This window comes from Photinus pyralis, unplaced genomic scaffold (assembly GCF_008802855.1).
Source record: "Photinus pyralis isolate 1611_PpyrPB1 unplaced genomic scaffold, Ppyr1.3 Ppyr1.4_LG7, whole genome shotgun sequence".
NCBI lineage: Eukaryota > Metazoa > Arthropoda > Insecta > Coleoptera > Lampyridae > Photinus > Photinus pyralis.
The window spans coordinates 20,773,404-20,845,492 of NW_022170738.1; the positions used below are offsets into that span (position 1 = coordinate 20,773,404).

The 72,089-nt window shown below is 35.9% G+C and overlaps 5 protein-coding genes and 2 long non-coding RNA genes across 8 annotated transcripts; 2 read left to right on the plus strand and 5 right to left on the minus strand.

The window, feature by feature from the left end:
• Nucleotides 1-2,880: 2,880 nt before the first annotated feature.
• LOC116176468 lies at nt 2,881-3,473 on the plus strand. The gene is made up of 2 exons (XR_004146445.1): nt 2,881-3,167; nt 3,354-3,473. It is a non-coding gene; the product is annotated as an uncharacterized LOC116176468 (long non-coding RNA).
• Nucleotides 3,474-3,844: 371 nt separating this feature from the next.
• On the minus strand, nt 3,845-7,493 carry LOC116176109 (serine/threonine-protein kinase GL21140-like; the record flags this gene model as incomplete). Its single annotated transcript, XM_031494583.1, has 7 exons — nt 3,845-5,142; nt 6,302-6,448; nt 6,497-6,642; nt 6,687-6,807; nt 6,857-6,948; nt 7,002-7,150; nt 7,201-7,493. Coding segments are annotated over 7 exons (1,206 nt in total), but the record flags the coding sequence as incomplete, so codon positions are not given.
• A 3,141-nt stretch (nt 7,494-10,634) lies between these two features.
• LOC116176466 (vacuolar protein sorting-associated protein 51 homolog) lies at nt 10,635-11,343 on the minus strand. The gene is made up of 3 exons (XM_031495055.1): nt 11,148-11,343; nt 10,958-11,092; nt 10,635-10,907 (listed from the first exon to the last, which is right to left on the minus strand). Exons 1-3 carry the CDS (start codon nt 11,226-11,228, stop codon nt 10,650-10,652), a joined length of 474 nt encoding a protein of 157 aa, XP_031350915.1. The 5' UTR covers nt 11,229-11,343; the 3' UTR covers nt 10,635-10,649.
• Nucleotides 11,344-32,261: 20,918 nt separating this feature from the next.
• Nucleotides 32,262-49,089, minus strand: LOC116176461. Of its 2 annotated transcripts, none has more exons than XM_031495046.1 (6): nt 48,779-49,089; nt 46,191-48,672; nt 35,476-36,803; nt 35,260-35,428; nt 32,972-33,117; nt 32,262-32,606 (listed from the first exon to the last, which is right to left on the minus strand). In XM_031495046.1, exons 2-6 carry the CDS (start codon nt 48,655-48,657, stop codon nt 32,556-32,558), a joined length of 4,161 nt encoding a protein of 1,386 aa, XP_031350906.1. In that variant the 5' UTR covers nt 48,658-48,672; nt 48,779-49,089; the 3' UTR covers nt 32,262-32,555. The 2 variants fall into 2 exon arrangements, with proteins under 2 accessions (XP_031350906.1, XP_031350905.1); XM_031495045.1 differs by lacking the exon at nt 32,262-32,606 and adding an exon at nt 32,720-32,897.
• LOC116176465 lies at nt 38,721-39,974 on the plus strand. Its single transcript, XM_031495054.1, has 3 exons — nt 38,721-39,410; nt 39,465-39,745; nt 39,824-39,974. Exons 1-3 carry the CDS (start codon nt 39,024-39,026, stop codon nt 39,921-39,923), a joined length of 768 nt encoding a protein of 255 aa, XP_031350914.1. The 5' UTR covers nt 38,721-39,023; the 3' UTR covers nt 39,924-39,974.
• LOC116176467 lies at nt 39,910-40,351 on the minus strand. Its single transcript, XR_004146444.1, has 2 exons — nt 40,198-40,351; nt 39,910-40,139 (listed from the first exon to the last, which is right to left on the minus strand). It is a non-coding gene; the product is annotated as an uncharacterized LOC116176467 (long non-coding RNA).
• A 4,830-nt stretch (nt 49,090-53,919) lies between the features above and the next one.
• On the minus strand, nt 53,920-54,675 carry LOC116177455. Its single transcript, XM_031496441.1, has 3 exons — nt 54,336-54,675; nt 54,222-54,286; nt 53,920-54,168 (listed from the first exon to the last, which is right to left on the minus strand). The coding sequence occupies exons 1-3, from the start codon at nt 54,648-54,650 to the stop codon at nt 53,997-53,999; spliced, it is 552 nt and encodes a 183-aa protein (XP_031352301.1). The 5' UTR covers nt 54,651-54,675; the 3' UTR covers nt 53,920-53,996.
• Between the last annotated feature and the right edge of the window lie 17,414 nt (nt 54,676-72,089).

Sequence of the window (72,089 nt, forward strand, 5' to 3'; positions counted from 1 at the left end):
CTCAAGTCTTTAAAATGATGGCCGATTTAAAATTCTTATTTATTGCGGCGTACTCTTATGCCGATTTAATTCGTGTATTGCGAACAGATACTTTATTAAAATCGTCAAAAATCTAGGTATAGGTATACCAAAGGGGTATACGGACGGCCGTCCGTCTATCCGCCCTGTCCTTTGGCATTCCAAAAACGCTATGACACTAGGAATAGGCTAATAATACAGGAGCGAAATGTTTAATTTTCGAGTTTCGTGGTTTACTCCTTTGACAGCGAAAGGCACAAATCCCAAAATGTTTATAGCCTTGCCTGAGTTTTTGGTTAATATTAAAATAATCAAAGCAGAATACATTGTGCTGACATCTGTCTTTATTACTGGGAACTAAAATTTTATCGCTAAATGCAGGATACTTTATTACCATCATTATTTTAGTTGGAACTTACACCTCAAAGATGTCGCCACACTAATTTTGTAATGTACTTTATGAAACTAACGTTAGATGTCAGAGCGTAGTTTTTAAAAACCATAGATATATGAAGTTTTAACCTCAAGTGCATAATGAATGTTTGTTTATTTTATAGTCAAAAATTAAACTTTGTTATCATTCCTTTCTCGCTTACAGGTTTAAATTAGGGAACTGGGTAATGGGAGTGACAGGAAAGCGGCAGACTCAACCTTAGCGGAATATGTTACTGTTCGCTCTGGGTCGTGCAATCGAAGACATGTAGAGTTCTGGATGGATGAGAAATGTTAGCATTGAATTCAGACAACACAAATTGAAAAGGGAAATGCTTTGTAACCAAAACAGGAGGACACCGTGGAGAACCCGCAGAAAACCCATTCTAATGCAACTCAAATTTCTCAAGGTTAAAATCGGAACGATTACATGATTGCAGCAGCTGGCGATGGTGCGAAGCTATTCTTTAAAGAATTGAGCCTAGAGTTTATTTGATAGAACTACAGTTATAGAAACGGTAGTGAAATTGGCAGCGAAATAAGGCAAAAGTGTTACGCAGTTTGCAATCACGAAAAAATGTGTTGTTTGTGCGATCTTCGTGTGAAAGTTGTTGTAAAACGGTTCAGTTTAATGTACCTGTTATTGAAATTGTTCTTCCAAGAACTTTAAATAAACTCCTATGCATAAGAAGTTACGAATTGCAAAAATAAATGTTTTCTGTTCATTGAGCATGATGTGTTGCCTACAAACCAGGCTACACAAATATCGAGTGCCCATATTCAAATTAGGGATTTGCTTGAATCTCCCCAATCTGCCGTTTTTATTGAGGGTAAGGAGGGCCTCCACGAACGAATGGCCCAGGGCCCCGAAAGACTTAAAAACGGCACTGCAATTAAGGAATAATAAGTGCAACGTTGCTATTAATAGCATAAATCAAATAAAATATTAAAACAAGGTGCATACGTGGCGACATCTCAACTAGACTTCTTAAACTATAATTGATAGAAAGTGTATCGAGTGCCATGGAGATGGCGCACTAGTACTTGATGTATAAATTATCTATTCATAAACCGGACGTTTAAACTACAATTGCTCTACAGATCTTGCAAGACTCCGTACATTTTGAACTGCCATTTATTCAGACTTCTCAATCAAAAGTTATAGCCTAGAAACCAATTTCGAAAGAAAATTCAAAGGGCTGTAACTTTTGAACTAGTAGCCCAATCTTGGAACTGTTTGAAATTATGGATTCTATGGGCCAAATTCTATAAGAAAATGTTTTTTTTGCCAACTTAAGACATATTGATTCTAAAGTTTCCTGTAGTTTTTCATAATTACTTTTTAATTAAATTAAAGTCCCGAAATAGAAAAAATAGTATGAAAAACACGTGTTACAATGCTTTATTGTAATACTCCTATCTTGTGGACACTCGTGGCTCCGCTTCGCTACGCCACTCGTGCCATTAAATAGTCGTATTACAATAGGTCGCATTGTAACACTTGTCTTTCAATATACTATTCCCGGTCGATCTCAGACAATTTTTTTTCCGGCCTCAAAAAAAGGCAGTACTTTTAAGTTATTCAAATATTTGAGAACAATTTAGAAAAGTTTAGGGAAAGTTTCCATTGTCACAAAATCAAATATAAAAATCCGATACAACTGAATACCGAACGATCCTGGAGTGAAACTTTTTGACTCGATAGTCTACGTAACTTAAAAACATAGGGACCTTTCTTATATCCTTAAGACCATGTATACCAATTTTCAAAGCCATGGCACGTTTCTAAACAAACTATCATGCACACGGACAAACGGATGGTCAAAAATGGATCTGTTTCAAAATCGCTAGGATTAATTTCAGAAAGGCGTACGTATATCAGTGCACGACGTACGATCGCTTTGAAAACTGGTACACGTATTCTTAAGGATATAACTGGTATAAGAAAGGTCCTGGTAGGTACCTCCTATATAATAATATAATAATAATATACGCTTTTACTCCCCTTAAATTTGTATATAACAATAGAAATATAAAAAAAGCTAACCCCATACAAAGTATAACTTAATTTTTTAAGTAGTATTAAGACTTTTATCTAGTAAGTATACTATTTTAAATTTTTAATGTATTTGAGTGACAAGTATTCGAATACTTTTTATAGTATTCGAATGCATTTTAAAGTATTTGAATACTTATTTTTTAAAGTATGTATTTGAATACTTTCAATGTATCTGTATCTAGTATTCGCTTGTGCTGGACGTAAAAGTATTTAGTATTCAAATACCTTTGATTTGTGTAAAGTATTTACTATTTAGTATTCAAATACTTTTTGAAAGTATTCTGCCCAGCTCTGAGTATAAATGAGTTACTATGGTGATACTTAATGCCCTAGGGCATAAAGTGGTACTTTATGCCCGCGTATCACAGTTATAAAATGTGCTATGATAGGTTAGTAAGACATAAAAGATATTTCGGAAAAAAATATTTAAATGAAGTTTAAAACAGAAGAGTTTTTTACGCGAAACTTAGTGCTCTACAATTTATTTTAGCGTCGAGTTTTAAGCGAGAATCTTATGCTTTCTCCCAATCGTCCGATCGCTCGCTCTATGGCTTCATGTCCATCGATTTAAGAGTAGGAATGGACCGCCTACGATGAAATGTTGCAAGTGGACGTTGGACGTAGCTGCCGACAAGATCTTACTGATGGTGGATCAAAAGTAAGTTTTGAAAAATAAATTGACAATTCAAATTTCTACTTTATCGGCATATACTTGATTTTTTCAAAAGAATTATGTCGCAAAAAGGATTTGAATTTATATAAATTCCGTTTAATAAATTCAATGGTAATATAATCAAAACAAGCGCTGGCACGTTAAAGCAAATTCAAATTCTTACGCTTGCAGTTGCAACACATCTGCAAAGTTGTTCAACTCCAATACCCGCAGGGGGGAAGCAGTGGATAGGGCGGCGGATTTTGAATATCAATTGGAAAGACAGAAAAACAGTAGGTACTAGTAAGAGTTGAAGAAAAGAGATCAATCATCGACATCGTTAACAAAAGAAAGAGAAATTGGTTGGAACAGTGATGCAGAGAACCGAGTGATGATGTACTGTCTGTATATCAACACAAATCTCTGCTTATACACTCTGTAATTCCAATAAGCTCATACACATTTAGCCGGTATTATAAAGTTATACTTAACTATGTTGACAGCTAACACTTGTTAAGAGCATGTGAAAGGTGTTGATGTTTTTGCACATAGTAATATAAACAATCACATGCTTAACAACACTGTTAATGCAACAACATAGTCAAGTTTGGCTTTATAATACCGCCTTAAGCATCTTCACATGTTGGAATTGATAATGGGAGTCTTAGGTGGAATATAATAAATTCAGAATTCATAATCTTATATTCTCTCTCTAATACAGATGAATTAAGTGATGGTACATAATAAATAATACTTCTCATTACAATATTAAAAAAAAATTAGAAAATAGCAAAATCTGATACCAGGCACTGGAATGAATTATGTACAATACTAAGTAAGCTTTGTTCAACAATTACGTGCATAACATTGCAAAGGCCAGCAATTTCCAATTAGAGGAAACTATTGATTACTAAAATCATTACTTAATATGTATTGTCTGTGTACTAAGGGCATGGATTTTAATTTCTTGTTTCTTTGGTTGCATTGTTGCAGCATGCAGTTTCCCAGACAGAATTTTGTAAAAATAGTGTAGCACAAATAAAAAAACGAGAAATCAGACTTGACTCAGTCTTTACAATTTGGATATTTAGCAAACACAAATGAAACAAAAAGCAGATTTTGCTATTTTGTTGAACAGTCGTAATATAAATAAATAAAATTGCACTGGATAGAAGGAATTACGACCAATGTGTTCTCCCCCAATAGTTTTGGGGAAGATCACCTTCTTTCGCATTACCCTGTTACCTTAACAATGCACATCACAAATCGATTCAAGTTTACAAAGCTATCGGTCGATGCAGTGGAAAATAATATCGATTGATAATTTAGACCCGTTTCCATTCTATATTAGTCATCCATGTCTATCTATATAGACACAAAAATCTATCTACAATTATTGAATGTTGCTTGTTCATAATGCGAGAAGAAAAATCAAATTACCTGAAACAAGTGACAAAAAAAAATACTACTCACTTGCTCACCTACTTGATGGAAACTTAAAAAACGAATTTAGGCCTCCGATTTACACTGACGGCCATTTCATTGAAAATTAATCTCTTGCATAAAAATCACAATAATACAAAACAAATGACAACTTTGGCATTCCACAAAACGGAAGAAATGAAGGCAAAATATGGTTTTGATTTCTTTAGTCTTAAAACTAAATAAATTAAAAAATTCGAGTATCACCGAAGGATAATAAGCATCTATTTGTACATGAGAATTAACAATTGGCTACGTGTAACCATGGATGGTCCAGGACGTCTTCCGCCGAAAATCTCAATTCGGGTGCTAGCTGCAGCATATTCTGTATCAATTCCTTTGCGTACATCGACACGTCCTGCCAATATTCGTCTGGGAAATCGTATTGTCCTGATAAAATGCAGTCAAAAAGCTTCTCCTGATCATTGTCTTGACTGGCAAATGGCGGGTAACCGCATAATAAAATATATAAAATAACTCCCGCTGCCCAAACATCAATCTGAAACAAAAATTCACTTCGTAACATACAAACAGTGGCAGTGGAATCCACTCATAAAGAAATGTTCCTGTTGGCTATAGTGGGGTCAAGCAAATGTGCCACTTTCTTGCATTATAGAACAGGGTTGCCGCTATTATTATAGTGTTCAATTAAGGATGTCCAATAATAGAAGGCTTAAGTCTAAAGCTCCAAGCTCTTTTGAGTGTAATTGAAATCCTTAGAGGAATTGAAATTCTTTAGACAAACTGTGGGCTAGTCGCATGATCACTTTTTTCAATTTTTTTTTGTCGAGTACAGGGTGGTCCAAACATTCTTATGGAAACGCCCTTTATTCTGAGATATAAAAAAAATGGACCTAGGTATCTGGAGCTCAATTTTGAACAGAAAATCAATGGCGCAAACAGAATTCAGACCATTTTTTTCTATCTCTTAAAATAAAGGTTGTTTCCATAAGAAATTGTCCAATTTGGACCACCCTGTACAAGACATGTACAACTAAAAAGGGTCGTCATGAAATAGTTAATCATGCATTCCAGAAATTCAGAGGTTTTTGAAAGGGATAAATAAATGTTTGGAAGTTGAGTAAACCAATTCGAAAATTTATTCCAGCCCTATCTTGTGTTCTGTTTTTTGTGTTTTTTTTAATTTGAAATTAGGGTAGATTGATAATGAAAAATGATATACAGTCAGTTTCAAATTAAGTCGACAGGCACTATTGCTAACTTTTTTAGTTGTAGAGTTAGAATGACGATTAAATTACCAAAATTGTGTATTTTTTTGTACTGAATCCAAATCTGCAGACGTATAGTTGCGTTAGACAATTTAAACGGGTCAAAAATGTTCTTAATATTCCAATTAGTAATTGCGTAATCTTTGACAAAGGGTTTACTGCAACACAAAAAGGAAAATTACCTTTCCTACAGATGTTCTACTTTACTCTAGGAACAATTACTAGGTAATATTACGCTGTTTCTCACATACAAAGATAAGCCCGTAAAATTAGACATAAATTGTGTACATTTTCCGTAGGAGGCTTGGTATCTAGTCATATTTCTAGAAGTGCAATACTGAAATATTTATAATGAAGCATTTACTATGGACTTTGTTTTCTACACTCTAGTCAAGGTAAGCTCCTCGTCAGTTCTAAAATCCAACTTACTTTTAAACCGTATCCTGACTCCGCAAGTATCTCCGGGGCAACATATGTGGGTGTTCCACACACTGTATACAAAGGACCTGTAACCTCACAAGCTAGCCCAAAATCGCCCAATTTTAAAGCCTTAATTTTGGACCCTTTCATATCCACCTGCAAAAGACAAACTAGTTTTACACTTTACTTTCATTACACTTTTACCAGCAAGTTTTCAGGTTTAACATCTCGATGTACAATATTAAGGTTGTGCAGATACGCTAACGCCGAAGTTAAATGGGTGATCATTAGAGCTGCTTGTTCTTCGGAGAATTTCTGGGCAACAGTTATTGCGTCGAATAAATCGCCACCTAAACAACGAACGTATGAAATGCACGATTCAGTTGCAAGATACCTTTAACTAATTCGCAAACTAAATACAACATCGGCTTAGTATCCTGCTCGTCTACAAGTCTCATGACATTCGGATGATTCAATCTCCTAAGTATCCGTACCTCATTCTCGACCATATCTTCCTACAGTTCCAGATTTAAAAAGTTGAACGGATAAAATTTATTTACAAACCTTCCCTTTGCACTTGGACTTGTCTATGATCTTCAATGCGTGCCCTACATTTGTGGTTTTATCTACACATAATCTCACTACTGCAAAATTTCCTACAACCAACAATAAATCGGTGCTCTTTCCCAACCACTATCAACAGACATACCGTCCCCGATCATTCTTCCGACACTGTATTTTTGGAGTAACGATGGCGGTAACGTTATATTGACATCTTTACTTAATTTTGTTAACAAATTTTCATCAGAAATGTACGTTTTCAATTCTTTTTTAGGCATCTTTGGTTTCGGGCCAAAACTACAACATTTTATGATACACTCTGCAAAATTATTACAGTCGTTTATTACCCATTTCTCAGTCCCGGTGTTTTTTTATACGACTGTATCGCCTTGCTCTCCTCGAATTCGAGCTCAAAATCATCGAGAGAAAATCTTTCGTTGCCGTACACGAAAAATACGTCCTCGCCTGAGAAAAACTGCTGTAAAACGGTAACGGGTTGGCCGGATAAGGTGAATACTTTTCTTACTGCTCCGGAATCTAACTGGGCGGTATCCGTTAGGGAGCTAAATACCTGTTCTAGGTTGGATGCGTTTCGTTTGTTCAATAACAATCGCAAAACCTGCAACAACACAAATGTCAAAAAGTATCAACATTTTTGAATCTGAAATCTGCCTTTTTTCTGTGCTACAGTTAACTTTAAGAACTTCTTAAAAAGAAAAATGCCACAACTCAACTCGAAACTCAACGCTAAGTTTGTTTCTGAGATACAGGATGAAAATGAAAAGTTTGACTTATTAGGATGTTATCGTATCTTCCTACCGATGTAAGATAGAAAAAAAGTAAAACGGGCCTATTTTAGAAATTTTTAAACAGAATCCAGTGCCGTAGTAAAAAAACTCTCGAAAAAACTTTTCTGGACTATCATCTGAAATTTGACCCAAAGTTATATTTTTTAAATGCAACACTCTGTATATCTTAACGTCAATTCCTTGCATTACTTTTCCTGATTACGTTGATGTATGACGACCGGCTTAGTGACATTTGGGATGTGAGTATTTATGCATTGAACTTAACTTTCGGTCTAATTTTGGGGTTTGTACTATTCTAGGTATCAGAAAAAACCATTGAAAGAATTATCCAGCTGGATACTTTTGAATTGAAACCTTTTGGCCCACGACCTAAAACTTATATATAAAAATTTTTCATTTCGGGAAGATTTGCAACGACTGATTTGGAATTATCACTCGAAAAATGAACACTTTACTTTGGCTGACTTACTAAGGGACGCGCGGGAAAATTTTGATTTTGATAAGGGGAAAACTACCTTATACAACATTCTAAAATCAATGGGTTATAAATACAAACACGTAAATGGACGTAAAATTCTCTGTGAACAAAAATATGTTGTTGCATCCAAAATTACATTTTTGAGGAAATTCTTGCAATACCAAAATTCAAGTGAAAATATAACATTCGTGTAGGTATCTGGACGAAACTTGGATTTTTCAAAATGGATTCAGCGTTCGAAAATGGGTACACGATTCTGAAATTAAAAGTAATCCGTCTAAAATTAAATCAAAAGGGAGCGTTTTACTGTTTTGCATGCGGGGTCTCGTTTTGGATTTTTGGAAGGGTGTAATCTATTACAAACTTCAAATAGTAACGAGGTAGAATCCATAATTTCAAACAGTTCCAAGATTGGGCTACTAGTTCAAAAGTTACAGCCCTTTGAATTTTCTTTCGAAATTGGTTTCTAGTCTATAACTTTTGATTGAGAAGTCTGATCGAAAAAGTACGAATTGTTTTGGATTCTACGCACCAAAATTAATAAGAAAAAGTGTTTTCCCGAGAAATTTTGGTGCAGTCGATTTTTGGTAAAAAAGGAAGGTTATACACTGCCTTTTTTTGAGCCCGAAAAGAAATTGTCTCAGATCGACCCGGAAAAAAAATTTTCTTATAGAATGTGGCCTGTAGAATCCATAATTTCAAACAGTTCCAAGATTGGGCTACTAGTTCAAAAATTACAGCCCTTTGAATTTTCTTTCGAAATTGGTTTCTAGTCTATAACTTTTGATTGAGAAGTCTGATCGAAAAAGTACGAATTGTTTGGATTCTACGCACCAAAATTAATAAGAAAAAGTGTTTTCCCGAGAAATTTTGGTGTAGTCGATTTTTGGTAAAAAAGGAAGGTTATACACTGCCTTTTTTTGAGCCCCGAAAAAAATTGTCTCAGATCGACCCGGAAAAAAAATTTTCTTATAGAATGTGGCCTGTAAAATCCATAATTTCAAACAGTTCCAAGATTGGGCTACTAGTTCAAAAGTTACAGCCCTTTGGGTGGTTAATCAATTATTTCCATCAGGCAGCTGCTCTAAGACTAAAAGGTTCCCCAAAGAATAGGAAGCTACCCGCCGTAAATATTAACAAAATGTACTAATCATCAAACAGCACAGATGGAAAACAAAAGACCCAAAGAAGAACATTCCAATGGCACCGTAGAAGCAAGAACTACACTCAAGCGCAGTTAGGTATCTAGCTATGACTAAGCATATAATTGTAAATATATAACAGCCTTTTGAAATTAATAATGTTCATTAGAGCCATTTGCCTACTCAATAAAGTATGAAACGTATTGAGCAAGTTGTTTCTCATGAAATTGATACGTACTAACCTATAACAAAATTACCACAAAATCCAAAACTAAATCTGGCAACTAGGTTTTGCACATTGACAGGAAATTATCATTTTGTATAAAATGGACATAACCTAATGAGTGACAGCACATATACACAGTGAATTTCATCACCCTAACATGACCTACTACTGGGACAATAACTATTGAACGGAGTATAGCAATAAACAATTTTTCAATTGACCTATTGAAACATTATTATTTTTTTTAATTATCTTACCCTCCAACCATCACCCCTCCAGTTAATTTACAAGATAAAGTACTTACATAGAAAAAGGTGGCCAGATTTTTCACATTTTTCGCTCGCTCAACAGGAACAAAAGTTATAGGACTTCGAGTGGATCGGGAACAGAAAAAACGCTGGGCCCAATATAATAGAAATCAACGTATTTCATTCCCTAAGTCATGTATCGAGTTAGGACTTTTGATAGATTATTCCCTATGCCTCTTATACTTAATAATAATAATAATGGTTTTTTGCCATTCAACCAATTCAATATAACTCTTCTCTGTGGTCTAGGTCAAAAGTTTTAGGGCAAAATGGACCCAAAATTATTCTTTACACATGAATTTAGAGTAGTAAAAGATTTCAAACGCACCAAGATCGTTGGGAAAAAGACTAAGAGCATTATATCAATGACCAAGACATGAATTTGATGCATTTTTGGCGACCACATGTATTTTTCTCAAAGTCAAAATAGAAAATTGTATGCATGACAACCTAAATGTTAGAGTACATACATGATATAAGTGCAATCAAGTATCGTATCGGTAGTAGAAAGCTCCTGCTATTATGAAATTTACCGCATCATACTGCCATAGTACTTTTGCTTCAAAATAAAAACTAACACGAGTTTTAACCAAAGCAAAATCTCCCAAAGCAGTTAATCTGGCTTAGTTATCATAAAATGGTACACAAACATATAATATTAGGCGGCCCTACTTTATAGTCACTATATTGTTATGGATTTCCAAGATAATAATTTCCCAGCTTCTTCAGTACAATTTTTAAATACCTAATTCATTTCTGTATAATCATCTTTTCACATGTCTTAAAATAAAACTGATCGCTACTGATAATCCAATAAATAATCAGTTCATACATCAAGGTAGGCGCCTTAAAACAATTACAATACTTGCCTGATTATAATTTTTCTCTTCCATTCTCAACTTCAAAGTGGAAGGCAATTTAAAGAGGAACTGCAACCTTTTCAGCAAACTATGTATACCCGAAAGCTTACTGATCTGCTCGCGAGTATCCTGCAAAGTGGAGGAGATTTGTTGAGAGAAGGAAGTTATCGATTCCATGTTTTGCGCCAATAAGTCCATTTCCGTTTCCATTTTCTTGAAGTCGGTCTTCATCTAACCGCATAACATTAATTCAAAATTGTATATACTTAAACCGTACAAACCTTGCGAACTGTATCCGTGGCTGTAATGAATTTGTTGTAATTTTCGTATACTAATGTTTGCATATCTGAATGTAACGTTTGCGTATCTTTTATTATTTCGTTTTCTTGGTCCATTACTTGCTTTAATGTGCTTTCCTAACACAGAAGTATTCGAGTAGTTTTTGCGTTTTAGGTGAAACAACAGACTTACCTTGAAAAGCTTTTCGAGATACAAGTTCGGTTCAAAATGTTGACCATTTATATCCAAAGGGTTTATATTTTTTTCGGACATTTTTGGTATGTTTATTAAGTTTATTTCTGTGAACAACTATCGAAAAACACAATAATAAAGCGGGATTAGCTGTTTACATTTGAAAATTTTCTGTACATTTATACATTAACCTAAAAAATATTCACAGCGGCGGAGGCACGAAATTATTCCCACGCAGTGGCGGATTGTATATAGGGGACTTGTTAATGTTAGACCATTGATTATATTGTACACACAACTTGTGTGTATAATCAATGGTTAGACATTCGATCGAGGCCTACGATTAAGATAAGCGCTCGAAAAAGTAATGTGACCTTAGGAGGCAGTTTGGAACACATTAAATACATTACAGATTAGGAGAAAGTCAATCAACGTTTTATCTAAGTGAAGCCCATTTTTCGAGATAATTTAGCCCAAAAACGCGTCTGCAGTCGTTCCATTATGCTTTTATTAAAACATACAAAGTTCTGTTATAGTCACCTCCCACACTGATTCCCCAAACTGTTTGAGTGAAACACACTTCAAAACTACGTAACTAGGGTACGTTCTCAGGTGCATCACTATGTGTAAATTTAGTTTTAATGGAACAGAGCGCTAGACTCGGTATAGCGGGAACCTTTTTTATTTATTTATTATCCCTCTTTTGTTCTGGGCCTTCAGGTTTGCGCTCAATTACAGAGTGAACCGCATAATGCTTTTTAGAGGTGCCTCTGCAGAAGGTTTTAAGTTGTTCTATGCTACTCCGGTGCATTTTGGTAACGACAAAAGTTATAACAACAAAAAACCCAGATTTAGTATGACTTAGTCCCCGGCGGTCCATGAACTAAATCCGGTGCTGGCCAAGGACGTCAAGATGTGCAGAGGTATTGCCGTAGAATTCAAGTTCCGGTTTGGGCGGTTAAGAGAAATCTACCTGCATACGTCCCGAGGTGGGTAAAGCGTGTTACCTACAGGTAGCAGAGACGGTTGCTTTATTACCTCGTGATAAAAGACCGGTCTTGTGATAAGCCCAGTTACGAAGATTTTTGGAATACGTTACGGCACTTGAAACGATAACTACAGATTCATGGAGTTACAAAAATTCTGAATATCGGATGTAGTCTTGATAGGCTGGAAGTGGTAGGAACCGGAGTGGAAATATTGCTATCATGCTATTATTGCTATCACCCCAGAGGAACTCCGCAACCGATTCGTAAGAAGACCACAGATTGTTTTAATGTTGAAAACACTTATAGGATGCTAGTTTTGAAGTTTATATGATACAAAATACCTATATGAAAAGCTTGAATGCTAAAAGGCACGATATCTCAAAAACGAGTGAACCGATTGCCATGAAATTTTTCAGGTGGATTCTTTATCAAATTTGGTAGGCCAAAAAATAAGGAAGGCCCATTTTGACATCTCATATATTACGGTGACGTAAAAATGACGCATCATTTACTGCCATTACGCTATTGCCTAAAATATGCAAAACATTTTTTCCTACAACATGGACCCAAATTTTGGAAAATATAAATGCTCCATACACATTTGATTATTGAAAAAAATATAATACTGATTTCCCACTTCGTTCAAGTCAATTTTAAAGGCCGTGATGTGTATCAAAGTGTCTGTCGTTTTTGAGGTTGCATTGTGTTGCGATGTAACCTGGCAAATTCACATTATTGTATGCATATTGTCGGTAGCCTCGTTATACAATATTGCAGATTGAAGAGTTGAGCACTATTTATGAGAACATGGTTTATTTCGTTCGTCCAACTACAAAACCTCAAAGTACCGTAACGGCGTAACGTGTGATGTGTCAAAACCAAGAAAATGTTTCAAAAGTTGATAGCTTCGATATTTTTAAAAAATACAAAAATGGTACAAAACAGAATTTTGTTCCATTTTTACGTAGAAATCAGTAGCGTGGAATTAATTATCATATCTACTATACAATTCTTAAGAAATAACCCAAAGGTTGAAACACTATGTTTTTCATGTTCACTTGTTTTCATAGCATACCTACCTAATTTGTAATAATTAAAAATCGTTTTGCTCAAATTTTTCCACAATTTTATAAATAAGAATATCAACCCCTCTGTCGTTTAGAAGAGTGAAAAAAAACCTGATATGAAATATTGTTGCGTCATTGATTTGTGAATCAATTTTAGACAAGTTTTTTTTATCGATTTTGCACACTTTATATAGATGTTACAGTGTTTTAGCGTATGTCTGCGTATGTCTGGAATTGATTCACAAATCAATGACGCAGGGCCCCAGACTCCTGATTTCAAGTGTAGGTAACCACATCGATTATTGTTGACCATTTAAAATTTGTTTAGTGCTTACTATTTATTTTAGTTAGATCAAAGTGCCCCATTTCGCAGATAATGACGTGTATTACATCCCTGTAATTAAGCAAAAGACCAACCTTGATTTTAAAGACCTAACAATAACAATCCGAGCTTGATGGATATCTACACAATTAATATTAGAAACTAAACAATAACAGTATCAGTAAACTAACATTGGCATTATTAATCAATACATTGGTGATTATTTAATAATAATAGAAATTACAGTTTAAACAAACATCCCTGTCCACACACTTATAAATCTCATCGTGAGTGATCATGCTGCAGTAATCATCGATTGGTACTCGAAAGGTGCACATCGATTTTTTTAATTTTTCGTATATTAAGTAGTAGTGCCGTAGGTGATGAATTTAAATATCTCCTCGGTTCGACTGCTTTGTATGTGGAAAATAATTGTCTACAGTTTGAATTTTAATTATTTAAATAGACTTCGTTTTTTTTATTAGTGTAATGCGTGTATAATTTGTTATTTGAATAAACTATAGGTTCGACTGCTTTGTCGAAATTAACTTTTGCCTTAATTCTCTTTACCTCTCCTTACTCTGAAGTGGTGGAAATGAAGAATTCGTGAGTAAATTGTATTTCTTTAGATGTACCCTATCAAAGTGTTAGATAAAATAATCATGTTACTGATGGGAGATTTTAATCATCATTACTTGGATGTGGTAGTAGTAGGTAATTTTTCTAGCTTTGCTAATCGTATGTAGGTATATGCAAAATAGAAAGAAATGCCGCTCTATTAACACAGTTAACATTTAGAGCTAATCTACGTCCTCGGGCGTCAGATTTAATTTTTTAAATGCTGTTTCCTATTTAAGACGCTTCCTGCCTATCTTATTCATCACAAACTGTCCCGCATTTTTGTGGCGTTGTTCTTTTTCTTACAGATTTATGAATGGTGATCCCGTAATTTAATTTATCAATTGACCGAGTCGTGTCACGTATCAATGAAGTAAATAGTTCTGACATGAAGGTACTTTAGCTCTCATCATCAGTTCTACTTGTGCAGATAGAATAATGACGCCTTTTATTGCTGGGAGATCTTATTTTTAAATGAAGCAAACGCAATTTTGCACGTGTTCATATTTTATAGTTCTTATTACCTATTTGTGGCTAATGGAAATTAACAGAAGACCAATTTTCCTCATTAGCTTCGAGGAGGGTGATTGTGATCGTCATACTCATACAATTATGCGTATTACTGTTTCAATGCCAAGGACAAAATTGGAGTCGGATCAAAATGTTTATTGGTTTGAAGGGGCTTCCTATATGGAACTAAGGTAACCTAGAGATTGTAATTTTGAACATGTTTATACTCATGTTGAGGCTTACGGTTGATGTTGGGGGGTGCATATCATTTCACTTGTCCATACGTATACCTCATCTAGTGTGGCTATAAATTAGGTAAATAACCGAAAACCTATAGTGAGGCGCGAAAAATACATATATGATACCGGCAATCTGTATAATTCTGGTATACTATAGGACAGTTACATTCCCTAGGTACCTATTGTATAGAATACTTGAATTCAGAATATACTTTCTGTCCGTCCGTCTGTGTACAGGATAACTCGCGAACGGTTTCGAATTGTCCAATTCTGTTTTCAGTAGATAGACAATGGTGAATTAAGGGACAAACTGATTAAATTGACTGTATATTGGTTTGAAACCGTTTATTTATGCACAGATTTCCTTCGGAAAACATAAAGCTCTTTATTTTGATGTATCGAGTGTGGTCAAAAATGACCCCCTCCCTCCTCATTTTTTACGGAAATACACGTTTTGAAACACCAGGAATCTGAATCAAACAAAATCTCGCACTGCCGGTCTTTATCGATTTGTACCTACTCTCATTTCCGGCTAAACGGTTGAATAGATTGGACCAAAATTTGATCCCGATACTCTTGCACATAGGTATAAAAAGACCGAATCGTGCAGGTGCGCGGGTGGCATCTGTGCTGGCCACAGAAAACTTTTTTTTAAATGAAAATGCAGAAGTTTCAACCATCCTTTAAAGCACTTAAATTTTTTTAAAACTCGAATTGTTTGAACTTCTAATACCGGAGTATAAGTTACCTACAGTCTCAAATATCATGAGGATACTTTTGCAAGCATGATTACTCCTAACCTTAAGTATAAGGTTAGGAAACTTTTGCGCCTTGTAACGAGGACTCGTTGGCAGATTTTATTTGATTCAAATTTTCCCTCATTTTTTTTAGATTCGTGGTATGCCTTCTGCCATGTCAGCCGCAACCTTAGCGCTGAAATTAGGAACGCGAAGGATATTTCTGGATTGACAAGATTTTGACATGTATTTTTTATCGATTATGGCTCATTTTTTCGATTGTGACAATATAGTCTCATTGTTTGGCAGGATTTTCTAAATTTTGTATGTGAGTGAGTGGTTCCTGAATAGGGTCCTGACTTTTTAGATGTATGGATAAGCTGGAGGCGGCAGTGAGTCGTTGGACTTATGAGTTTAGTTCAGACAACAGGACAACGGTGTAAGAAAAGAAAAAGATATACTACGGGCGTTCAATAATTGTTTATTGTTCTGATAGTACCTACTTGGTTGTGGTTCTCTTTTTAGCATAAAAATATGGCTGTTGATGTCGTTAAATACGTGCTGACGAACACACTACTAAAAGACTGTTTTGAAAAAGAACTGGTTTCAATTTGCAAAAAAAAATTAGAAAGGTATGTTTACCTATACTGAGTTTTGAATTAATGGCAACGTATTATGCAGGCCATACATTTATGCATGTAATATCAGATTTGCAGCTTTCATCCATCCAACAGCGTATTAACGAAAAGGGTACTGACCTGACTAAAGAGTAGTTTGACGCCCCTATTCCTGCTAATTTGTTACCCCAAGTAGGTATATAATTTATGTATTTACTCTTTTTATGAAATTGACTTTAATCGGATTATGGCCATTACGTACATCTTTTTGTAAGGAATAATGCTATTGTTTTTATATTGTGCATTTTAAACAAATTTTCTCACTTTTGAATGAATAATCGTTGAAAAGGCTGTGATTTGTAATTATCAGAATGGTTCCCTGATTCGCTAACATAGCTCATCCATTTTTTCCTCACTTTTTAGTCGGGTATGTACCTAATTGTAGCTTTCACCGTTTCACGTCCAGTTTCTGAATTACCTATACCTTTTATACCTTGCCATTGAATAAAACATTAAGTTTATTCAATGACCTTGCTAAATATTGTCGCAGTTTTGTCGAAGATACCTTTCTAATTTCCAGTGCTGTGGCGCGACCATTCAGTCCGCTAGTGACTGTCGCTTTTTCTATGACGACGAAAACACAAGAGACAAAAATCGATCGCAAGATTTTTGAATAAAAAGGTAATTCGTTAATTAGTAGATAGATTGAGATTCAGCGTTGGGAGTATTAAGTATAAAGAATTCTCACAATATATTCCCCAAGTCCTCATTTTTAGTGCACTTTCACTTAAAAAAAATGCACTTTTTCGCTCTTGATGTCTGTCTGTCTGTCTGAGTCACAAACGCTCCGGAACTACACCGCTTACAGACTTGGTATTGGTGTCATTCGATCAGAAATAAAAAATTATCTCATGTTTGTATTCTCTACAAGGCATGAAATGTCCATAAGGGCTATTAAAATCGAAAAAACAAATTTGAATGTGCACACTTCGCCTCTTGCTCACAAGCGACTTAACGAATTTTTAATTTTGTTGGCCTTAGTATAGAAATTCATGCCATTTTTCTTTATACCATAATTTTCTTTGGGTATATAATTTCGTTCTCTTCCGTTTCTAATAAAATTTTGAATTCTCTTATTAAATTTTATATTTATGGGCTTTACTCTTGTTATTACGGTAATTGAACTTAACTTGTACGAGTAGTTTTGTAGGTACGTTTGAAATACAGTGTGTCCCAGGTGGAACGATCCATAGGCGAGCGGCAATGTATTTTTTTACGAAGAATCCACGAAGTGTTTGAAACGTACTACAACAATCTCTTTCTAGCACCAGGCGAGTGCAATAACGTACGTTGAACGCTAACTTCAGATACATATGAAAGGCCTCGTAGATCCTTCGCAAAAAAATATACAATAATTCTGTTTAGGTACCTACGGTGCATTCAACCTAGGACACGCGGTTTATTCCAACCTCAAAATTGCAGATGCAACATTGTTGTGAATCGGCGTTTTTGCTGATCTTGTTACTTTGGAATATTCAAAAATGTCAATTTAATTGAGAACAAACTCCCCATTTTCTTGGAGATATGAAGTTTCTGGAAGGCATTTACAATATAGATTTTGGAGGCGAATTTTGAACGGTTTTTTTGATACAAGGATATCCTGAAAATTAACCCAATTGGTTCTGAGCGTCGATCATATAGACCAAATACGCGTGCGCCGTCATACTTTTTCATTTGATAAAATTCTATTAAACTGGAAGTAACTACGTGCACTTCAAACGAAAATAAAACTTATATCCTTTTATAGAATATTGTTCCGGATGCCTGGTAGATGACCCGTATTTATTTTCAGCAAGGCGTTCAGAGAACCATGGGCGCCGAAGGGTACGACTTGTGCGCTAAAACGGGCGACTTTTTTTACAAAGTAGGTAACTAAAATAGCTTTGGTAAAATGAAATAACCGTTGCAATGGTGGTCACAATAGAATAATAACGTGTACAGAGGAAATAATCTCTTAATTTAACTTAAATTAACGCTAGGATGTGGGCTTCACATATAAACTCAATTGAAATTCATTAAAGAGAACAGTTTGTGTCTTTAACTTCTGAAGTGCGTCCGTGTCCCGTTTATTAGGTTTAACTTTTTGCAAAACGTATGTATTTACAAATTTCCTTATTTATTAATAGATATAATGGTAAATACCCAAAACAAACGTATTTATCACAGTGATAAATACATTATTAACCAAATATTTCTGTAACTGGTATCATATCAATTAGGAAATTATCCTGTAGGTACATTCAATTTCATTTTATATCACAGTAAATATTTAAATAATATGTAAAAATGTCTGTTGTTGTTATAGTACATCTATGGCATTGTTACGGCCGTACACGGCTTATGTTATCACTAACCCCTGACCTTAAAGATAATATGACCCCTAAAGTCATCTCCATCTTAAAACAAACAGTCAACCAGTTTCAGTTAGATAGTATGGAGGTATTTTTTATATCATTTTAAATCGTATTTAGAGAATGAAAGTAAAATGTATAACGTGATGGCGTCGCGAATTTATATTGCCAAAGAACGGCGCAAACATTAATTGTGTATTTTTAAAGTTACTGGAAATGTATGTGTTTAGTCACTGCGGGGACAATTAAGCTTCTGGTTGAATTTTGATGAGTGAGATGTGAGTCACATTTATTTGTAACAATTTCTTTGATTTTGTCTCATTGTGGACCAAGTAAAGGTAATCCATCTATGAGAAAATATTACAGTTTTTTTCCTATTTTGATTCAGCAATGAAATTTTTATGACAAATAAAATTCAAATAAAAGACGTTTCATATCATTTACGTGCAATATGGTATAAACTTACACGAAATTTTGAAAAAAGCTACTCGATTTCATGTTACCTTTCCAGTAGACTTGAGCAATTTAAATTTGAGCAATATTTTTTAAGTCCCTAGGTATTATACCTACGTATCTGATACATTAATTATAATTTTGTTTTATAGTAGGTACATCATGACGTGTCGCTCATAAGCTATTACGAAGTCAATTATAAACGAGAGACGGTTAATTTAACAGGGGTCGAATCACTTAACCTTACAAACGTACCCGCAACAAGTGAATGAAAAATGTGAGGGGGCAGCCATTGCTATAGGTACCTATACGATTCAGTGCGACGATGATATAAACCAATTCACATTTGTCATGTATGTCTATATTATAATTATTTTAATTCTTTATTTCAGAATTATCTTAAGAAATAGAGCAATTAACCTGATAATTTATGAAAAAGCGAAAAAAAAACGCCATGGTTTAGGTAATTGAACTGTGTGGGTCAATAACTGTAGAAAATTGAAGTGAAAATCTACAGGTAAGTGGGCACTATTTTTTGGGTTGAAGGTTGATTCGAAATTTAAATTCGATATGAAGATGCTTTTCGTTTTTCACTTTCATTACTTTTACAATAGTTTTTTGCTTTTTAAACCTGCATGGTGGCCTACGTGTTTCTAACATGGAATTTCTCAAAATATATTTACCATTTAGCAGTGCATCACTAATAATTTGAACTATAATAATCGTCTGTTATAACAATATTATAAGTCATTTGTACTAATTGAAATACGGTGTACCGAAGATGTAAGCTTTTTTTAAATTTTTTTGTTATCTTTAGGTGTCGCATCTTCAATCCATCAGAAAGTACCTACTAGGATGACATCAACCGTACTACCCTGTTACTAAGTACTAGTGCCGCAGGAGTACTATTGACCTCCTGCTGCTCAAGTGCTTATCAATGGGAATAAGTACTAACAACGCACATTCGGCCACATCTTCGAAATTCTGAGTCGGAAAGCTTACTCTACGCAAGTTATTTCAAACGTCTTTAGGTAAATAAGCTCCAAAGTAGGTAATGTAATTAGACAATACCTATATCTTACAATTACGTATTATACCTACCATTTAAAAAAGTACTTTGAGCAGTGCTTTGATTTTATTAAATTATATATTTTCAAAATGGATCAAGAATGGGATTGAGAAGATATTCATCATGTAATATGAGCAGTAGTGAAGAAGCGAAAGTTGTCTTTCGCGTACTTTGCTAACCTCCATTTTAGTTTTAACTGGCTACAATAATATAAAATGATAGGCACGTGTGAAACTGTAATTTGTTTCAAATTAAGTCGGCACACTATTGCTATAGATAACCTTCTTATTTGTAGAGTTAGAAGGGCGGTTTTCTAATCAATCCAAATCTGTAATTAAAGAAAAACAACATCCCATTTTTCATACAAAAAAAATATGAGTTCCTTATATGGAACACCCTGTATATTATTACATTATATGACCGCTTATTAAATCCTTACAAAAGTTTTGAATGCACCATTACACCATAGCCAAAATACTTCAAGTAATCAAGATTTTTGAATTATTTTAATTTCGATCTAGTTATCCATAACGATGATAAAATGACGTTGTTTCTTGTAAAGTCTCAGACATCTAACTTTGTTTCTCTTAAGTTTATTTCCTATTTACCCAACTCAACACAGTTTGACATTACTTGTACCGAAACCGAGCGTATGTCCCATTCAAGAAAACATTGAGTGATATATTTGGTATATAGGTATGCAATTTCCTCTGGGTACGCGAAACCGAGCTTATGTCCCATCCAAGAAAACAAGATGTTCCAAAGGCGGTATGAAGTTTGCCGGGTCTGTTACTAAATAATTGCGAATATGTGATGCTTCGTTCATCGTTCTTATAAGATATAGCTAAACATTACAGAGGATGCCAAAAGTTAATCAACGAAATGCGTACCTATACGTCGTTCCTACACGAATATTTACACTTTGATAATACCTACTCGTCAACTCGTGTAGGTGTAGGTACATCAAAATCAGTTATATACATATTGTAGTAACTAAGATTTGAATTTTGAAATTACGCGCCTTTAGTTTAAGTTGGTACTTATGTATAGTTGGTAGAATGTATTTTTAAGTTGGCATGCAGGAGGTTGACTATATTCAGTTTGATGGAATTGTGTTGTATTAGTCACATTGTGTGGTTCAGTTCCCCGCATTTTATACATATATATCTCTTATATATATGATTTTATATAATAAACATTATTGAATATTGTTATTGATTATTGTATTAGTAAGCAGGACCCCCTACAGCGTCAGAAGTGGGATGAAAGCATGAAAGATTCAAGTTTTGTTACACGATTGGTGAGATAAACTTTGATTATTTGAAGACCACGTTTTTGATCCGATTGACATTGTAATATCCAACATGTCCAACGAGAATCTATCGAATTTGCCTGGGGATTCTGTGTCATTAGAAGGGGGATCGCAAATTACATTGCAAGATGTTATTGAAGCTACCATTCGAGCCGTTACTCAGTCACAGCCATCGCAAGCCGGGTTACAATCAGCTGTTGTATCAAACGAACGAACAAATTTACACAAATTTAAAAACTCGGAAATTGGTGCTTTAATACCGAACTTCGGAGGTGGTGATGAGGAGACTGTCGAAAATTGGTTTAACCGCATTGAAATCGTACGCAATACGTACCGTGTTCCAGATGATGTATTGCATGTCATTTCCATAGGTAAATTAACAGGAAATGCTTTGAAGTGGTATTACTCCAAGCCGGAATATGCTGGACTATCGTACGATGCCTTTAAACAAAAATTGCAATCCATGTTCCAAGTGAGGGAGGACAAGATTGCCTTAATGAAAAAGTTTGAATCGCGGATTTGGAGACGAAATGAAAAATTCTCTGAGTATTATCATGCTAAAGTGCTACTGGGAAATAAGTTAAATTTAAGTGATGCTGATATAATTGACTATATTATTGACGGTTTCAATAATCCTATGCTACAATCTCAAGCGCGGTTGCAAGATTTTGAATCATTGTCCGAATTCTACAATAAGATGAACAGAATAACGCAGTGTGACAGGGGTCTTCAACAAGTGAAAGGAACGAGTATCGTTGCAGTTGCAGGAAAAACAAATGTGACTTCGACACCTTCTGTCTCGCGATCCGAAGGTGAGTCATCAACAAAAACTGTACGTTGTTTTAATTGTAGCACATATGGGCATTTATCCATCAATTGCGACAAACCAAAACGGAATAGAGGTTCCTGTTATCGTTGTGGCAGCACAGACCATAAAATAGAAAATTGCACGCAGACTACTCCAGTGAGGCGAGTTACGAAATCAGCTGCGGACAGCACTACTACTGCAATCGTTATGGGTCCAGGGCAACCCATCATGGTTCAGCTGGAATTGAAGTATGGAGAGGATGCAACTCAATCATCATTGTCTTTGGACGCCATGTTAGATACAGGTAGCCCTATTAGTTTTGTAAAAAGTATGTACTTACCTGCTTATTGTTATACAACTGATATTGAATGTGATAATTACTTTGGAATTAACAATTCAAAAGTAACCATTGTAGGAGTATTTACTCAAACCGTGATTGTAAACCAAGAGAAATTGCCCCTTAAGATTTATGTCGTAGGTGATGATACTATGAATGTGCCTGCTATTGTTGGTAGAGATTTTATTACGCTATCTAAAACCCCAATTCGTTTGATTAATAATTTTGAAGGCTCTGCAAAGGAAAGTAAAATGGTAGATGATGCATGTAATGAGATTCTACAAATTGATATAAGTGATAATGTAAGTGAATGTGATTCAAATGTAAAACCTGACATTCCCTGTAACAAACAAACTACTTTACTGTTAGAACCTGATATTATTATTGATGACACCATAGATCATAAGATTAAAGAGGACGTTGTTTCACTGTACAATAATTGTTACAAAAATGCACTCATACCATCTTCTCCTGAGACCGATTATGAGATGCGTATTACTTTGAAAAGTGAGCAACCATTTTATTTTAATCCACGTAGATTGTCTCACGTAGAGAAGGGTGAAGTTAGAAACATTATTGATGATTTATTGAACAAGAATGTGATTCAACCTAGTCACTCTGATTTTTGTAGTCCTATTGTATTAGTAAGGAAAAAATCGGGCGAGATCCGCATGTGTGTAGATTACAGAGAGTTAAATAAGTTAATTGTACGGGATCATTTTCCCTTACCACTGATTGACGATCATTTGGATGCGTTGAGGGACAAACGTTATTTTACTTCGTTAGATCTTAAAAATGGATTTTACCATGTGAAAATTGCCCCAGACTGTGTACGTTATACTTCTTTTGTTACGCCATTTGGCCAATATGAATTTTTACGTATGCCATTTGGTATTTGCACTGCACCTCATGTATTTCAAAGATTTATTAATATAATATTTGCCAATATGTTACGTGAAGGTAAAATTCTGATTTATTTTGATGACTTGCTCATAGCCACTAATGAAATTGAAGAACATCTTCAAATTTTAAAAGAGGTGTTTGACTTGATGGTGAGAAATTTGTTAGAGATTAGATTGGATAAATGTAAGTTCATGCAAAAACAGATAGTATATCTAGGATATTTGGTAGACGGTGAGGGCATTCGTCCTAACCCTGAAAATGTGCAAGCGGTAATTAACTACCCATTGCCGAAAAATTGTCACGAAGTTCACAGATTTGTAGGACTAGTGTCTTACTTTAGAAGATTTGTCAAAGATTTTGCACTTTTGGCTAGACCCTTATATGCACTTATTCAAAAAAATATACAATTTCAATGGGGATCGGTAGAATTACAGGCCTTTGAGAAATTGAAACAGAAGCTTTCTGAATTGCCGCTTTTGTCGATTTATTCTCCCAAGACAGAAACAGAGCTGCATTGCGATGCAAGTTCATTAGGTTTCGGAGCAATTCTTCTCCAACGCCAGGTTGAAGATAATAAATTTCATCCTGTTTTTTATTATAGCCGACGAACAACTGATACCGAGTCAAGGTACCATAGTTATGAACTCGAAACACTTGCAGTTAAGTATGCTTTAGAAAGATTTCGTGTTTATTTGCATGGAATTAAATTCAAAATTGTAACCGATTGCAATTCTCTAAAATTGGCTTTAGCAAAGAAAGATATAAATCCTAGGATTAGTAGGTGGGCACTATATTTTTCTGATTTTAATTATGAAGTCGAACATCGAGAAAATTCTCGAATGCGACATGTCGATGCATTGAGCAGAGCTCAAAATATTCTTATCATACAAGAAAATAGTTTTGAGTATGTGTTAGGCTTGAAACAGACTCAAGATCGTAACATAACGAAAATTAGGAATAGTTTAGAGGAAAGTGAAAGTTCATTTTTTGAATTACGGGATGGATTGGTGTATAGAAAGGCTAAAGATGGGCTTTTATTCTATGTCCCAGAAGCCATGCAGCAAAATGTTATAAGAACATGCCATGATGACGTAGGTCACTTTGGTACTGATAAGACCGTGGAATTAATTAAGCGAACTTATTGGTTCCCTAACTTAAAAAAATGTGTTGAGCACTATATTTCCAATTGTTTGAAATGCATAACGTTTTCCGTGCCGCAGGGGAAACAAGAAGGGAAATTGCATAATATTGATAAAGGCAATAAACCATTCGATACATTAAATATTGATCATTATGGTCCACTTGCAACAACTAAAAGACGAAATAAATTTATTCTTGTCGTAATTGATTCATTCACAAAATTTGTTAAGTTATTCCCTTCACGAACAACAAATGCTAGTGAAGTTATTTCTCATCTACTTACCTATTTTAGATATTATAGTGCTCCACGCCGAATTATATCAGATCGAGGCAGTTGTTTTAGATCTCAACAATTTAAAGAGTTTGTCGATTCTAGAGATGTTATTTTAGTACTTATAGCGACATCTGCTCCGCAAGCTAACGGGCAAGTCGAGCGGGTAAATCGATATTTAACACCTATGATATCTAAGTTATCTGAAAAATTAGAATGGGACCAAGTACTAAATGATGTTGAATTTTCAATTAACAATACACTATGTAGATCAGTAGGGGTTAGTCCTTCCGTTTTATTATTTGGGATAAATCAAAGAGGTAATGTTAACGATAATATTAAGGAGTATCTGCAAAATAATAATTATCTTAATGAAAGTTTAGTATCACTGGCTGATGTGAGGACAAGGGCTCAAATACAAAATACCAAAGTACAAGATTATAATAAATCATATTATGATAGTAGACGGAAAAACCCAAAGAGTTTTAAAGTGGGCGATTATGTTGTTATTAAAAATACCATAACTGAACCTGGCATTAATAAAAAGCTGCTACCTAAATATAAAGGCCCCTATGTTGTTCAAAAAATATTACCAAATGACCGTTACTTGATTAAGGATATTGAAGGATTTCAAGTTACCCGAATTCCTTTTGAAGGTATTTTTGACCCGTCACGTTTAAAACATTGGATGCATAACAATTGTGAAAGTGCGAGCGATTCTGAGGGTGAAAATCATTCTGTCGAAGTTGAGGACAACTTATCGTCAGGATCGGCCGAGCTGTAGTAACTAAGATTTGAATTTTGAAATTACGCGCCTTTAGTTTAAGTTGGTACTTATGTATAGTTGGTAGAATGTATTTTTAAGTTGGCATGCAGGAGGTTGACTATATTCAGTTTGATGGAATTGTGTTGTATTAGTCACATTGTGTGGTTCAGTTCCCCGCATTTTATACATATATATCTCTTATATATATGATTTTATATAATAAACATTATTGAATATTGTTATTGATTATTGTATTAGTAAGCAGGACCCCCTACAATATCAAATTAACTTTATTAAACAAAAATTCTGTCTTCACCAAAAAAATATCCATAATTGATAATCGGGTAATAGAAATACATATTATTGTTAATGCAAAATTGACTGATTAAAAATAGTATATTGAAAGACAGGTGTTACAATGCGATCTATTGTAATACGACTATCTTGTGGCACGAGTGGCGACGCGAAGCGTAGCCACGAGTGTCCGCAAGATAGGAGTATTACAATAAAGCATTGTAACACGCGTTTTTCATACTATTTTTTCTATTTCGGTGCTTTAATTTAATTAAAAAAATCATTATCAGAAACTATAGGGAACATTAGAACTAACATGTTTTATGTTGGGAACACTTTTTATGCCGTTAAGTTTTAGGTTGGCAGCGTAGTAAGACTGACATTTTGAAGTTCAAACATGGAAGTACCACAGCCGTCTATAATTACAAGCCGTGCTGAGAATTATGGCAACACTGCATGGTAGGCCGATTTCCTAATTCAACTTGACAGATTTTGGGTGTATTATATGTGTTTTGGGTGTAAGATTCCAATTTACCTGTTTTAACAGAGCGAGTTTGCGACAATGTGTGTTACTCCGTACGGAATGAACAGAAGTTATTATTCAGGTAAGTTGCTAGACGAAATATATCGATTTGTTGTCATAACCTCTAAAGCAGGCTACTCCTTACTGAACCCTTTACAAGCACTTTTATTTGTTCAAAGTACCTGTAAGAAGCTCAAATATGACCTACACACTACCTGGTACGTAAGTACGGTAAGTGTTTATCGTGAAAAAACACAATTAGTTTGTATTTCAGGTATTCTAGCACGGACATGTCAAGTCGATTTTCTGAAGGCACCTTTCAACTTATTCCCAAGAGTTTATGGTACGGGAATTTGAAGCCTATGGGGCTCCCCTCTTTAAAAGCTTCGTACCTAGACCCACTGGAGTAGCGACTGGCTTAAAGTCTGCCATTCCAAATCACACCTGATCGTTGATATAACCTCGCTGATGCGCAGTGATTTACTGTCCTTTTACCGAAATTAAGTGCTCAAACGTGTGCTTCACCTCGACCTCTTTCGACAGAAGTTCATCAATTTCGGAGATCTCGATGGAAAACACATTATGATGCAGTTACCAATTTACAGCGTTCCGAATTTTAAAGTCAAATAAAAATGTTATTATCCATTTTTGTAAATGAAAAAAATATATGTAAGCTGCCTAAGTATCTTTCTTCTATATTAAAACCGCCAAGGCGAAACACAGGGGAGAGGAAAATGCCATTTTTCAAGAGCAACAAGACGCCATTAAAACTTACATCGGCCCACCGATTCACTTTCGAACAACGTTGCCAAACTTCTCAGCATGGCTTGTAATTATAGACGGCTGTGGAAGTACCCAACGAAGTACCTACTTGTACTAACTAGTAACTGCCAACTTTAGAGATGAGTTACCAAAAAAAACGACTATAATCACTGTCTTTGTACAACTGTTTTAGGGCGAAAACAGTTGTACAAAATCATCATTGTGACACCGAAATAGAAAAAATGTGTTTCTCTACGAAACGCTTTGTGATCATGTTTTTGCTACCTCGTATCTTGAAATGTAGGTAGGTAGGTACGTCTCTGATCGCAAAGTGTAATAGGGTTGCATATCCATTGTCCGTGGGTGCGAATTTTTTAACACCATAAAACATCTAGTTTTCCTATTATTTGACTACTAAGTATAGTACAAGTAGGTAAATGAACTATATGGACATTATATGATCTGTAATAAAATTGCGCAGTGTAGATTGTAGCACTTTTGCTCTTTTTAACGTTATTTTCGTTAACTGTTTTGCGCGGCCCCATTGATCTATCACATTTGTACAGTTTTGAGCTACTACATGTATATCCTTGCACAAATTAGATTTTGCGAAATAGTATACTTAGTCGGGCTAGTCCATATATTTTGAAAGAGTTTTTTTTTAATAATTATAATAGACCTAAGTATGGGCTATGAACTCATACGTCTATGATACAGACGCGTAAAGCTAAAATGAGGTTATATTTTTGTCAGGGTGAAACAAAAATGTGCATGTCCCCAACATCACCGCAGTTACCTACTCTCTGTGCAGTGTGCAGCCGCTCGTTTCTTAACGTCTAACGCCCAAGGGGTCTATTCTGTATATTGTCGTTAACAAACGATATCGTAATGGCAAAGTAGTATGATCTTTGGTAATGGTAACGATTTGATCTTGAACGACAGGTATATGCCGTATCACTGCCATATGTTATATGTCATACAGAATAGAGAAAATCGTTGCCGAACGATATTCGCTATGTAACAACATCGTTATGCGTTAGAGAATAGGCCCCGTCTACCTCTACAGTTCAACAAAACCTCGCACACATAAAACATTATAGTTTAGGTATTATGTAAGTATTAATATTTTTTATTCATTAAATGAATAAACAAATGTATTAATAGCTTAGGTAAGTGTATGTTGGTGTAAGTGTATGTTAGTTAGCAAAATATGCGACCGATGGTTTAATGCGATATGTATGAATGTAGTACCTCTCTGCTATCTTAAATTTTAAAATTGCATTTTCTTTAAATTTGGCATAATAAACTAAAAATTTTTTTTCCACATTTTTAAAAAGAACCCGTTTATCTATCATTTTCGTAAAAAAACTGTTATTTCAAAAACAAAAATGGTGTGGGGCGTTCAATTGTTTTTGCAGTAACCTGCTTTAACTTCTTAACGGTTTGACCGATTTTAACAAATTTGGTATCGTTGAAAAGAGCATTCCTTAGGAAATAAGAATCAGCCAAAATATAGTTAATTAAGTTGAATCCTTCTCCGCCAGGGGGCTGGTTTTGACACCATGACCCAAAATTCTAAAAAAATCAAATGGAATGATGTGACTTTTTTCTTTATGAAAAAGAGGCAAGTGAAAACCGTTTTTCAAAATCTCGTTCCTAACCTCAAATATTGGAAAAATGAGATTAATGGATCTTTGAAGGGCAAGGATCGCGCGGTAAATTTCCTAAAACTATTAAAAATTTAGCTACAAAATGAATAAGATGTTAAAGAGGCAATTGTGAGTCTAAAAAATATAAATCATTAAACAATATATCAGAAAGTTTTTTTTACGAAAATAATAAATTGGTACTCTTTAAAAATGTGAAACAAAAATTTGTAGTTTATTATCCCAAATTTAAAGAAAATGCAATTTTAAAATTTAAGATAGCCGTTACGCCCTTTGGTGGTCATTTTTAGAACTTGAAAATATTTTCCAGCGATTTTTCATGACCGATTTACCCAATAATTTTTTTACCTCTAAGTCATACGACGAACGGTTCCCGAGATATAGCCCAGGAACTGTCTTATTGGGTCACCCGGTACATACATTAATTTTGTGTATTTTCTATAATTAATATTGTTTAATAATACTTTTACTTATTTATGTTGGAACCCTTAAAAACTGAAAAAAAGAGATTGGAACCGGAACCGGAACCAAAAATTACAGAAGCCGCAGAACCGGACCGATACCGGAAGCCTTACAAAATAATTCTACAGAAATAGTGCGGAACTGCAGAACCTGTATTTCATATGGGTTCCAACCCCTGCTTCAAATCGCCATTTTAGATAGTGTATGATTGGTTGCCTAAGTGGCAGTAAGCTTCCGATTATCATACATCTTATAGTATCCAAAGTGATGATATAATCCCTATGATGATACTGAAGAGGACTGCGACTGAAGATAGATTGACGATCTCATTAATAATAATAAGTGCATCTTGGATGTTCGTCTCAACAAATAGGAAGTTTAGCAAACCAAATTGCAGAAAATTGAGACTGTGGCAGATGAAGTAAAAGAGAAACTACTAACAGGAGTCAGGAGTAAAAAATGTGTAGGATTCCATCCTGTATATACCAATGTATATGTGCTTAGTCGACAAACAGAAACGGTTGAAGACGTGGCTATCCTGCGTTTCGAGCTTCGAGTAAAAAATAAGAAGGGAAAAAACCACGCGACGGAAATGGATAAAAAGGAGGTTATAAAAGAGTGAAAGAAAAGGCGTCACCATTGGCAGAACCATTGATTATACAATAATTCAATGGTAGTACAATGGAGGTCGGTAGTACGCCACTAGAATTACCCACGGCCGAAAATGCAAATGGCTGACGGAAACCAAGAAAAAGGCCGCCACACGAAAATTTGCTTCAATATCAATTCAACCCACAGCATTGCCCTTGGTAAGATACTACCTATAACAATATTTGCTTATACTTGCAAAATTCAAAGTAAATACTCGTAAGTGCCCCTTTATACTGGTTTGTTTATCAGCGTTGTACTGCGTCCTGTCCTTCTGCTTAGCAGCAAGTCGCCCAGTGCGAAGGAGCACTTACGAGTATTTACTTTGAATTTTTCAAGTATAAGTGTGCGTTTACAATGAACGCATACGTAAATATTTCATAAACCGTAACTCGTACATATCCGCATCGTTTCCGTAAATTTACTTCGCTGTTTACAATAAACCATAAACCAAAGATCATACTACAAGTAGTATGATATTTGACCTTACGTAACTTGGAAACATTTTCAACCTTTGCGACTATGCGCAAGACATATGTACGTACGTAAAAATTACGTTCATTGTGAACACCTTCGTATGTTTCTATACAGTTCAACTTTGCGAAATTTTTACGTCTTATGTATTTCTTACGTATACGTTCATTGTAAACGCACACTAAGCATTTGCTTACTTTTGTTTATACGGGCCATTGTGTTTTTCATTAGGTTTCAGTAACCAAATAAGTTATCACACCTAATGCTGTGATTGACCAGGACTCTCAACTGTAGGCTTGGATGCCGATGCCACTGACAAGAAGGGAGATTCTGCTAACAGTAACAGTTTAATATGTAGGTGCAATATATGAGTCAGCGAATCACTGATTTCCACATATTTTGTCATTCTACTTTGATTTGGCCAGGCCTTGTAATTATTGTCATCTTGCATTTGTTGCACCAAGGAGAGTCACCTGTTGTACAACTACCCTGGTTGTACCCCAACCTAACCAGTTCTTTGTTTTGTAAATTGCTTTTAACCTGTTTTTGTGTAGGTAAGTATGTGATTTTCAATTTTTCATTTATTCAAAATACGAATTATAATATTACGCCATTATATTGTTTTATTTTGTGTTCCTGTTCTACATACTACCGTCTACCTGTACTTCAGGTCATAGCGTTGTTTACAAGTAACGTAAGGAAGCCCTGCCTCAGATGTTTGATCATGTGCCACTTGTCAATTTCAAATTTAAGCTGGGACTGTTTAGTTGGAGGGAATTATTTCCAGTAGGGTAGCCATTTTTAAAAGTTGCAGGGCTGAGTTTATTTTCTTGTTCTTGTAGTGTGAAGTTAGCGTACAACCTGGGGGTTTAGTACATATGTTACCGGCAAACTGCGAAATCCGCCATTTTACAAAATCCCTAGGCATTTTGCGAAATGACCAATGCCGCAGGGAAAGTGATAAATGGAACTCGAGTTCGCACTTCTCCTGCCTCTCTTTAGGGATTTCGCAAAATGCCTAAACGTTCAGGCAAAGTGAGAATGCTCGGATAATTTCCACAGATTGCGCGTACAGCGGTGCCAAACGTAAAACCGTCGCGTTACGTTAGTACCTTCCCCCATCTGATATATTCTCCACAGTAAATCCAAAGCTTGACTCAACAGAAAACCCATAGATGAAATGCAGTCTAAACGTGAGCGCAATATTTGGAGAGTACTTAAATAACATCGCAATCGTACGCTTCGTTACCATCCAATGGCAACGTTGTATCAGCAATCTGTGGGAAATGACGAAGCCTTCGCACTTTGCCTGCATGTTTAGGCCTCGGTTTAGGCATTTCGCAAAATCCCTAGAGGCAGGCAAAGTGCGAATTGCAGCTCCGTTTCTCACTTTGACTGTTGCATTTGTCATTTCGCGAAATGCCTAGGCATTTTGCAAAATGCCGGATTTCACAATTTGCCGGTAACACATACACTACAAAACTATTAAATAATAGCTACTTATATCTTTAAGGACTTCAGAACTATTTAAAGCTTTGTAGTGCCCTTAAGACTCCAAAGACCTCTTGATTTAAAACTTTTGAAGGTTCTTGAATATCCCAAAACAACAGAACAGAGGCTCTTGCAAACATTTCGGCATCTAAATTATATAAATGAAAGTTTTTGCAGATAAACAGTACTACTCTATTTATTATGTGCCTACATTACCACATTCAGTTAAAATACGTAATGTTTGTGTGCGTACCAATTACCAGCAACAGAATAAGAAAAACATGCATCTATAGAGAAGAATAGTGCAGTATTACACAATAAGATACTAGACAACTCTAAGGCACTAGAATAACAGATCACAGTTGACAGCAGATTTGATGGATGGCTTTGAGATTATTTTTGTGGGGTAAACAAACGAGCTGGTCCTGCAAACCCACAGATGGGAATGGGTTGCCGGTTCATCAGGTGCAAGCAACGCAAAATATGAGCGCTTTTATGAAAGATTGAATTTTATATTGTCACAGAAATTCAGTTTTATTATTGCTTAGACGGTGAGGTTTTGAAGGTATCTGAAACAAAAATCTCAATCATTTGAGTTCTACATAAACGTACCACATATGTATAAGCATGCAACAACTATTGGAACAAAAGCTCAACAAACGTAATGTTAAAAAAATACACATTTTTAACAAAAAATATATTACGCTCAAATTATTAGACATATACATTGGCAAGAATAAAATTATTTGTTGACGAATTGCAAACATAAAAAAAATAAACAAACAAAATCAATAGAAATTAACAACTGTCGCTTCCAACGGAAGTGTGTGTCGCCCTCTTAAAACTTGGTGCTGTAAATTCTAGAACAAAAAAATTATAAATGACGAATATTGACAGCAAAACAATTGATGAATAACGTGGAAAGAGACCATACCTGATTGAAAACATCATAAATAAGTTTATTCGCTTTCTTAATTTGTCGTTCTCGTACGTCCACCAACTTTTGTTGCACTTCGGGGCATTTCTTGTAATTTTTGGCGGTAAGTTGTTTCATTTCCCGAGATGAAAAGGGGCGCTTTACTGTAACAATAATTAAAAGACAGTTAACTCACAATTCATAGTTAGTAATCAATAATAGTATGTTACAGTATCAACTAAGAATTGTGTTTTATTTTGTTAGTATAGTACCTGGTACCTATATGTTATTAATTTATTATAGTGCGTTCAAACCTCCAAATTCACTATGGGTCTTATGGGAATACAATGCTTGCTTGCCAAACTTATTTAACCGATATATTACTGCGCAGTTTATAATACTGTATACCGAATTAAGCTGGATTCACATGAATAAGAAATCCGACGATACGGTCATCCGAAATGCTTATGATTGGTCAATAGTTTGAAATGTCAAGCACATTTCAAATTATTGACCAATCATAAGCATTTCGGATGCAGGTATAGCAGACACAGATTCTAACCTCAAAATAAACAACAAAATTCTAAATACTTTTTTATATGAACTAAATGCGTTTTTATTAAAAGATCAATTTGGTAAATTAACATTAACAGCGCAAAGCATAGTATTCATCGTTGGTGGAATGTTTGCAATAAAAGAATCGTGCACTTTACGACGAATCAGGGCCTGCACATCATTATCATAAACACAAAGACGGTCATTAATTTGTGTGCCTTTTCTTTTCATAGGTTTTTTTGAACTAGCCACTGCAGTGATTTGATCTTCCTTTCTGATGGCATAGATACTACGTTCCGAACAGCATAAAGCTTTGCTCGCTTCTTTCACAGCCGCTTTAATGTTCATTGTTGCTTTAAAGTAATTAAGTACATTCATAATGAGGCACTTCTCCTTACGACTAAAATGATTTCCTGAATGCTGTTTAATATTCGCATTAGAAGAGCCCGCAGTTTGTTCTTCAACCTCCATATCAAAGGAATATCTATAACTCATACGACGCGTGTATTACATTTAGTTAAGAACGATTTTTAATAAACGGAATTGGTTCAATTTGAAAAATATCGTAAAAAAGAACAGAAAAAATACAAAGAATTTGCCAGTACAAGGAGGTTATGTCAACAAAACGAATGTCTGAAAAACAATTTATTATTGGCAACAAGGACAAAGATACGGTTATATGCAGAAGACTAAAGATAGTAAAGGAGGCGTTTAGTCCATAAGAGCCCATACTGAATTTGGAGGTTTGAACGCTCTATAGTTGGTATGCCTTACATTAGGTTCACTGTTTTAAATCATTTAAAAAAATTTTAATAGTTATTTATGCAATGAGTGTATAAATGAACGAACCAATAATCGCCGATTTATACATGAATTGCATACAACGTTTTTTCGTCGACTTCACTGGGGTAGGTAATTTTAATTTCAACTACAAGAAATTACAAACGAAATTATGAGCTCGTACGATTGTTCACTAAATTACAGCTATTGTCGTTGCTATAGTAATGTGTTGTTTTATGCTGTACCGTCAGTGACTCGTAATCATAGTGGAAGATTATGTTGCTTGCTCTGCTGCGGAGGCGATTTTAACATTATATCCACTAAAATCAAAAGAAACTTATTGGAACGGTTTCGATCAGTTCGGCAATTGATGGAATACAATGAATTTGTAAGGAGATATTTCTGAAAATGTCACGTTGACATTTTACCTAGAAAAGGTATGTGAAATTAGAATGTAATTAATTCTTTTGCAACTGTACTAAAGTACGTGTATTAACAGTGAAAGATATGGAAATGTTCATTCCTGTGGTCGACGTACTCAATGTTGAAGGTAAAGTAACTGAATACCTTAACAATACCTTATCCGAGGAGCTACACATACATACATCAGGATATGCTTTGCTGAGATTGTTTGGCGACCATACTGGCTGCTGATCTCACTACGTTAAAACCGAGATTAAAATGGTTAGGTGGATGGAAGTTCTCAGCTGTTGCCGAAAGTGAATTGTTACATAATTGTCATTTCCCTTTAATAAAATGGTTGTTATGTATAAGTGGTTGCTAACGATTAATGGTTGCTAACGTATAATGGTGGGTTGCTAACCATTAATGGTTGCTAACGATTAATAAGCTTCATCATTGTACTCGTCACTAAGGAGTAATTTATATTGTTATCGAGAGGTCGACGAAAAAAATTATTAAAGCACGCCAATTTCAGGTTATGGGTTCATTTGCCTTTGTGAAATAATTACCTTTATTTTGAGATCGTTTAGTATTTAGCGACATTGGTTTTTGTGTCGTTGCTAGTAATTTCCTGTACTTCTCACTATGCTCCTCTCTAACTGCAGCCAGGTCAAGTAAGCACTGTCTCCTTTGCTCTGCCATAACAACAAAGCGTGGTCGGTTCTGACATAGATACTCCTAAAGTTTCACAATTACGTTACCGTAATAAAAAAATAATTACATACCTGCAAAGTGTAAGGCTTCTCCTTTCTGCCTTTCGATCTCGGATATTCACATTCGGTAACAATTTGGTTATGATCCAAATCGCTCGCTCTAAAACCCTTCGTGGCGGATGGCATTTCTTCACAATGATAGGTACTTATAACTCGCTGAGATGTTTTATTAGTGCGATTATGATGGTTGATTTTAGTTGTTTGTGTTTCATTTGAAACAGCAGGACGACAAGAGTATAAGCAATGACTGCACTTGGTAGACGCATCCGACATTTTATTCGCAGCTTGCTTATCTCTACCTCTTTTGCACTGCAAATTGGAACTTTTTTGAAAATTCTTCGCTTTGCATGATTTCGAATTGCAGTAACTGACAACATGATCTGACGTGGGATTGGGACTAGGGACTTTGATTTTAATTTCTTCTAATGCTTCCATCGAATAATTTTGTTCATTACTGGCGATGTTTTCATCCGACTCCAGTGTTACACAGTAAGCCAACCCTCCCTTTCGTCTCCGATATCTAGGTCTTAATCGACAGTTGCAGTGCTCACAAAAATTTGTGCTGGAAATAACTTCGTCACATGAGCAATCACAATGGCACAGCTCAGTTGTGCTTTCCAAATTTTCTAATTGTTGTATGGTCTTTTTTATTTCTTTTATAGTGCCTCGCGTCGCCTTCTGGTTCGTCTGACACTGGCAAACGTATCCCTCTCTAAAATAAGGCTTAGAATCGTCAACAAACTGTTGATGATAATTATAACATGGATAGCAAAGAATGTACTTTTCACTGTCTTTAGTACTTTGAGTACTGCTACATTGGCAGCACTTTGACGCTGTTTGTGCCTCTCTTTCTTTACAACACACACATGTGGACGATGAGCTTTTTGAAGTCTTACAACAATCGCAAAGTTCTATCATGATCTTCTCTGGAATCTGGTCGGTAGTACTTGGTATACTGTCCGAGTAGACAAGTTCCTTGGACAAAGTCGCATTTCTTCCACTTTTGTTCCCTTGAACGTGCACGTGTTCTAAATTGATTTGGTAGGAACTTGGAATTTCGTCCAGGTACACGAGTTCGCCGGTTAAATGATCACAGTTCTTTTCTTCAAAACTACCACTCGAAGCGGTATATACCACTTCAGATGTTGTTTCAGATTGACTACTGTAGGTAATTACATCGTCGTTTGCTTTTGGGATGTCTGTGACACTAATTTTTTCGGCGAGTTTATTGGTCGAACTAAGTACAGGTTCAGCCACTGCGTCTTTTCGTCCAGGTTCTTTTGCGCTCTCATCAGAAGAAAGTTGGGTCTTTGAAATCTTGTCACGTGATGATCTTTCATCTGTCAAAAATATTTAATGTAAAATTGTATGCAATAACAAAGGAATGATAAAAGCGGAAATAGGTACGTAGAAACAAAATGAAGACTACTGGAAACCCTCACAAAGTAGAAGAAGCAGAGTTACATGTACATGCAAACATAGTCAGTTGTTAGATGGACAGTTTTTAATACGTAGGTAGAATCCTTCATATATTCAATTCATTTACTTAGGTATGAGTGTATGATGTGTTCCATTTTGGTTGAGACTGCAGTGCATCTCAGTTGTTTTTAAAGGTAGACACGAGGATAGACACTTGTGGTTTTTGCCACCATGTGAAACTTTTAATACCAGAAACAGAATTAATCTAGCTACGTTTGTTTCAAGGTTTGTTTCTATGGTACAGAGTGAAAACGAAAAGTTTGACTTTATGGGATAGCATCATAAAACAAAACAAGTAATAGGTTGTCGCCCTTTAGCTTCAACTTCAGCGCATTTTCCATGAATTGACCAGTACTTCCCAAAAGGCCGTAGCTATGTGCGCTATGTTTTTCTTTACTAGAGCATATATGGTTAACATTTCAAAGAAATATCTCCATAAATAAAAAAGCTGGCGTTGCGCAATTTGCGCGCGAGCACATTATTAATTTATACTATAGGTAATGTATGTGATGCCTGTTTTTACTATTATCTGTTCACCGAACAGATGCAGTTAAGCTCCTCCCGAAAAATTAACGGCAAATTTAAATGAACATTTTTAATTGGCCGAACTTTCAAAACCTATTTGCTTCCAATTATAATTGCCGTATCTGAATTGACATCTGTAACGTCAAACCTGTCATTGCGTTTTGTATTTGTCTTTCCTCAACTTGCCCTTAATTTTATGTACACGAACAAAATAATCTGTGTGAACATAATAAACAATTTGAAACTATACTGTGAGTTGAAAGGTCAATATTCAAAACTTGTAATACAATGTGAAACAATGTAAATTTCACTGTTTTTATAGTTTTTGCTCGAATTTTTGTGACTGTGAAACGGGTCTGCTATTACATTGGCCAAAACCGAGGCCAAAAGTTATTGGGAGTGGCTTAACTGCATCTGTTGAGTGAACAAATTATAGAAGCGTCTATGGTTAGACCGTAGAGAGAAATCTTCATAAGTAAAAAGTTGGCATTTTGCAGCGTTTTACTACATCTGATATGCTTTTCTTTACTAGAAGCATCTATGGTTAAAATTTCAAAGAAATATTTTCATAAATAAGGAAGTTGGCACCAACTGCGCATGCGCACATCTAATGTTTGCAATATCAGATATGTTTGCCTTTAACGGAAGCATCTGTGATTAAAATTTCAAAAAGATATCTGGATAAATAAGACAGCTGATATTGCGCATCATGCGCATGCGCACAAATTTGATGTTTACAATATGCGATACGTTTGCTTTTACTAAAAGCATCTTTGGTTAAAATTTCAAAGAAATATCTCCATAAATACGAAAGTTGGCATTGTGCAGTCTGTGCATGCGCACATCTGATTTTTACTATATGCGATATGTTTGCCTTTACTAGTAGTATCTGGTTAAAATTTCAACAAAATATATTCATAATTAAGAAAGTTGACATTGCGCAGCCTGCGCATGCGCAGTGCGCAAGTCAAGGTTTTCCTGGTCTCAGGCCAGAGCTATACAGTGAGTTTTTTTTAAAATGCGAACATAGGAGTTTGCATGCAATGTAATTTCCCTATGTTCGATTTAAAAAAAAAACACACCAATCTATGAGGTGTGCGCGGTTCACATTCCCACCAGCAAAACGCGCAACTTGCGTGGCTATGAACAGCAACGGTTTCTATAGCCTTTGATGAAAAGAACTCAGTAAGATTTTTTTTAAAGAAGCCATGTAGCAACATTAGGATAAATTTTTCTTAGCGGGGTTCACATTTGTGCATTTCCATGCTGCAACTGTGATGCGGCATTAAAATGCTTGCATTTTTCCCCTTCACATTATGCATTTTTTCTTGCAATTTTTGATGCGCATGGAAATGCATGCTTTAGACCACGTTCTATTTTGTATGCATTTTTTGGCGCATCTTTAGTAATATTTTTAGGAATATTTCTCTTGCCAATAGCTAGAATTAAGTTTGCAACGAAAAGTTCGTTGACTCATGGCTGTTTATGTTTCTTAACCTTACATTTTAATTTTAAACAGTTTGGAATTGGGTTAATTATTTTATTTAGTGTTAAAAATGAACCGTGAAATACGTGCTTTTCCATGGTCGCGTACCTTAGTGGAGGACCTTATAATTTTGTACGAAGCGCAACCCTTATTGTATACAACGAAAATGAAAGAATATAAGAATAAAATGAAACGGCAAAATGCAATACAATCAATAAAAAATGAATTGATGAAAAAGTATCAGGTTGAGTGCCGCAATTTAACGGACCAAGACATAATTAAAAAAGTACACGTAATTCGGACGCAATTTAAGAAAGAGGTGGCACTATTAAAAAAATTTTTGTCCAGTGGTTGTTCAGCAGATTCCTACGAACCGAAACTTTGGTGTTTTGACATGCTGCAGTTTTTAAACGAATGCGATCCAGTGAGGGAAAGCCAATCAAATATTGAACCATCAGTAAGTATTTATTTATAAGGTTTTTAAAATAATCACATTGTAATTGATTTTAAGGAGACCCAAATATTCACGCCCAATGGTACTACAGTTACATATGATGAGGATATTGTGTTTGAAGGCACGCTGGAAGACCTGGATGAATATGAAGTTGATGCTTTCAATAACAGTCCATGCACTTCACAAACATCGACATCAAGGGCAACTACACCTACAGTATCAAAAAGCAAGAGGAAAATGCAGAACTCTGTGGCAGACCTAATCCAAACCGCTGTACAATCCCTCGAAAGTTGCAAAAAAAGGCCCCACATTGAAGATGAATTTGATATATTTGCAAAGTAAGTGTTTTAAATAGCAATTAAATAAGTTGCCAGTGATAAATATTAAAAAAACTATCAATTTTTATTATGTTGTAGGACAATCGCAACAGAGTTGAGGAAAGTCGAAGACCCTTACAAAATACGGATGTTGAAGAAGGAGATATTTACAAAAGTTGTTGATGCTCAATATGATTAGATTTTATTTTGTACATTTGTTTATTGATAATAATAATGCTATGCTAAGTCATTTTGCCATTCTACTGCTCCTATACCATTTACATATTGTACAAATTCATTTCGATTATCAAGTGCTGATGCAGTTGACCTGTTGCCTGCTTGTCGACTTAAGGTGTACTTAAATGTGAATCGCCTATCAATGTTCTGTTCCTTAACATCATAACCATTTGGGGACCTTGTTCGCAAAAAATTATGTAGCACAATGCATGCTAGAGTTAATGTTTGGGCCTTACTTGGGTCCAAACTTATAATGTTCAATAATACACGAAAACGATTTGTTAATATCCCAAATGCGTTCTCCACAACTCTTCGTGCTCTGCTTAGGCGATAATTGAATATACGTTGTTGCCAAGTCATATTACGAAATGGAAACGGCTTTAAAATATGACCGGATAATGGAAATGCTGCATCAGCAACTATTACATATGGTACTGGTTTGGTACCCGCTGGCAATGGTCTTTCCTCTGGAAAATTTAATTTGTTTGTTTCAATCGCTGCAGCAAGTGAACTATTCTTGTATACACCCCCATCTGAAATTTTTCCATTTCTACCCACATCGACATATAAAAAGCTATAATTGGCATCAACCAAAGCCAATAGTACGATACTGTGTGTGTGCTTATAATTAAAATATGACGATCCTTCATTTGCGGGAGCTTTTATAACAACGTGTTTACCATCTAATGCACCTAACACATGTGGCAAGTTCCATCTTTCTTCAAATTCATTAGCAATTTTTAACCATTCTTGGGTTGTAGTAGGCATCTAAAAATATTATTTAGTTAAACATCATTTTTATTCATTGTCGAGTGTAGCTGTATCTACCTTTAAATACTGATTTTTTAAATTATTGTAAATGGCAATGCAAACTTCTGGGATTATTCCAGCAATTGTTGATTGTCCCATTCTAAATGAAAAGGAAAGACTTTTATAAGACTCGCCAGTAGCTAGATAGCGCAATGTAACAGATAATCGGTCTTTGGCCGAAATTGCATTCCTGAATTTAGTGTCCTGTTTCTGTATATCATTTTCAATAAGTTTCAATAGATCATTGAAAGTATCTTCATCCATTCTAATAAAATTCTTGTAATTTTCTTTATCCAGCACTGCTAATTCATTGTCCAACAAATTAGAATTGCCTTGACTATTTGTTTCCCGTTGCTCAATCCATGGTCTTACCCACCACCGTCTCTTACGATTTAATAATAAAGCTGCAGATGCACCAATTATAAGTGTTATTAGAACAATTTCTTCCACATCCATACTTCAAGTATTTGAACTTTGAGGGAAAAATTTATAAGAAAAACACTTTTATTTTTTACTCCAGAATGCCAATTGAGGAGAACTGGGTTGGCAAAAAGTAAATTCCCTAACTAGTGATATTTGTAATTGCATCAAAAATTGCAGTAATCTGAATAGCTACGCGCGCATGAAAAAATGCAGCAACTTGATGCGCCATCAAATGCAGCATGAAAATGCACAAATGTGAACCCCGCTTTAAACTTACGATAACTTGACCTCACAGGGCACGCGCTGACTCCACAATTCATTGTGAACCAACCTCCAATTATTTGTAGGTCATGTGCACCTGGTATTCTACTAATTTGATCTATTCAATACATAAATGAAGAAAATAAATAACAAAAACAATTACGTACAATAAATGTTCAAAGTGTCCTCCTTGACATTGTAAGCAATAACCTAACCGATTTCGTAATTACATTGGACGGCGGTATTTTTAAAAATGTGACAGCTGTCAATTTTATCTACTACTCATTTGAACTACTCAGTAGATTGATGTGTTTTTTTTAAATCGAACATAGGGAAATTACATTGCATCTCGCATTGCATGCAAACTCCATGTTCGCATTTAAAAAAAATCACTGTATATGCTACCGAATGCAAAAAGAACGAACTAAATATCTTGAAAACTGTAGGAGTCGTAAAATTTTTCATATGCGCCATGGGCCACAGTTCAAAACCCAATAAAAGTATGTTTAAAGAAATCAATAATTATCTATTTCTTGTTGGTCTTGACCTATTTTTTGCTATCGTAAAAATTATTTTTTTAAAAAACAATAAGTACTCCTGAAAACTGACACCATTTTGCATACAACATTTACCAGGCGTGGATAAATAAATTCCCATATTCAACTTGTATCCACATTTTCATTTATGCTCCTACGATTTCTTGCTTAAAAATGTTGCTTAATCCCAAAACACGTGTCGTTTTATTGCCCCACCCGGTATATATCGCGAAGAAAATTCTGGAAAATACCTGACGGTATCTCTGAAACAAGAAATTCATCATCAAAGAGGCTTTCAAATGTCTTGGAAGCTTCGGATCGCGTCCACTAAATGTTGCACGTGTAACACAATCATTAGTCACTAGATATAGAAAATACTGTAATCATCCGCCATTTTTGGGCAAATTTGCTGCTAACTTAAAAAAATTGACAAATAAAATCTGAATAGCTGTAATTTTTTATAACCTAACTTCATAGTACTGTCATGTTTTATAAAAATATATAAAATATATATATATAACTACGGTCTATTCAGTATATCTTCCGTTGCACGTCATTACCTGAAGAAAACGACGTACCAACGTAAACTTACTTTCGTTTATTAGGCAACACATTAAGCATGTAGTTTATTTTAGCCGCAACAATTGGTAGCATTTCGCCTTGTTGTCGCGTTTAAAATTGTAAATTTGACAGGTTGCTTTTGGTTTACTTTTCGTTTGATTTGATTTTGATTATTTTCTACGTCTTTCGCTGTGCATTGGTTTGAAGAGAAATTACTGAAGAATTTAGATAACCCGTCAGTAATTGTGTTCGATAACGGGAAAACAGACAACATTAAAGTGTGGTTAGGTGATCATAATGTGCAGTTCTCCGACAATGATTTTAAAGCCGAACTGTTGAAAAGGTTGCACAGTAAGTACGTTCGCAAATTATTTGATATTATCTAAATCTTGTTGATACTTTTAGGAATAAATCAGCTAAAATGTACCGCATAACGCATTGACCACTTAGCCGAGCAATATGGTTACTTCGTTTTACAATTATCACTCTATCATCGCGTTTTTAATCCTATCGAACATATTTGGGGCATAGCGAAAAATTACTACAATCGACACATTGGTAGAGATGGACGAAGCATTGAAAATTGCATAAACATGTGACAAGAAACACTACAATCGATAACTTCCGAAACGTGGCGCAATTCAGTTAAGGATACGGAAACTGTAATACACGAAAGAGAAAAGCAATTAGATCTTGAAAACGTTGCTACTATTATTATAAACTTTGGACACGAAAGCAGTTCTGATGATTCCGATTAATTTGAATATCATCCATCACATCACATAACCTGTAAAATTTTATATTTAGTACTTTCTCTGTAAAAGAGATGCTACATTTGTACAGTTCATAAGTTATTAAAGTATATTGTATGTATATTGTGGTTCCAATTAACGAAATGAATAATAAAAATTATTTTTATTTTATTTAAGGTGTGCATTGTTCACACAAACAATGCAGTCTGGTTGACAAGTGACATAACCTAAATCGCTCAAAACTAGATTTGGCATTATTGCATAGTAATTACGTCACAGAAAATGATGACGTGCAACGGAAGTTATACGGAATAAAGTGTACATATATCTCCAAACAGGTGGAACAATCCCCAACATTAAAGTTACTAGAATCTGGTAATTTCCGCCATTTTTGGGCAAAAATCATGCGTTCTCTCTCTAACACACGGCCCAATGGATTGCGGTACTTTCTATATTTAGTGACTTTAATATCATATTAATTAATTAGTTCGAATTTTTAATGTAACCTGGCAGGGCGTACGTAGTATCAACTATGAATTATGCTCGCAATTATGTTAGAGGGCCGGACAAAGCTTATCCCAAAATCTCCACAGAGGCTACCTGCAGTATAACCAATGTCTAGAATGGAAAGCACTGAGGCCCAAATCATTTAAAAGAAAACTGAAAAAATACCTGATCGCCAAAGCCGAGGCAAAAGCGTTATATCTCTGTACAAGAAATCAACCTCAAATACAATTAGATACTACTTTATACATTTATTCTCTCATGTGACTACTTCTTATTAATTATATGTACCTATTACTTTGTTATACTTATATAAGTGTACACGAATATTATGAATGCGATGATACGAGTTCGAACCCAAGAGCGCTCGTTTTTTTTTCTATAATCGCAGCAAAAAGAAGTGTGAGAGAGAAAGAAGTATGTAGTCATTTCTATGAGCACTCACTCAATTTTTAGCGCATTTTTTAAGAATAAAAAAAATGTGCTATTTGTTTGCGTTTTATCCGTCCGTCCGGACCCACTTCTGCCGTTTCGAACTACTGCTACGGGAATGGTCCTAGAGTCCTGGAATTTTGTGGCAGTACCTAGGTAGCCCATACCTTGGAGGTGTGCCAGACGGCCATCAAATTTCTCTGTCTAAAAGGGGGCCCCCCTAGGAATTATTTCCTGAGATGCTGTGTTTGAAAGTAAAACGTGCATATCTTTTACATACGACAACCAATTGGTCTCAGATTTTCAGATTTTGCATACGCATGCCTTTAGTGGTGCGAAGTTAAACTTGAGAAAATTGGGGGGGGGGGCATACTTTCCCCTGTGACTTTTTCGGGAATCAGCGAGCGACGGAGTCTGAGGGGGGGGGGGGGAGGGTTAAAAATTAATTTTATCTCTCATTGTATTCTAATTAAAGGTCTCAATGAAAGGAACCGTTTTCTACCAACTACTGCCTTTCTTTCTGTCCACTTATCAAAGAACGGGGTGGAGGGGGAGGGGGTTGTGGAACTAGTTTTATCCTTCATGGTACTCTAACGAAAGGTCTCAACGAAAGGAATTAATTTCTACCAATCATAGCCCTCCTCCTCGACCTCTTATCGTGATCGTGTAAATTCCCTTATACCTCAAGAACAGACTGTCCGAAGAGGGTACTACCAAAGGGCGATTGAGACGTGTGCAAGAAATATATCCATTGGTGATGTCAAAACAAGAGCTATTTTGGTAAAAAAAATGCGCTTTATTTGCACAACAGTTGTGCACAATTTATAATTGTTTTGTATGTACTATTTACTATTATCTTTAATTTTTGTTTCAAAAAATTACGGTGCCTGTAAATGGAGTTTTAGGTTGTTTGGAGCAATAATGTTATAATAATAACACTAATAAGTTAATAAATAACTTCATTTACCTCAAAGCGAGCCTTACAGGCATTAAAGCTTAGTAAGGGTATACCTCGGGCTCGACCTCGGGGTCTCGCGCGGGGTGTACACAAGTCGATAAATAATTGTTAGTTGCAAACAAAAGATCGAAAAAATGTTTGAAACAAGGAATGCAAAGGGGTAGCGAATTTAGACATTTATTCTTGCCTCTATCAATATCACAAAAATGTGAGTAGTGTCAGTTATGTTATAGAAAGGAGCTGGCCTGTGTGGTGCAGTGAAGTCGAAGCTCGACTGCGGTACTAAGGGTCCCTGGTTCGAATCCGGGTACAGGCATGATTATTTATAAATGTATAGTGGATTAGGCGAGGGATCTAGGCCGAAACCCCGCCCACTTAAAAATAAAGACCAAAAATAAAAAATGTGGTGTACAATTTTGAGAATGATAGGTAATCTAATCGCCTCGTTACGCTGTAATAATGGATAAAACCTGAGATAAAGTTCCCCTTGGAGGACGTTTATCAATTTCAGCAAAGCTTGAAAAACACACTGTTAAAAACTGCAATTGATGCTAACACAATGGTAAAAATGCCAGTTTTCACTCAGAAATTTAAAATCGAAGACGGCATACAGTTTTTGTTGTATAGGGAAATAGTATAAAGAACCCAAACAAGAGACCTAAGTGTGCGTTAGATCTCTTGCTTTGAGTGCTTGTTTCAGCAGACTTATCTGGTACACCTTGCATAAACACCAAGATAAAAGGTGAGAAGTAAAGTGATGGCTCAGATGATGGAATAGGTATAGAGAAATATGCCAATAATCCTCACAATAATCAGTGAATGAGTCACTCAAATAAACAATTGATTATCTAATACCTTTAAAATCAAGCAACAAGCAAAAATTAGTCTAATTATCGATATTTGAAGGCCTTGCAGGAATATCTACACAAATAATTTCAGTACCTAACAGCAGAACATCTGAAGCAATAACTACCTACTGCAAATATCCTTACCAGAGCCTTCACTTTCCTTTTGGCTTTCGAGTGTTTGAGGTGGTTCAGTATCTTGCTCTAGGCCGCCTTCACTTTTATTGGAAGCGGAATCCTTCTTCTGTATTTCATTGTCTTCATGTGCAGATCGACTGCTACTTTTTTTGGACTTCTTTGAAGAACTTTGCGACCCCCGTTTTGAAAATGAACCTGGTGTAGACACACTTTTGGACGTTTTCGAATTTCCGCTCATTTCCGACACATTGCCACTTGCCACATCCGATTTGTGTATTGTCGAACTTTTCGAAAAGCCACTGGCGTCGTCGTTAATATAAACCGGAGTAAGCTGCACATTCTTGGAGGGAGCGCCTTGCAGTGGTATTTCGAATGTGTAACGACGAACTACCGTGGTACACCGCGCGTTAGCATTTTTCGTGGTAAATTCCTCGCTCGATATTAAATGGGCATCTTGCAAGTGAATCGTATCGCCTCCAACTTCGATAACTGTATTAAGGACGGTTGACGGCTTCGAGCTTGAACATCTGCAACTGCAGGCACATGGATTGTTATTCACCGTTGAGGAATTTGGTTCAGTTTGTGAAGGAATGCTTTCTTTTTGTGTCGATAGGACGTAAACTGTTGTTGTTTTGCCAACACCATTTAATTGTTCTACATTATAATTTTGTAATTCCTTTGTGGCGGAAGTCTTCGTTTGCAGTTGCTGCACCTCCTTAATCCCATCACTTAATTCTTTTGTAGTAATTTTTCCCAAACTGTGACAGTCCCCGGCTCCTTCCTCTAAACGTTTTTCAGATCGAGTTTTATCCTCCCGCCAACTTTTAGTGCCATCCTTGTTTGATAGTGAACTATGCACATCATTTGTTTCTCTCAAAGGTAGATTTGTGTCCCCAAACTCCTTTGTAGTGGTATTGGTAGAAGCGGCAACCGTGTCATACAAATCAGAATCAGTTAAAGTGAGAAGTCGACTCCGTTTCAATCTACCACGGTCGCTATTAGTTGACGTGGGTGGAATTTCAGTGGCGAATGTTTCAGTCTTTAATTTTTCTAGTACAGTTTGTTTGGGCGATTTTGTAATTTTCTTATCATTACTTCTGTCTTCGGTTTCGGACACCTCACTTTGAGGAAGGACACTCTCTGAACTGTCACTTTTATTGTCTACCAGTTGCTTCATAATCGCTCTTAGATAGAATTTTTTTGTGAGGCTGTCATACTTTTTGGAACGAATTAATTTTTGCAACAGATCTACTGTTCTTTGTAAGTCCTTCACATTCCCCCCGTCCTTTCGGTTATCGCGAGTGGTATTTAATAAAACCTTTGTAAGACTATCATTATCAGACAGCTTAACTACGGGCGAATTCTCTTTGTCAGATTCAGCTGTAGACTCCGATTTTCTACTTTTGGAATTATTCCTCGATTTATCAACATATTGGAAGCTATCACAATTAGAGAAATCAGAAGGAGTTTGTGTGTGCATGGTAGAACAATTTGTAGAGTCATTTTCTGTCGGTGAATCACTATAACAAACATAAAACACATTCTGCCTTTCGCCTGCTCCCTTAGTAGGCGTTATTACGCCGCAATTCTCAAAATCAAAGTCTGTTTGAATCCCAACCGACACTGCGTTTAACGATAATGAAGTTTGCACTGTTTTGCTTTTTCCACGTGGAGGCCGTGTCCACCCCGCACATTCGACAACAACTGGTTTACAAGCACTCAACTTCAACAGTTTCAAGTTTTTATAGCGTGAAATACGATCGATAGCTCCCAAATCAATTTTTCCACGATCAATCACTTTTGGAGTGGAACAGCATTCGATTTCATCAAGCAGCTGTGTCGATTGTGCAATGGGTAAACCCACCTTTGCCTTTAATGACTTTAAACGTTGAGCCTTACTTGACCCACTATCGCTTAGAAAACTGCCCGAAGAAGGTGTGGTCGAGATGTATCCTTTAGGTGACGATTTTAAACTTTCAGATGTGCTGCTCAGATCAGACAATTTCGTTTCGGTGCAATGCACTTCAACCGAACGCTTCGTGTCCTCTCCTTCTCCTGCATTTTGACTTAACAACTTGTCACGCAGTTTAGTGTACTCAGCATCCGTCAATACAGGCAGAGACACACTTTTGTGAAGGGTCGAGTTGCTGTAACCGATATCTGCGCCATTATCCCATTCTAATTTGCGATTTGAAGCAACACTACTTGCTGGAGACGGAATACAAACATTTTCGATATGAATTATTGGTATGTCCCTGGAAGGTGATGCGGTAGCTTCTGCAACTGGTATTGTGACCAATGGTGGACTAACAGCAGGTACCTGTCTCCAATCTTGTAATTGAATCCCCGATGTTCCGCAAAAATATTTGGGTAGTTCACGATTCTGGGAAAAGCACCTATAATAATCCAGTACTTGTGAGGTTACTGATTTATCCTCCTTGTGTTTTTCAGGTGCGTCCCCTTCTTGTTCTTCCATAATAATTGAAGGCAGCTACAATTTAAACAAAATTAACAAAAATAAAAACATAACCTCAAATTTTTGTAAACAAAAACGCATTTAACAACAAAAATTAAAAATAACAACATGTCATACATACTTGTCGCTAATTTACATTAACTTTTCACTTCAAAATTTCTACGAAAACATCAAATTTTCAAATGCCAAACATTTAACGTTCTTTTCAAAACGGTTTTCAACGATTTGGCGGTAAAATCAAAATGAGCGAACCACAGACCATCAACGGGAGCGAACTACGCGACATCGGAGAAACGTCATCGGTAAGAAGTTGTACCTGTTGTGACGCGGAAGAAGAGCAAGATCCGGATATTTGCATTGTCGAAGGTTCCGATGTTGATAAATCTATATCGATTGACACCGAAGGCATGCCCAAAACGGTATGGAGCAAAGTTAGACCGCCACCGAATCTTGGAAGTTATCAACCCGCGGTATCGGCACGACAAACCGAAATTATTCGTGCGCAATTAACACGGAAAATCGCGGAAGATCTCCCTCAGGATCCGTCAAAAGTGTATTGCAAGTGTGAACCTAATATTAGTAAAATGAACATTTAAATTCTGTATCTAATTTTGACCATGCGTAGGTACCTATCAATAAACTTTTGGGAATGATTGATGTCCTTTTACGCCCATGGACGTGATACTCCGCTTCTTATAGTCAAAGTCAAATTTTTGTTCATTTGTTTGGATTCTGGATCTTAAAGCGGAAGGTGAACTTGCGTCTACGTGCACATAAGTTCTCTACTACTCTTTAGGGCTCTTTTGTACTGGGCACTTCCTCCAGCCTCCATGATTAGAGTCTGCCCCAACCACCGCCACACGCTTGAAGCAAACTTGAGGACACCTGTAGAGTATAAGCAGCTGTAATCTTGGTCATGTTCGGCCAGGATTCCTCCAACATTTGGAGGAGTGCTAGACCCTCCCAAAGGATTTGGTGATTCGTCTACTCGCCTGTATTCCATCCTCGTCAGGAGGGTGCTTCGGCCAACCTCAATCTTCATACAACGTCGCGCAGGAAAGGTATAATTGGTGCAAACCAATTCATTTCGGTGAGACCTTTCATTAGAATACCATAGGTTAGAACCTGTGCCCCCCCCCCCCCCATTTTCAAAAATTTTACTAGGCGTATAGATCGAATCGAATCGGATGCTTAATGCCTGAGCCCGATACAAATTCATCCGATTCGATAAAATTTTTAGAACTGCAGTTTAATTGCATCAGGTAGGCCTAAACAACATTACTGTAAACAAAAGTGGATGCAAGCGAAATTCACCTTAAATAACATTCTTTGACGTAGGCGATACGACCTAGAATCGCTTAACGGTTGCGGTACCGTATTTTGTTCATTCTTATTCTGCACGTCAACAATAACGCGATGCAGTTTGTTTAATAGAATTGTTTATGTTTAATCGGCGACGTGAGCTAAAAGAAGTTAACAGGCGCACAGAATTAGCAATCAGAAGAGCGAATGGCGCTCTTAACCAACTGCTTAGTGTTTCCGTGGTCGGGCTACTAGAGACTATATCAATGCCGCAAATACGGAAGCCATAATCGTGTAGTGTACTTAACCCCCAGGTTCTACACTAACTTCACATTCACACTACAAGAACACGGAAATAAAACCAACCCGGCAGGCGGCAACGTTTAAAAATGGCCACCAGAATGACTATTCCCTCCAAAACTAAACGAGATCCCGCCTAAATTTGAAAAGTGACACGTGATAAAACATCTAAGGCAGGGCCCCATTCCGTTTGTAAACAACGCTTTGACGGGAAGCACAGTAGGGAAGTAACGTAAAATAAAACACTGAAATTGTGAAAAGTTTGTTTAATAATGATCGCAATTATTAAGATTGTGAAAGCTCGGAAATTTAAGTCGAAATAAATTACATTGCAAAAATAAACTTTGAAAATGGTAGTTCACCGAATAAAAATACAAATAGGTTGGCAAAAAAAAGAACTTACCAATAAAATAAACCCAGCCGTCAAATTAATATCAAATATTGTTGTAAAATTAATTGTTTGTAATGATGTGAATGCGTAACAAAAAATTATAACATCGTAAAAAGTAGCAGGTAAACTTCAAGAGATAACATATAGGTTAAAAACAAGCAGGTAAGCAGGTACCAACATTCTAAGATAGGGAATAAAGTTGTTATTATTATGGTCGGTGTATCTTGTGAGAACTCAGGTCTAGCCTGGTTAACTAATCGCACGGATTAAAATCAAGTAACGATTATAGTGTCTGTGCCTGTGTCTGGTGAAGTTATGTAGGGTCCTAAAAAAAATAAAAGAAATAAATAAATAAAATAAAAATTCACACCCTCACATTGGAAATCTAGAGATAGTACCAACATAGCTATTGATGGGCACAATAGCCAACGCTATCAGGAAAGAGGAAAACAAAACAAACAAAGAAATCATTATAATAATTCCTGTAATTTTATTAAATGGAGTTTAAATTTATTATTATGGTAGGTGTATCTTGTGAGAACTCAGGTCTAGCCTGGTTAACTGGTAGTTATTATTATCGGTGTTTCTTGTGAGAACTCAGGTCTAGCCTGGTTAACTAATCGCACGGATTAAAATCAAGTAACGATTAGTGTCTGTGTCTGTGTCTGGTGAAGTTATGTAGGGTCATTAAAAAAAAAAAAAAAAATCACACACGTACATTGGACATCTAGGGATAATGTAATTCGTACTTACCAACATACCTATTGATGGGCACAATAGCCAACGCTATCAGGAAAGAGGAAAACAAAACAAAACAAAAAAATCATTATAATAATTCCTGTAATTTTATTAAATGGAGTTTATTGTGTAAGTGTTTCTTTGGCTTTGCGTTTGGGTTGAATACGAGTGGGTTGTGATAACGTGGTGTTCTTCGGTGAGGATGGAGTTTTGTGTTTTTTAACTGTGCTAGGACGTGTAACTTTATTGGGTGGACCTGTTATTATTATTATTATTATTATTATTATTATTATTATTATTATTATTATAAGAAAGGGTGAAATACACAGGATGTGACTAATCTTTGGTGCAATAAAGAAAATTACATGGCCTTGTAGGCAAGTTTAACTAAAAACAAGATATGTGGAAATTATTGAATCGCCACTCATTTATCGCACATAGATTCTAAACCGAAGAGCTCTGATTAGCGTAATCCCGCTCCTGCAAGATGGGTAGCCCGTCCCTGGTTTCGGAGTTTCGAGCCTAAAGTTGAATGTCGAAGACAATCACGGAATTGGCTATCGTAACTCAAGGTTGACTACAGTTTTTACCACCCTCGTGACTGCTTCATTCACGGACAAAATTGTTAGTTACAAAAAACAAGTCGGTACATACATCAAACGAAACAGTAATTTCCACATATTATAATAAAATGATCAAATCTTATATGAATGTTACTTCAGGGGCAAGACCAAGTCATCAATATCAATAAACATAAATTAAGCAAGCATTACACCAAAAACGTAAACAATTACAAAAAATAGCATAACGGTATCACATATGTGATTCTTCATTGCGGTTAAACCAAGTAAATTTCAAAAACAAAGATTCAAATACACACAAAAATATAAAATGTGGCACACAAAACACAAATACGATATAAAGAAATGCAAAGATTACTACCTGCATTAAAAAAAAAGCACAAAATAACAACGAACATTTATGAAGCGACGCGTTCACGGCCACCATTCAAGACAAGATGCCCAACGTAACCCACGTTCGTGCTTTCTAGATGGCGCAGGCAGCTTTTCCCACCATAGGTATATTAAAGTATCTATGTTTCCCACCTAAATATTACATGGATGCCAACTCTCAAAAATGTATGTATCGTACTAACTTGTATATACAGGGTGGAACCTCTCAATCTTCAGTAAACGTCAGTCAGGCGTATTGCGCCAGTTGCGGGAACGCAAGAAAGACACATTAAACGTCCCAGGAAGATCTTGGAACGACCATAAATAAATAAATGGAATAAAAATAAGCGGCATCAGTAAAACCCAATAGGCTAATGCTGAGAAATCAGGGTGCAATACCCAGCGCAGTTTAATAAATCAAGTAAACACAACAAAGAAGCTAACAAGATTGAGTGAGAATTTTAAAAGTATTTTCTTCAGAGCGTATGGGTATTAGCGTTGCAACCTCGATGGAGGTAATACTAGTTTGTAGAAGGATTTCGTTCGAGCAGCCGTTTAGTCTCTCCAGATTCATCATCCATCCCTTCCACGGTAAGGTTTTAACTTCCTCTCAGATCATTTGACTGATCTGACATTTCTTCCCTTATTATTCTCTTTATTCCCAGGTATTAGATGATGCAGCTACTGCCACCCCTAGACCAAAGAGTACCCATACTCTTTACTTAGACACTAGGTACAATATGTTTAGCTAGTAAATATGGTTTTAAAAACCTTGATTCGCGAGAGTACGATCAGCGAAGTTGGGGAAATCTGGAGAACAAAAACCTCGGCTTTGAAAATCACCACTTGTTCATATACAAATTTGGATGGGTTTTCAGGCCGCGTTTGCTCGGCGTCGATGGTAGGTGACCAGACTTCAGCGCAAAAACCTTCCTATTATGGTTGTATTTATTATGCTTTTAATAACGGCGAGGTCTTCCCGCTCGACTTCAAATTAATAATGGGTGCGTTCACCAGACGAAGCGCTTCATGAGAGCTACGTAAAGGCGCATTCTCCTGGTAAGGTGAAGGTATGGAATAGCATTCTGTTTCTTCGAAGGTAATCCTGTACCATTCAAGATTGGTTTGGATTATCCGCCAATATCCTCGATTCTCTGCCTTGTGTCCGGATGTTCATTGTTTTGGTGGCGATGGTTTCCAAATAACACTGGCGTGTGCTACGAGGTTTTCAAACTTCGACGATTTGTAGAATTCTTGCTGAATGCTGTCCTCAGGTGACGTGGCCGTATGTGGCGTAAGCTGGTTTTTGATAAATGTTGAAATGGGGACGCCGGTACCTGAGGAGGTGCGAGTAGTAAAGGTGTCGGATTCGGCACCGTATTTACTGCCGACAGGAATCTATCTCCCAAAGACAAATCAAAGACGGAATCAATGTAAAGCTTGAAGCACACTTGTCTTGACGGAATCGGCCCGGACAGGATCGCAAAAATTCCGATGGAATGTTATCTGTAACCAACATTTTTAGATGTGACTGATGGTCACATATGTTAAATTTTAGCGCGCTAAAAGTAAGGACTGTTACAGTCGCCGATAAATATATTGCTACAAAAGGTACATTATGTCTTTCGGAATTAATATAAAACTTTGATGTTCCATTATTTTTTCATCAGTTTATTCGACGTTTCATTGCTGGTCAACTTCGAAGTGTTTTCTAACAAGTTTCTTCTCGCTCGCTGAAAAACCTCCAAATCTCTTTGCAGTTCGCTTCTTTCACGTTCCTCCACAATCTCTAAATCTTTAAACGATCCCGTATTGGGAACTTGTTGGCTGAAACAGATACTTACTTCACCTAGCATTTCTACACGTTTGCCAATACGTACTTATTATATTTCTCCCCATGATGTGGTTGGGATATGACTTGCATTGAGGAATGTCGAGAAGATCCCTGGAAGATCGATATTAAATGTGACGCCTACAACTGCGTTAACTATTACCTGGCGTCGTTTTTCTGTAGACCCACTAGAACCAAGTATTCGCTCAGGTAAAGTCTTCAAATGACTTAGAATCGGCTTGAATGTTGAATTGGTGGGCGTCACGTGCTCATTCGTCGACTTAAATGAGCTGCAGAGTAACCCGTATCCTATTTCAGAATTTTTGTGCTTCGCGATGACAATGGGTTGGCGATGCAATCGCGAGGGTATTTCAATTATGGTCGTCTCTTTGGGATTGACCATACCTTTCGGTATTATAACTTTTTGGGGTGATATGTTCCTTGTTGGGCGCTTCTTTTCCCTACTGGTCACAGGCATTTTTATTTACTGTGAATTTTATAATTCGATGTCAAAATGGTAACTGACAGACGATGACCTGATCAATAGCGTCTAGTTGAAGTGATTGTTGTAATAGTTTGCACTCTGCGAATAATTATACTACCAGATGGGCTGGTGCGAATTTGTTCTGTTCTGATAGGCCCACGCGAATGGCACACAGGCTCGTTTGCAAAACGCTGACTGGTGTTAGGGATTGATGTGGTGTGGTACACGTTTGGTCGTGCCGGATCTTGTTTTACGGATTTAGGGCCAGGTCTCTCATTCTGCTTAGATGTTCCTGGTCGATTTCGATTATATGGAATTGGATCATTTGTGATATCCGCAGAAGTGCTCTCTTCACAGCCCAAAGCGGGACAGTTATTATTGTCGCAAGATATTGTTTGTGGTGTACTGGTTGCAATTGGTGCCTGATTCTTAATTGAAGTAGACTCATTAGTTGCTGGACTATTTCTTCCTAATGGCAAGTTTTGCGTATCTGTCTGATCTTCTATTGGGAAACTATGAAACTGCCGTTCAGCATCGTTTATTGGGGTATCTGCAACGTCTTTCTTTGGTTGTTCTGGTGGGTTTGGCTGAGGTGTTGAGTAATTTTTTGGTTCTGCTTCCTGAACGTGTGCTTCCATTTTCGCCTGACCTTCCGTAGGTAAGCTATACTGTTCTTCTCTGCCGTTTGTTGGAGCATCTGCAGTCTCTTTCGTAGGCGCTTTCGATGTGTCTGACTGAGTTGTTGAGTCATTTTTTGTTTGTGTTGCGCGGACCTCTGCTCTAATTTCCGCCTGATCTTCCATACGAACACGATGAGGTTGGTCTTTGCTAACTCCTGACGCTACATCTACATTCGAGTTTTCCATGGTTCCTTTCGATGTTTGTTGCCCAGCACTTGCAGTTGTTGCTTGGGTCTGAAGTACTGGACCATTTGCCTCAGGCGATAAATCATTTGGTTCTGCTTCTTCATATTCGGCAGACTCTTCGGAATCTGTGTCATCATATTCGGTAACGGTGGTGCGTATAATTCTTCTATAAATTACTCTCCTTTCAGTGTACGGAGTTGACGTGTTACAATTATCTGGACCTGAACAGCAATTCTGGTGGGGATTATATCTAGATTGATAAGGTTGTCTGTTATTCATCACTGGAAATTTGGAATAATGTTAATGACATTTCGGTATGTCATTTTATACATAACACCACAATGCAACAAAAAATAAATGCAAGCAGGGGTTTATTACTTTAGAATGATACAGAGTTTTTGATTTATGTATTCAATTTTGCAACGGGCACAAGTTAGGCTTGCCCAACGCAACATTCTGCACCTGGTGGGGTTTGCATACGTTGGTAAAAGAATTTCTTGGGTTCGTTTCAAAAAACCATTTGCGACCTATTTTTTCTTTTTATGCATTTTATTTCCACTGCAAACGCTCTTCTTCGCCATCTCAGATGTTTTACTTGTTTCAGATTTACATTTCTTTTCCGGTTCTTTATTTGATGATGCAGCTGAGGCAGAGGGTGTGTGACCGTGACCGTGAGGTCTTGATGAGCAAGACTTGCAAGTGGATGCGGATTTACCATCATCAGTATGCTTAGCTTTACATTGCGTTTTAGTAGGTTTTACTGCCACTGCATGTGATTTACACTGCTTCGTCATTTTATAATTGACACTACTTTTAAATTTTGAGGAACTTGTAGCCAAATAATTTACTTTTGACGTAAAATAAACGTCAGAGTTAATACGACGTGTCAATAAAAACAAGGGTTGTTTATAATGTTTATTATCATAGGAGTCATACTATTTATGTGCAAAAACTGGGCATTCCCAAACCCTATTTTAATCGGTTTTCTTTTGCAGAAGATGACTGTTAACAACAACGCGTATCGCCCCACTTGTCATCGAAATTTTTCTTGGTCCTGGACTAGGCCAATCTAAAGAGATCTTTGAGTTCTCAGCTGTTGCCTTAATGTTTCTAAGAACCCTCACGGGATGAAAATGTTTAGATAAAGCAATTGAACTATGAACAGACTGACAAACTGACGTGCAACCCGCATAGTGGCATATACAGGGTGTTTACAGTCTTGTGATTTTATTTTTAAGGGGGATTCGCCCTAAAACATCTGAATATAAAAGTCGTATACATATAAATATGGCAAATCCTACCTTTTTGACCCATCAATTTACATTTATGAAAGAGGACATTCATTCACAGATTGAAATTTTAGGTGTTTGACATTTTAGGAGTTTTGGATTCTCTGATTTTTGAAATTTTGCGACTCTTATAATTTGTGCAATTTAAGAGTTTGGAAGTTTGAATATAAGATTTTAATTAACGTAATTTAAGACTAGAAATAGATAGATTTTGAGACTTCGAGATTTTAAGAATCTTCGAAATCAATTTGGAGATTTTGGGAACATAATTTTATTTATTTTTTTTCTTTTGCTTTTATTTTTTAGTGGGCGGGGTTTCAGCCAAGGCTGCTAAATGATAAGATGTTGAGATTTTTGAAATTTGGTAAATTTGTAATTTTGAGATTTTTCGATTTTTAAGAGTAATTAAAATTTTTAAGACAATTACGCTTTTACACTTGAAAACTAGATTTTGTCATTTTTAAGGTATTACGAGAGAATTCCAAATTAAAAAATTTTCAACAATTTATAGACTTTCTGAAATTTGAAATTCTGGCTGTTAGTTGAGGATCTTTAAAATTTTGTCGTTTTTGAGATCTTGAGACGCTTGAATTCTTGTCTTTTTGCAATTTTGAGATTTATGAAATATTATGGTATATTGAAATTTTGAGATTCTTAAATTAACGTAATTTAGAACTTTTGGACATTTCCGGTTCTAGAAATGTTGAGAATTCGAGATCCTTAAGAATTATAAAAATTGTAAATTTAAGATTTTAGGATTACATATCTCAAAAACTATACTGTGCAATTTTAAATTTTCTGATTTTTGAACTGGGAACACGAGTTTATAAGATTTGTGAAATTGTAGGAATTTGAGAATTCCAGATTTTAGATATTTCGGAATTTTCGATTTTAAGATATTTGTAAGTAATTCTATAAATTTAAAATTTTAGGATATTCATTTTGGAATTTTTAAATTTGGGATTTTTGGGTTTTGGGAATTTGAAATTTTGTAAGTTTTATATTTTGTGATATTGATACTCTTAAAATATGTGTAGATACCTGACATTTATACACTTACATTTATACACTTATACATTTTAAAACGTTGGGAACTTTTATGGAATTTTTGAAGTTTTAGGAATTTGAGGTTTTGCGATTGTTAAGATTTCGGGAATTTTTGGTAATTGGGAATTTAGGATTTTTAAATTTTGGCAGTTTTCGATTATGTTGAAATGAGAATTTAAGATTTTGTGATGATGAGATAAATGCATTTTTAAAATTTTGACCGTTTGAAAATTTGGGATTCTTGGATTTCAGGAAATTTAGCTGTAGGATTGTGGTAGTTCTTGGAATTTGAGATATTGGGAATTAAAATATGATTCTAGGAATTAGACATTTTGGGACCTTAATATTGGGATGTCGCCGGAAATTCTTTGATTTTCAGATTGTTGTAGTTTTGAAAATTTAAAATTTTTGTGCTAAAATTGTGCTAAAATTTTAGGAATTCAAAAGTTAAAAATTTTTAAACTCACATTCATTCAGAAAGAATTGAAGTCGCTAATCAATCATAAATTAGTTTAAACGTCGAGGGAACATTTACAACTGGTTAATCTCAAAAATAAAACAGCAATAACATTTAAAGTGAAATAAGCGAATAACAAATACATTCCAGGATTACCTACCCTTGAGTTGCAAGTAGCTGAAGTCAATACAATTTACAATAAAGCGAAGAATTACAATTACAACTCACATTACGAAGTGATCAAAAGATCTGTAAACCGTTCCCATTCGGATGACATCATCAGGTGTTCAATGAGATCAAAAATATTGAGGTACGATAAATGGATATGGGTAACTTAACCTATATAAATATGATTTGTCATCAGTGTAATTCCGCTACTCACGATAAGCATAGCTTAGAGCGGCATAATCACAATTCAAGGATGTTACGTGCAGTCAGGTATGTCACAAATAGTAAGAAAAATTTAAATCGGCATTTATTACAGCACGACACATCGAAAAATACCTACCAATGCAATTATGCCACGATGCCACAGTAAGGCTGTGTTAAAGCATAATCGACGTAAGGCAACGTTGACGAGTTGTAAAGTTGTAAGAGTGCGCTAGAAATTGAATGATAAATTGTGAACTTTACCTAGAACTAGAACTCAGATAAACTAAATTCGCTTTCAGAAAATATTGCCCCAGGAGGGGGCGGTAAACTAAAATTTGGATTGTAAATTGTTGAATCGATAAAGAATAGTCGTTGGTCTATAAAGTTCCAATGAATTTCGCCTATAATCGAATTATTCGCGAAGTTATTCGTGTATAGTGCGATTATTGATACAAAAAAACTCCCTTAGTTTTCAATCGATTTCGAGAAATGAAGAAGCATTGGATTTGTATTTTAAAGCTTCACAAATTCCGAAAAAAATAATAATAACAAAGTTATTAGCAAAAAACATGAAAATCCAAGATGGCGGCTCAATTTTCAGGATGTTCCGCACCTCGGAGATATGGGAACTCTTAGTATGTTAAAGAGCATTATTCGTACTACTAATTTCGGGCATCGCTTGCTTGTCCCGAATTTGTTCTAGGTTGAATTCTAATTTTACTCGACTATATATACCTATACTATTTTTTTCACTACTAGTTCTTGAAGTCCTCTAAATTAACATATTATATTGATAAGAAAGTGAATATATACCTATACTATTTTTTTCACTACTAGTTCTTGAAGTCCTCTAAATTAACATATTATATTGATAAGAAAGTGAACGGTTGGGCAGAATTTTTTGTTTATTCATTCAATATAATTCAATATAATTCAATATAATATAAATATAATAATTCAAATTCAATATAATGGTAGCACGCAACTGAAGGTCGCACGGAGTTTGAGGTTACTCAAGTTTCTCGACGGAATCAAGTAGGCCGTGAAAAGTTGAGGTGACAGTCCTATCCTCAAAATTCTGGCTATTAGCTCCTTCACCCTTAATTTTGCGAAAAACCCTTAACAATTTAAACGTCAAACTGACGGACGAGTCCATTTCGAAAAAATCGAAGGGGAGTCCCAGGTCGCGGCGCTATTTTTACGAAAATTTGCGAAAATACAAGCAACGGACGGGAGAAATCGACGAAATTGTCTTTACGAAGCGTAAATATAAGCTTTACGATAAGTAAAAGTCATATGCGAAGTTGCTTCCCGCCGCCGGAAACGGCGATGCGCCGTCGAGATTCTATATTTGTCGCCGGAGGCGACGATGCGCCGAAGGCGCATCGTCGAGATGCTATTTCGTACGGCGATGCGCCGCAGGCGCATCGTCGAGATTCTATTTCGCGCCGGAGACGGCGATGCGCCGGGTGCACCGTCGAGATTCTATTTCGCATCGGAGACCGCGATGCGCTTCGTCGAGATATTACGCTAATTTCTCTCTTCAAACGTACGGCCTAGTTTTAAACGTGCCTAAACTACGTTCTAGGGTTGACAATATCTAAAAGAACACGAAAACCGACCGATAATTCTACACAAAGTTCACAAATTTTGTGGGGCTCTCGTATACTTCCAAGTCTTGAGACAACTTTCTATGTAGTTGATATGTAGCAGTTTGTGGCGCTGTAGTAGTTCCACAGAGTTGTCTAAAAAGTCATAAGACTCTGTGAGTAGTTCCAATTGGGTATAGTTTTTATAACCTCGCTTTCTTTTAATGTTTACATTAACTGGAGAGAGCTTAATCTTATTGTAAACCTTTCTGTTAAGTATAGTTTCAAAGCTACCTAGTTACAATCAAAGTACTTATTACACTCGGGGTTGTTTTAGCCTCCTGTAGAACAAGTTCGTCCTCATCGGGAGAATTTTCTTTACGATATCTCCACGTACAGAGTCTACATGCTATAATAGAAATCCATGAAAATAATTGGATCATTTTGAGTGGTCGTGAGGAGTTTGTGTAGTATTCCTTATTTTATTTGTTGTTTATGAATGTTTTAGGCATGGAAATATGATGATTTTTAAAATTGTTCACGATTTCTAACATAATCCTTATAATATGTATAGGTAGGTACCTATACAGTATACTTGAAAGCATAAAAATTTTAAGACAAAGAAGTTTTTACAATTTTGTTGGAACCTATAGTGTTTCGTAGGTAGTAATTCACATGCCTTTGCATAGGAGATTCTTTACAAATGGACTTATCCTCAAGCAAGTATTGGATAACTTAAGGTGCTGTGTATTACAGTATCGTGTCCTTCAATGGTGATAAGTATATTTGAAGTACGAGCTTTTATACCTTTTTATAATGATATCGTAGTTCGCTGTTTGGACCAAGTGGTAATAGGTGGTCGCTTTAATACTAGTAGACTATGTGGACATGTAGAAATAAAAGTGGAAGGTAACGAACTAAAACTAACACTTCGCTACCTTCCTCAGCATGAATATTTCGTGTGACGAGATGCTTTCGTTTCCGCTAGAATCTTGCACATACTTTTTGCTCTAACCGGAATATAAACTGATGAATAACCTCCTATAGGACTTCTTCTTGAAGAACACGGATAATTTGTTACATCAATAATAAATTTTCATACCATTTCTATTGTAAATGTCTTTATGCTACGTAGCAACATGCACATCGGCATGCATTTTTGGTCGATATCAAGTCGATTACTCGAAATTGTGCAAATGTAGGTTTGTATACGATGACATTTTCATAACAACGATAAAACACGTTAAATTTCCTTTAAAATGGTGTTTTTTACATAAAATTGTAATGTCCCAGATTTTTTGACAGTTCCCGTGACAGCCATTTGAAAAAATACATCTGTATCGGCACATGCGCAATATAACCGTTCAAATAATATCACATTTCAACCGCGTAAGTTCATTTGAACGTTGCGGCGGTTCCGTCGATGTAAGTCGACGTATTTTCTTAGGAAGTAGTGCTTTTTATCGCAACTTCCATTGGGGAGTATTCCCTGACGTGTACCAAGGCCCTAACAACAACATAGTTCCCTTTCAGCTCATTCTTCGGATAGGGGGTTTTGTTTAGGTCATTTCCGCTGATAGTTCCGCTTTCTCCGCTCGTTCGAGGAAAGATAGTGTTTGGATGTAGGTTAGTTAGTTAGCTTAGGTTAGGGGGCTAATAAATCAAATCTCTGGACGTAGTCAAATGTGTTCAGTAACGCGAGTTTGAAACGTCTCACTTGGGAAACAATAAAAAAAATGAAACTAAACGGAAGGTGGTACCACGCAGCTTTGGACATACTTTTTATGAAACACAAATTCAAACAAAAATTCATAATGAAAATAAACAGTTCCACAACAAACAGCTTTGGACATTAGGATATTTGTAGTTTTGAGAATTTTTTTAACTTTTTAAATTTCCTAATGGAACTCTGCGAGCGACCCTTCACCTAACTAACCAAAAGACCTAGGACTTTCGATTCTTGGCACACGCATCTCCAATTCCAATGCCGAGCGAGCCGAAGGAGAGTTCGGTATAGCTAGGGCTTTCCCTTACACTCTACATCGATTATTTCTTTTAATACAAATTCAAACAACAATTCTAAATGAAGCTAAACAAAATGTGACACCAATCAGCTTTGCACATTAGATTATTTGTAGATTTAGGATTTTTTTAAAATACAAATTCAAACAAAAATTCTAAATGAAGCTAAACAGAGTGTGACACCAAGCAGCTTGGGACATTAGGTTATTTGTAGATTTAAGAAATTTTTTTTTAACTTTTTTCGAAATACAAATTCAAACAAAAATTCTCTCCCCAACCAAGTAAACTAACTAAAGACTTTCGATTCTTACTACACGCGCCTCGTATACCAATAACTCTGTCCCTCCCTTAGAGTCGTCTCTCTACGTCCACGGTGGCAAACGACATTTGCCAACGGCCAGACACACAGTACATTTTTTTACAACAATGCCGACCGAGCCGAAGGCGAGTTCGGCATAGCTAGGGTTCTCCCTTAGATTCGTCTCTCTACGTCCATGGTGGCAAACGACATTTACCAACGGCCAAACATACAGTACATTTTTTTTACACCAATGCCGAGCGAGCCGAAGGCGAGTTCGGCATAGCTAGGGCTCTCCTTTAGATTCGTCTCTCTACGTCCACGGTGGCAAACGACATTTACCAACGGCCAAACACACAGTACATGTTTTTTATACCAATGCCGAGCGAGCCGAGGGCGAGTTCGGCATAACTAGGGCTCTCCCTTAGATTCGTCTCTCTATGTCCACGGTGGCAAACGACATTTACCAACAGCCAAACACACACTACACTTTTTTTCATACCAATGCCGAGCGAGCCGAAGGGCTATCCGGTAGACTCGCTCCTCAACCTCGATTATTTTTTTAATTTCTTTTGTACTACACATTCATACAAAAATTCTTAATGAAGCTAAACAGAGTGTGACACCAAGCAGCTTCGGACATTAGGTTATTTGTAGGTTTAAGAAATTTTTTTTTACTTTTTTAATTTAATACACAAATTCAAACAAAAATGAAGGTAAACAGAACATCACACCAAGCAGCGTTGTACATTACGTTATTTATACGTTTGAGAAATTGTTGTTTAACTTTTTTTAAATACAAATTTCAACAAAAATTTTTAATAACCCTCCCCCCTAACGAAGTAAAATAATCTAAGACTTTCGATTCTTAACACGCGCGCCTCGTATACCAACCGCCGTCCGTCCGGGGTCGATAAACGGATCCGGTCTCAATATGCGAAATGCATACCAATGCCGAGCGAGCCGAAGGCGAGCTCGGCATAGCTCGAGCTCGCCCTTCTCGCGACGAAAACGGCCCGCATTTTTGCTACACCAATGCCGAGCGAGCCGAAGGCGAGTTCGGCATAGCTAGGGCTCTCCCGTAGACCCGTCTCTCGCCGTACGCGGCGGCAAACGACGTTTACCTACGGCCCAACACGCGCCCCGCCTTTCCCGTCCTACGCCTAAACCTAATAAAAAAACGGCGATTTTTGCGAAAACGTAGAACTATACAAAATAGCGATTCACTACCATTATATTCAACCCGAAATACTTGTTAATTTAACATGTCAATCAAGTACGTTGAAGTACAAGTCAAACAGGCCGTATTTTGTTCTGTCATTGAGATATTTTCAAAGAGTAATTTCGTTCGAATTTTCTCAAAATGTGATAATTTTAGGTATGTAATTTCTCTGGAAATGGCGGATGGTGGCAATTATTCATTTTAGAGAACTTATCTAAACGATTATTGAGCGAAATTACAGTTAGTGTTTTAAGTGACAGCGTGACAGTTCTCATTATTGACTACTAGTTAATAATGTCCACATTATTAACCACTTTGAACAACTGCCGAGAAAGCCTACTTTACAAGTGGAAAAAAGGGTAATAATCATGGCCTCAGACGCTAGTAGTGAAAAAAATCTCTTACCACTCTTTCCATTGCAGTTAGTCCAGATTTGTAAAATTTGATGAGAAAAATAATTGAACGTAGAGCAACCCATCGAAGCTTTTCAATAGGTCAGGTATAAGTTTGAGAGCACCGCACCGTCTAGAAAATAAACAATCTTGTTGTCATTGTTTGTTCTGATTCCATACTCCACAATGCGCTCGATGCCAATCATCGAGTTCTCATTCCACGCCTCATCTAAAGATAACTCAGTTTATAAAAGCCCCTGTCTGATGACTTAACCCTTAGCAACTTTTATTTCGAGTTTCCAGTTTTCTAAGACTGGCACCTCTAATCCCGGATTCATAGCTCGAATTACCTACGGCGCTAATTAGAAAAGCTCAGAATTTTTAGCTCCAGTTCCACGCTTTGCCATAAATACTAACATAAAGTAAACAATTTTCCCTATGATACTAGCAATAGGTTCATTCATGAGAGTAGCTAATCCTAATGCAACAATAATTGACGCTTTCAAATGCGGAAGGACAGTTTCCTTGGACCATGTATGCACGCACGGAGCGTCATAGAATTTGTTATAATAAGATAAACTTGGAAATTGTTATCAAAAACACCTGTGGTTTGTATACGTTCACGTGCACAAACGCAAGCGCAAAAACTTTCTGCAACAGGAGTTTCTCAGCATCATCACTGATCACATCATACGTGTGTCTCTCGTTTTGATTGAATAACGTTTTCTTGTCATCGCGTTTCCCTGCCGCGTTCGTGGGAATTTTTGACTCGATCGAGTGACCAGATAAATATCATTGTGCACTGTGCAGTGTAATTATTTTAGGGTCGTCTATTTCGGATAAAAATTTAATTTTTTTTTTGGTAAGTGAAACGTTTCATGATATACGTATTCCCACGTGATTTTCATAATAGCATATCCCAACATATTTAATTTGGAGAAAATTTGCAAATGCAAAAAACGAAATTTCCCGAAAATCATCTTCAAAAGTTCGTTTCGCCTACATAGGTACATACCGCATGTTTACTGAAACTGGAATATACAATATAGGAGACGCAACGACAAACCATAAACATAAATAAAAGTTCCGTGTAGACTGTAGATGAGAATTTGAAGTAGGTACTAAGTAAATAGATTAAAATGTAGTTTGCTAGAAAGCGCATAGTACCTATAAGTAATTAAAATGTAAGCGGAATTCGCTATCAATATCCAGGTAACAATTTGCCGTTGTATTCAAACCAATTTTATTCAAATAACACCCCACTTGTCTCGTACTCGGGGATTATGAGGGTTCAATGCCCCTACCAAAATTAGAAAAGTAGCTGAAAATAATTATCAAAATGTAATTGGTGCATGCATAAATATTGAAACTGCTATTAATATTATTGAGACTGAGCTAAGGGCGGTACAGTGCACCTATAGTAGTTTATAGTCGTGGAAGGCCTGTGCCCACGTGTAATCTTATTACAGATTGTTTGGAAGCGACCTTACGCAAATTGTTGAGACTTGGAACCCCAGTGACTAATGACTTTTACATCAATAGTGTATTATGCTAGATTCTGTAGTTTCACCATCAGTAGTAGGCGAGGTAGTAGGTATAGATATTAGGATTTACAAACTAATGCTTGTACATTTGTTAAATTCCACGATAGTACCTAAACAAGTTGTGACTATTCCAATGTGCAAAAACGGCTCTATAATTTTTAAGGTTTTATTGAAACAGCAGCACTTACATTGTTTTTTGTATTAGTGAACTAGAAAATGTTTTAAAACACTAAAAAAGCAGCTAAAAAATGATATACCTACACATATTTTGCTATTTTGGGTACACGTTTTTTAAACCTAATACCCTTGTTGATTAATGAATAAACAAAGTTAATACTTAATAATGAAACATTAAACAAAAATACTATTTTTCATTAATTTCAATGCTAAGTTTTTCAAATACCTACATATCTGATCCATTCCCCCGCAGATATCATTTTAGAAGGGTTGAAAAAGCCAACACTTTGGTTACACTAGTTAGATACAGTGCCAAGTCGCCTGGTCTAAAGTCACTATAGATATAGAAAGTACCGCAATCCATTGGGCCCGTGTGTTAGAGAGACAACGCTTGATTTTTGCCCAAAAATGGCGGAAGTTACCAGATTCTAGTAACTTTAATGTTAGGGATTGTTCCACCTGTTTGGAGATATCTGTCAAGTATTTGAAAATTGACTTTTCTTTTCCTAATAAATCAAATACAAGTATAGTGGGTTTTTGTGTTTCATTTTGTAAAAAAAGTAATATTAAAGGTGTGCGGTTGTCTCCTTTACCAAGTGGTGAAAGAAATGCGCAAAGGAAACAATTATGGTTAGACTTCAATAACCTTCCCGAACACACGCTCTGTTTTGGAACATACATACCCGCTGAGGACTGTCCACAGTAGTTTAATACATATGAAAGTAAAAACTAACAAACATTTATTGAAGAAATGTTGTTTATTTGCTAAATTATACAAAAAGTACAGTAAGCACAATGTCCTCGTACAGCGACTGAGGTTTCTTGATTCTTGATCTCGATGAGGATCGTTAATAAATTAGGAGAGTGCATTCTTTGAATCTTGATATTTATACGTTGCATTTCTTTTTAATATCGAGAATTGCCTTTTCTTTTGGTAAAAATTGTTGAAACAATGAACATCTAATTTGGGTACAAATTAATCTTTAATTCATAAGTTTTGATGTAACTAATAAAATTCTAATAGAGAAAAGTAGGGGTGCAGCTGATGTCAAGTTACCACCCCCACTTTAAAAATCGGTTTTCAGACGGAACTAAGCGGGTACAAATTCTAATTTTGTCGGTCTTAATTAGTTCTAAATAATTGTGGGCATCTTTTTCAAGTTTTGCCACTTCCATTTTTCGTTTCCGTTCTTGTTTCTCTATCTTTTCATCTTTTCTTTCGGTTATATTCTTGCCATTTTTGGGAGGAACCAGGAACACCAGGAACTGTTTGTTTTGGACATTCATTTTCAACCTCGTTTACAACCTTTTACTCGGGTGTTCATAACCCTAAATAAAATGTGTTAATCATTATTTTCTAGGATGGATGAAAATAGGTATACTCGTACAGGCTGGAGTAACTATAATATGATTTAGTGTAGATCGTTAACAAAAATAATAATGTAAGGGTGTCCCATTTTCGATATTTTTATAGGGTAATTTTTAGTGCTATCAAACAAGTTTCTAATAAAGGGGTCGTAGGCTCTTTTTGGGCCAAACTTAAAATGTTAAGATCAAAATTTGAAAATATTCGCTCGCAGAGATACGAGGAAAAATAAAAAAGTTCTCAGTTTCAGAATGACCTTATATTTTCACAGTTAAAAAAGAACAGAAGAATGTTTATTACACAAGTTTCTTTATAATGATTGCTGAATAATCTACCGTTTTCAAAATAAGTATATAGATCAGCTAAAAAAGTTATCAGACTTGACGTCATTTTTGAAATAGAACACCCTGTATATTTTAATCTAAGATGATGGCATATTAAACGCGTTTTTCAAAAATATAACACATCGGCTCGCACACCAGGGATGATATTCAAAAAAGATTAAAAAAAGAATTAAACAAATTTAAAAAATACAAAAAGTTAGAAAAAATTTTAATTTTTTTCTTAAACCTCTTTAAAACAATATGAATTTTTTTGAATTTCTTTAGTTATATTTTTGTTAAGATTTTCCTTCGTATAAGTATCTTAAGTGAGTGAACATGTTCAAACAACAATATTACCGTTTTAAGTTGGCTCGAAAACGAGCACACACATCGAAAATGGGACACCCTATACCTAGTTCCCTATATACCTATATATGGTATACCTAAGGTAGCCAATTTCACGAGCAATTGCGATGTTATTTTGCTTTTAAACAGACACTGTTCACTCTATCGTTACAAACTTACTTACGAGACAGTCCTCGTACATCTAAATCCCAGAAATACAATAAATATGTATAAATACGGCACATCGAAGTGTATTTATAAATAAAAATAAGTGTATCAGTTTGTAGGATGGTCCCATCCCTCGGACTTTCCAAAACTTTCTCTTTTTCAATATAATCCCCGAAGTTTGAAGTACTGCTTTGTTATTGGACATAAACATTGTGGACGCATAGAGTTGAGGTTCCGTCGAATCGTTTGTTTTTAGTGCATTTTTTGCTAGTTTGTTTTGTATACCGTAGGTTTTAATATTACTTTGGACGACTGGCTGGCTGACTGGCAGCAAATGAAGGCCCGTAGAAGAACGCTTGTAGAAACACCACTGGCTGGACTTACTACCGGGCCGTGGGCTACATGATTTGGAGTCGGCGACATTTAGGCGCCGTCCCCGATCACTGACGTGGTAATTTGTCAGTTTTTTCCTATCTTCTCCTACAGGTTTGACCCGATGGTTTTTAAACTGGCGTCGCCGGAAAGATCTTGTAAACGCGGCGCAACTCCTGCGTGACGGAATCTTGTTTTTTTGGTGCGAAATTAAGCACCTTGTGCAAGGCGCGCGTCTTCGAGGAGCACTCGACTTCGGCCGTCCAAAAGTTACCTTCCGCTGTGAATTTTGTCACGCGGTTAAAGACATAAGAAGAACATTGAGAACAATACCATTTGTTGAATAAAAATTGCAGAGATTGCTGTCTTTCATTTTCTTTAATCTTTTAAAACTGTAAGGTGTATACGTTTTATCAGAAACTCTAACTTTTTATACAATATTCCTGGTCCCTGGAAAGGGAAATTTGGTTGAAAATCGCTTTTCAGAAATTTGAAGAATTCCCTTCGGAATCTTAAAAATCGTATTCGAAGTAATTGAGAAAATTTTAATTTTGCGAGGTGGTATTGAAGCTACGTCGCAGAGATCTAGCATTCAGCCAAGGAAAGAGACAAATCTGAAATCAGGGGCTATTGTGTGAAAGCGGAAGGTATTTGCAATTCCAAGGCTAAGGACTAGGCCAAAAACAACGCCAATCTACATGCCATACAGACAATCTATGGTAATATAAACAGATTATTAATATTTACGGGTCGCGTTCGTTTATTTAACATACCAACGATTTGCATGTATTTGGTTTATTGTTTATTAATCCTAAATTCCTGTTTTGAATTTCTACAATGTCAGAAGGCTTCTGGAAATGTTCCTAAAAACATCTTAGAAACATTCTTTTCTCTTTTTAAAACCATTTAGGAAATATTCTTTGATGTGATGACATATTCACAGAGAACAGCTTACATCATCACATCTTCTTAGAAACTTTTTTAGTAAGGTTAATCTTTTTCGAAATCTTCTTAGTAACGTTGAAAAATATTATAAAACATTCACCAAACAAATATTAGAAATCCGCTTAGAAATTTTCGTAGATTCTTTTTGAAATAGATCTCTATGCAAACCTTTTTTTAAATCTTCCTTTCTTAGAAGTAGAAATAGGCACACACAATTTTAGGTAGTGAATTTTTCGATTATATTGTATGTAATTATTTTTGAATTTGTATGGTTTTAGAATTAGCATAGTTCAAAAGAATAATTCCGAAAGCTTGCAAAATGTAGTATCAATCAGTAATCAATTTACCTAACACAAACACATCTGTTAGAATTTAGGTTCTAATATGTGATAAGTTACGAAATTGCACATAGAACGGGATATTTTTAGAGCATTTTGTTAAACAAGCAAATTAAGTGACTTCACTTTGTGGGTGCTGTAGAGGCATTACTAAAAAAATATGCCCGACGCACGTTGAAGGTTTTCGAAACGTAAACAATAACACACAATTGGTAAATTTAAATTTAGTATTTACGTAATGTAACTTTTGTCTTGACAGCCGATTTGAGCCTTTTATGCAACAGTGTGGACTGGGACACTTACAAACGAATAATTACCGCTGGAGTGCTAATTTAAATAACCTTTCAAATAAAGAAAGTTCGATGAACTATCAATTCGAATATGAAGAAAAAAACCCATAAATTCATTAAATGCGTAACATTGCTATGGTCCCGAAAAGTGACAACTGAGTTTTCTGACCTGAAGAACGCATCCGAAATGGAAGTGGCAACATGGCAAATATGTTGTGAAATTTTGTTCTTCAGGTCAGAAAACTCAGTTGTCACTTTTCGGGACCATAGCAATGTTACGCATTTAATGAATTTATGGGTTTTTTTCTTCATATTCGAATTGATAGTTCATCGAACTTTCTTTATTTGAAAGGTTATTTAAATTAGCACTCCAGCGGTAATTATTCGTTTGTAAGTGTCCCAGTCCACACTGTTGCATAAAAGGCTCAAATCGGCTGTCAAGGCAAAAGTTACATTACGTAAATACTAAATTTAAATTTACCAATTGTGTGTTATTGTTTACGTTTCGAAAACCTTCAACGTGCGTCGGGCATATTTTTTTAGTAATGCCTCTACAGCACCCACAAAGTGAAGTCACTTAATTTGCTTGTTTAACAAAATGCTCTAAAAATATCCCGTTCTATGTGCAATTTCGTAACTTATCACATATTAGAACCTAAATTCTAACAGATGTGTTTGTGTTAGGTAAATTGATTACTGATTGATACTACATTTTGCAAGCTTTCGGAATTATTCTTTTGAACTATGCTAATTCTAAAACCATACAAATTCAAAAATAATTACATACAATATAATCGAAAAATCCACTACCTAAAATTGTGTGTGCCTATTTCTACTTCTAAGAAAGGAAGATTTAAAAAAAGGTTTTCATAGAGATCTATTTCAAAAAGAATCTACGAAAATTTCTAAGCGGATTTCTAATATTTGTTTGGTGAATGTTTTATAATATTTTTCAAAGTTACTAAGAAGATTTCGAAAAAGATTAACCTTACTAAAAAAGTTTCTAAGAAGATTTTATGTAAGCTGTTCTCTGTGAATATGTCATCACATCAAAGAATATTTCCTAAATGGTTTTAAAAAGAGAAAAGAATGTTTCTAAGATGTTTTTAGGAACATTTCCAGAAGCCTTCTGACATTGTAGAAATTCAAAACAGGAATTTAGGATTAATAAACAATAAACCAAATACATGCAAATCGTTCGTATGTTACATAAACGAACGCGACCCATAAATATTAATAATCTGTTTATATTACCATAGATTGTCTGTATGGCATGTAGATTGGCGTTGTTTTTGGCCTAGTCCTTAGCCTTGGAATTGCAAATACCTTCCGCTTTCACACAATAGCCCCTGATTTCAGATTTGTCTCTTTCCTTGGCTGAATGCTAGATCTCTGCGACGTAGCTTCAATACCTCAATACCTCCTCGCAAAATTATAATTTTCTCAATTACTTTGAATACGATTTTTAAGATTCCGAAGGGAATTCTTCAAATTTCTGAAAAGCGATTTTCAACCAAATTTCCCTTTCCAGGAATATTGTATAAAAAGTTAGAGTTTCTGATAAAACGTATACACCTTACAGTTTTAAAAGATTAAAGAAAATGAAAGACAGCAAGTCAGACAAATTACTGATTCTTTTATATAAACAGTCAGGGAAGTACTGTTCGTTGATCGTCACTCGCATCTCTGCAATTTTTATTCAACAAATGGTATTGTTCTCAATGTTCTTCTTATGTCTTTAATCGCGTGACAAAATTCACAGCGGAAGGTAACTTTTGGACGGCCGAAGTCGAGTGCTCCTCGAAGACGCGCGCCTTGCACAAGGTGCTCAATTTCGCACCAAAAAAAACAAGATTCCGTCACGCAGGAGTTGCGCCGCGTTTACAAGATCTTTCCGGCGACGCCAGTTTAAAAACCATCGGGTCAAAACTGTAGGAGAAGATAGGAAAAAACTGACAAATTACCACGTCAGTGATCGGGGACGGCGCCTAAATGTCGCCGACTCCAAATC

Excerpts from the sequence above, each read along its gene's own strand:
- LOC116176466 (XM_031495055.1), bottom strand. The coding sequence starts at position 11,228 with ATGTCCGAAAAAAATATAAACCCTTTGGATATAAATGGTCAACATTTT. Across the intron at positions 11,093-11,147 it reads ATCTCGAAAAGCTTTTCAAG|GAAAGCACATTAAAGCAAGT; the intron begins GTAAGTCTGTTG and ends CTTCTGTGTTAG. Across the intron at positions 10,908-10,957 it reads CCACGGATACAGTTCGCAAG|ATGAAGACCGACTTCAAGAA; the intron begins GTTTGTACGGTT and ends TTATGCGGTTAG.
- LOC116176465 (XM_031495054.1), top strand. The coding sequence starts at position 39,024 with ATGAACCGTGAAATACGTGCTTTTCCATGGTCGCGTACCTTAGTGGAG. Across the intron at positions 39,411-39,464 it reads AATCAAATATTGAACCATCA|GAGACCCAAATATTCACGCC; the intron begins GTAAGTATTTAT and ends ATTGATTTTAAG. Across the intron at positions 39,746-39,823 it reads GAATTTGATATATTTGCAAA|GACAATCGCAACAGAGTTGA; the intron begins GTAAGTGTTTTA and ends ATTATGTTGTAG.
- LOC116177455 (XM_031496441.1), bottom strand. The coding sequence starts at position 54,650 with ATGCCTGTGACCAGTAGGGAAAAGAAGCGCCCAACAAGGAACATATCA. Across the intron at positions 54,287-54,335 it reads CTACAGAAAAACGACGCCAG|GGATCTTCTCGACATTCCTC; the intron begins GTAATAGTTAAC and ends TCGATCTTCCAG. Across the intron at positions 54,169-54,221 it reads CATGGGGAGAAATATAATAA|CCAACAAGTTCCCAATACGG; the intron begins GTACGTATTGGC and ends TATCTGTTTCAG.
- LOC116176461 (XM_031495045.1), bottom strand. The coding sequence starts at position 48,657 with ATGGAAGAACAAGAAGGGGACGCACCTGAAAAACACAAGGAGGATAAA. Across the intron at positions 36,804-46,190 it reads AAAGGAAAGTGAAGGCTCTG|ATGAAAGATCATCACGTGAC; the intron begins GTAAGGATATTT and ends TATTTTTGACAG. Across the intron at positions 32,898-32,971 it reads TTTATGATGTTTTCAATCAG|AATTTACAGCACCAAGTTTT; the intron begins GTATGGTCTCTT and ends TTTTTGTTCTAG.